This window comes from Nilaparvata lugens, chromosome 6 (genome assembly GCF_014356525.2).
Source record: "Nilaparvata lugens isolate BPH chromosome 6, ASM1435652v1, whole genome shotgun sequence".
Lineage (NCBI taxonomy): Eukaryota > Metazoa > Arthropoda > Insecta > Hemiptera > Delphacidae > Nilaparvata > Nilaparvata lugens.
Window position 1 is genome coordinate 26,429,263 of NC_052509.1, and position 63,761 is coordinate 26,493,023.

At 34.3% G+C, this 63,761-nt stretch overlaps 2 protein-coding genes across 2 annotated transcripts; one reads left to right on the forward strand and one right to left on the reverse strand.

Moving 5' to 3' along the window:
* Positions 1 to 830: 830 nt before the first annotated feature.
* LOC111055887 (neural Wiskott-Aldrich syndrome protein) lies at positions 831 to 43,471 on the reverse strand. The gene is made up of 6 exons (XM_039431408.1): positions 43,409 to 43,471; positions 33,951 to 34,218; positions 31,952 to 31,954; positions 30,571 to 30,815; positions 14,343 to 14,438; positions 831 to 4,073 (listed from the first exon to the last, which is right to left on the reverse strand). Exons 1-6 carry the CDS (start codon positions 43,469 to 43,471, stop codon positions 3,918 to 3,920), a joined length of 831 nt encoding a protein of 276 aa, XP_039287342.1. The 3' UTR covers positions 831 to 3,917.
* A 394-nt stretch (positions 43,472 to 43,865) lies between these two features.
* On the forward strand, positions 43,866 to 44,573 carry LOC120352009. Its single transcript, XM_039431409.1, has one exon. The coding sequence runs from the start codon at positions 43,866 to 43,868 to the stop codon at positions 44,571 to 44,573; it is 708 nt and encodes a 235-aa protein (XP_039287343.1).
* Positions 44,574 to 63,761: the final 19,188 nt, after the last annotated feature.

The following is a 63,761-nucleotide window of genomic DNA, read 5'->3' on the forward strand; positions in this document are numbered from 1 at the left end:
TTGTAGGAATTGACATTTCTTACTATTTATTGTTAATTGCCTTTGCTTCAAGAATTGGACAATTGACTGTACTCCAGTAAAAGCATTTATTTCTAGACTATCTAATAAATAATTGTTAAAGATAAGCGATGTGTCATCAGGAAACAACAGAGCTCTGTGTTCTTTTAACTCTTTTGGTAATTGGTTCACATACAACAGAAACAGTAAGGGACCCAGAATTGAGCCTTGAGGTACTCCAGCCTGGACCTCCAGTTTTTGAGATTTAATTTTTACTATTTCATTCCCATCCACCTTGGTAAGCTCAACACACTGGTTTCTACCTATGAGATATGATTCAAACCATTTTAGTTCTATACCATTCACACCTACAGTTTTTAGTATTTCCAATAATATTCTATGGTTCACACAATCAAAAGCTTTGGATAAATCAAGAAATATTGCGGCTGCCTTCTCACCTGAATCTATTATATCTATTAGTCTTTCAACATGTAATCTTAATTGTCCAGTTAATCTGTATAATGTACGTTTTCCGCGCTAAATATGCCGCCTTTTTTCCGCCATTTTGAATGTCTTAATGTCGGATCCTCATGGTATAAGGACCTTGAGTTTAAAATTTCAAGTCAATCGGTTAATTGGCACACACACACCCAAAAATAATCATGTTTTTGGACTCACAGGACCTTGTAACATATAGAAAACTTGAAATTGGGGTACCTTAATTTTTTTTGAAAAGCAATGATGTTTTTAATAAATCATACAATTGATTCCAAAAGGATTTAATGAGTGTAACAAACACTTTAGGCTATATAAAAAAATGAATCAACAGTCAATTTGCAGATATAAAAATCTATTATATTATAATTTTAATACATTTTGTTATTAGATAACAGCATTTACATAAATAAGATTGACAAGATTATTTACCTATCTATATTACAATAATAGTTTCTGCATCATCTCGAATTAATCAAGCACGGTACAATATTAGTGCTAGAGCTCTGGTAACAGCTCGAATCAAGATTGAAAAAATGTTATTCATATGATGGAAATTTGGGTTTAGAATCCTAAATGGCTTCTAACAAACATTACATTACATTGGCTTGGGACAGATTTAATTACAAACAACTTTGTAAGTTGAAGTGAAAAGGTAAATTAAAAATTATAAGAGTAGGGATAATAGTAGATAACGGTTTATAGGAGATTTATTAAATCTAATGGATCATTAAACCTATAGATTCAACATAGATTAAATTATCCATTAGATTTAATAAGCGCCCTAGAAACTGGGAAATTTTTCAGAGTATTTTATAAACTCTGATAATTTAATAGCAATTATTGGGATTTTCGTTCAATTATAATAACTTTCAATAACGTTCAATAATATTGAACTTTCTTTACTCATGTAAAGTTGAACATATTTTATTTGACAAAGTTTGTTCAAGTAGGAAAGTTTTCTGCATTAGTCCTATGCAATTTTTAGTTATTTTGATTTTTTATGTAGTTCACAATATTTATTTATGAACATGAATATTAATATGTAAGATGTGATTTCATGATTTACCTATTGAAAGCACTTCAAAAGCCCTGTTAAGGGAAAATATAATGTTGACGATTCCCCGATCCTTAAATCATGACGAAGACACCGAAAGTAAGTTAACGTTCGCTTTCATTTCTGCGACTGCGTCCTACAACCGAGAAAGATCACATTAGTTCTTAAGGTGCAATTCCTTAGCGACAACTCCAGCCGCATGGTCGCAGCCACGCGGCTACAGTCATCGCTAAGGAGTGCAATTCCCAGGAATCCCAAAATCGTTATGGGTGTGTTCGCGCAACATACATTGTCTCAATGAAAATCTTTGAACACTCTCATAGGATTTGATAGTATTATTTCTCAGTCATCGGCCGCAGTCGCATAAACGGAAACGAACCTCAAGTAAGAAGAACATCTTACTTAAAATGTATTAAATAACTATAATGGCCAAAATTATTATGTGTATGTATATATATACATAGTCTAACCGGTATGTATATATATACATACCCAGTCTAACCGACAACCATTTTTCGTGATTATTCTGTAATTTGCAGTCTATAATTCAGATAATTAAACTAATTCAACTATTGTTAACTTACAACTAATTCAAGGCCTTTGTTATTTTTCTAGGCTTTGACTATACAAACGACAACTGTCAAAATAAATCCAATAGTTCTAAATAGAAAAGGGCAAAATGGAAAACCTATCAATTGGTATGTTTAAGACTTTTACCTATCAATCAATCCTATTATATTAAGCAAGCAATTTCTGTATATCTGTATATACTTTTATATTTGGTTATTTATGTCCAACGGATCTCGAAAACGGCTCTAAAGATTTTCACGAAATTTGGAACATAGTTGGTTTATGATATAAAAATTCGATTGCACTAGGTCTAATCCCTGGGAAAACTCGCTGAACGACATTAAAAGGATAATTCATCCTTGCAAAAACAGCTAAGACTTTCGTCGTCTGTGGATAATAAAAAAGTGCGTCCGTGGAAAATCAAAACATCTCATCCCAGAAATTCATAAGCTGAGTATAGCCAGCTGTAAAATATAAACACGATCATTTTAAAGAATTGTGCTCTGTTTAACAATAAATAAAAATGACGAGCGAAGCTCGGTGCCCTGATATTGAAGGCTGAAATAGAACTGGAAGGAGAATTGCCGGTTAGAGCATTGGTAAAGTTAAACGGTAGCCCGTCTGATTCCCGTTACATCCTTCTAAATTAACTATTCTGTCCCTATTATTTTATTTTTTTCATTTTAAAATAGCAGGTAACCCGGGCTTTGTTCTGAAGAAAATTTTGTGTTGGAAAATGTAATCTCCTTATGTTTAAACGTAAAAATAGGATAACTATTCATTATTTTGTCAATATTACAACTCTTCATCACAGTCAAAAATTCTTAGCAAGGAATAATGAGTTTGATTGGTCTAGCCTGCAACCTTTCATTCGCAAGTCTCTCGTGCTACTATTATTATGCTACCAATTATATACCAATGCTACGGATTCACTTGGAGGAAGCTTTGTTTGGTTTAAATTTTTGTTGCGTAGACTTTGAATCACAAATTATTGAAAAAAAATGTTTCAATTATTAAATAATTGAAATAAATTGATTAACAGCGATTGAAACAAGCCTATATCTATCATAGGTGAATTCAGAACCTTTATGTAAAATTGCATGTTAATTTTAAGTTAGTTCATTAGTTAATAAGTGATAATGCGTTAATCATGCAATTCTTATCCCGTACATAATCAAGCCAATTCCTTCCTTTATAATATTATAGATTACAAAGTATTTTCAATATTAAAAGTGTATTACGAAGTATATTCAATACTGAAAGTGTCCGATAATGTAGTAGAATCGATCTTGAAAATTCATGAAAACTTAGCAGTACTGCAATACAGGAGATTCGTACAATGTAAGTGAAAATGTATTAAGAGCATGCTTAGTGCAAATATGAACGTCTAGTATAAGGCAGATTAATTTCTGATTTGCTGGGAATAATGATGTTGGCTATTAATCGATGTTCACTAAATTTCACTCTGCCAATGTAAGGACACTCCCATAAGAACCAGTTGAATTATTTTTTGCATCGGTTATGGTATTTTGACTTTATTTAGTCTGATGTGTTGACTTTCCCATAACCAATACCATGCCAATGGTATTGGTTTTGTGCTAAAGAGAGCGCTAATAATATGTACTTGATAGGTACCTACTTGATACACTAATAGGTATCTGCACATATGACAGTCGTTTGAATAGTCAGAGCGATACTTACAACTTGACAGTTGGATTAGTCTATTAGATTTGGTTATTAAAAGAGTCAAATCAACGCCGCACTATTATCGAGGGCGTGATTTGCCCTCTGCCCAATGCTAGTCCTCCCATTCGTCATCCTCCTCTTCCTCATCGTCCTCGTCACTCGAGTCCGAGTGAATGGCTCGCGATCGCTCGGCCAACGCTCGAGCCAGCGCCCCGGCTAAGCCGTCTTCAGGCGCGCTACTGCCGCTCGATCGGCTTTCTACCTGCACCTGTAACAAATTCGGCATTTCCAACTTTGTTGAGGAATTAATAATTTTCATAGATGGAGATTTCAATTTTTATTCTCAATATATTACACATAACATTATTTCACATAGAATCATTTATCAATTTCATAGATGGAAGATTTATTAGAAATTGCAGTTAACCACATATTATTATGACTGTGTAATAGTGTGATATTGAGAGGGTAGTATTGTAGTTGTTTTTGTGTATCTTATATTATTTTTCAGGTTTTTGAACTGGAATGAACTTTGATTTTTACTGTATGTTGAACCCTGCGTTTTAGTCTGAGAATTGACTCTGTCTTGTTTGAATTTGCTAACTTGTTGCTTGGTTGTCAAAATTAAAGCAATTTTCGTGCATTTTTCAAATACAGTTTCAATTTCATGTCGAAAAAGCCACTATATTTGAAAATTGTACGAGCATTGACCTTTTTGCAGCTTTGGCTTTTCCACTGGAAGTTATGCTCAACGCTCGTGGAGGGGGAATAATTTTCAGTGAAAAGGCCACAGTTGGCATTGAGACGTAACTGGGAAAACATGTAACGGTGTGCGAGCCTCGGTCCTCTGAATGGGCCCATTTCCCATTCAGAGGGACAAATTGTTGTTTTTAGTTATCAGTAATTTTCATCTTGTTGAATAGGAAACAAAATTTTATTGAGTTAGTAGGAGTAGAATCAGGAAATTTTTTGTGCATGTGAGTTCAAGTATAGTGAGTTTTATTAAAGCGTATGTGAGTGTTTCTGAAGAGTCCAAGTTTGAATATTGTTAAAATGGTGAGTGCCGAACCCTTGTTGTTTTTCTTATTTAGCTCAAAATTTAGTTTGATAGAATGACCGAGGCCCAAATTTAAATGCAGCAAGTTAGCAGGTTCCCAAAATGTATAGATTAAAAATTGAGTATGTCTTCATGACCTGAATCGATTGCTGAATAACTTTGTTCTGTTTGGAAATTTGACATGTTACCTGACTTTTATTAATTCGTTCTACCTATTTAGAGTTCAATAAACCAGAAGTTGAATTTTATTAGTATTTTTCATTGTAGTTCCTGGCTCGTAGTTGCTAGTTGCTAAAATAGGTGACAATTAGATAATGATGATAATCTGTGCATTTGAATGAACGAATCCACTAAAAGCTCCCAACCAATCAAGGATTCAAATAGAGATTTGATGGCATAATTTTGGTAAATATTATAGAAGAGAAGAAACAACCCCCCTCCGTTTACATTGGTGCGCAGCGGTGGTATAGTCTGCAAGAATGACTATCGAACCACATGTATTCTTATATATTTTATATTTTGGAAGATTAATCAATTAGAGAAAAATATATCGCCACCGGTTACAGAAATGGTGTCATGTGTGTGGGGTTTGTCTGCAAAAACGACAAACATTCAAATGCCAGATTAATCAGTAGTTTTGTGGATTGGTAAGAAGTATTGAGAAAACAACCTGTTTCAAAAGGAATAATTTCTTAGCAACACGAGCAGGAACATGAAGTATGAAATTTTATTGTGATAACATAACCTTGTAACTAGTATAATACGTGAAATATTTCGAGATGAAAAGTGTTAGTGTATGTTATGAGAGGAGTTTTGAAATCTGGAAATTTGAATTAAAAATTATTTTGCAGTTGAACATTTTATGAAGTTAGTAATCAGTAATCCGTTGTTGAGCTTGAGAATATTGCTGAGTGAAATTTGATTCAAGATCAAGAACAATGGAATGGAAACTTGTAATATGAGTTTTTCCGGTGACTGCAAAAGCTGGCAACATTGCACCAGACTGCTGGAAATATAGAAAATGTAGAACGCATTGTTTAATAGAGAGAAATGATTTTTTGTTGAATTGAAAACTTTGTAATGTTATATTTTGTCAGATTTTTATTATCATATTTAGTCAAGGAAAATGTTATGTGGGATTTTTTTAAAAATCATGTTTTGTGAGAGAGAGTCCAAGGAGGTATGAAGTTGATTTCATATCCAGTTGTATTTTGAGAAAAAAATGTTGTGTGCGGGAGATTGAGATGATTAGATTTGATATGGAAGAATGATGAAATAATATGGTATTATTTCCGCCCGTTTGAACTGAATACTCATTTTACGGCTGGATCGAGTAGGTTGTAATTTGAGGAATTCTGTTTATTCTGGGCAGAAATTATTGGTAAATAAGGTAACATGGATTAGATGTGATTTTTTTCTACTTAGTGGTACTTAGGTAAGGATAATACAGGCGGTATTATCGAGTGGTGACGACGATCTCAGCGGGACTGAGAGGTTTTGGAATCGGGAATTCCAAGGTGCGATTGAATTCGGGAAATTCAATGAAAGAGATAACACAGTTAGGTGAACTGGTGTTATGAACATGGATCGGGCATCCATAGCTTAGCTGTTAAGAAGTTCTTGATTGTAGGCATTTTCGACTATGCTGGCTCTTAAGAGGGCGATAGGGAAATTGGCCATCAATAAGAAGTATTTCATTTCATGGTTTAGTTCTATTATTCGACTAAGCCAAGGCTGGGAATAGTTAACTGACCTGATAAAGAGTGAGAGAGATAGTTGATTTGATGAGAGAGAGAATCTGTATATTGTGTATTAGAGATATAAAAGATCAACAAGTGTGAATAAGAATGAGAGAGAAAGTAACGGTTGGAAAGAGAAGAAAATACTTCTTGGACTGTGCGATGAGAACAATGGAAATTATTGTAAAACAGTAAATCGTATTTATTATAATAGTTTTTGTCAAGACTAGAATGAAACGAGAGAAGGAGAAGAAGAACATGAGAAGGAATATCGAATAAACAGTGGTAGAGGCAAACGGAAAATAGTTGAAAACATAATAGATAATAATTGAATCAATAATGAGTTGAACGTTAAGACTACAATATTGAAGGCTAATCTGAAAATGCAAGCTGGCAGGCTATTGTTCTGAAAGCGTAGTTGGAGAGATAGAATAATTGTAATTTATTTCGAAACTATTTGATACGAGATAATGAAATGACAGTTGATAATGACTTAGGAAATTATTTGAAGTTTTAAGAAATACATTATGCGTTCAAATTTATTGTTGTCTTACGTGAAAAGTGAATATTTTGAGTTGAATTAATTTTAAAGGGCCCGGTCATTTCTATTTTGAGCTACAGTGTTAGTTCTGGGTCTGGCACACCCAACTCTCATGTAAGTTGTGAGTTTTGATGAAATGTTGAGTGATAACACTTGAAAAGGTTAGTTCCTGTTGGAAGAAACAGTGATTTCTCTTGTGGGATATCACGGCCTGTCTACAAGAGGCTATTGTGTGCAAGAGTGATGGGGCCATTCCATCTATGCCTCACTCCCGATGACATCATTGCTACTGCTGATGTGATGTCCACTGTTCCGGGAGGATACTGACTTCCTGATGAGATCAGGGGCACGTCAGGTAAGGTAGGAGGGTGAGGTCAGGGTATCAGCGGAAGATCCGTTGAGCGCTTAGCTCCATGAATTCTTGTATTGAATACAGAGGGTTCTCAGTCAGATACTTTTTGAGAGCCTTTTTGAATTGGTCTTGACATTCAATTTGTTTGAGGTCATCCGGTAGACAGTTGAAAAATTTACACCCTGAGGAATCTGGCTGTTTTTGTGATTTTTGTAGTCTGTTGTAGGGAATTTCAAGATAATTTTTTCATCTTGTGTTGTGCTCGTAGATATTTCTTCTGTGTGGCTTGTCTGGTTTGAATTTTTTTATATGCATGATTTATTTAAGTATGTATAGAGATATTACAGTGGTGATCCTATCCTGTATGAAGAATGGTTTGCAGTGTGTATCGTGTGGTAAACCATTTATTATTCTTATTATTTTCTTTTGGAGAATTATAACTTGCACAATGTAGGTCTGCGGGGCTGCTCCCCATGCTATTATTCCATAGCCCATGTGTGATGCAAATAGCGAGAAGTAAGCCATCAGAGCAGTTTTTTTGTCAGCTATTGCCTTTATACGTTTGATGGCATAGAGGGCTGAGGATAGTTTACCTACCAACTTTTCAATGTGTTTGTCCCATGTTAGGTGTGCATCAAGTGTAATTCCCAAGAATCGAGCTGTATCTGTCACCTCTTCATCAGTATTTAGTTGGTTTTCGGTTGCTGATCTTGTATTGAAATTTATTACTGTACTTTTGGAGGTGTTTATATTAAGTTTTAGGTTTGTCACGGTTGTTTTTGTTGAAGCTATGTTAGTATTATAATTTAGTTGTAGTTCGTCCTGGTCTTTTCCATTTATGATTAAAGTTGTGTCGGCTGCGAATAGAATACATTTAGAAAACATTGGAAGTTGTTTGGGCAAACCGTTTATGTAAATAAGAAATAATAATGGTCCCAGCACAGATCCCTGCGGTACTACGTTCTTCATAGGTTGGGCTAGAGATCTGGCGGTCATGGTTTTGCCTTTGTCCTTGTATCTAAGCTCCACGCATTGGTATCTGTCTGTTAGATAGTCTTCCAACCACTTCCCTGCTTGGCCTCGTATTCCTATTTTGCGAATTTCTGTTTTTAGAATGTTCCAGTCTAGACTGTCGAAGGCCTTTTTTAGATCTAGAAAGATTGCAGATACCTTTTTCTTTTGTTCCCAGTTTTGTGTGACAAAATATAAGAGGTCTGCTAAGGCTGTATCTATTGTCTTATCGTTTCGGAATCCAAGTTGGTGAAGATGTAGTTTGTTGTTTTGTTTCAGATAATTCAGAATTTGCAGGTATATTGCTTTTTCCAGGTATTTTGATGAAGTAGGCAGTGTTGCTATTGGTCGGAAGTTTTCTATATTTGTTTTATCATTTTTTTATACTTCGGATAGACAAGTGATATTTTTATGTAGTCCGGTACTGTTGCTTCTGCAAACATCAGATCTCTTTTTGATATGCTCTCGAAACTTTCCAGTAGAGCCTCGTTTTCCTGGTTTGTGGCAAGATAAGAATTTGGTGGAGTTAGCACTTGAATATTGGTTTGGCCGACATTTACGAAGTAGTTATTTGAATATTCCACTAGGGTGTGAGGGTCTGTTTCTAGTTTGTTACCCATTACCAAACTCAGTACGTCATTTTCTGTGCTTTTCTTCATTTTTCGTTCCTCATTTATTACTTTCCATGTTTCTTTAGTTTGATTTGTTGACTGCTTTATTCTGTCTGTTATGTATCTCCTTTTCTCTGCTTTGACTTCCCTATCATATAGTTCCTTTGACTGTGAGTATTTGGTCTTGTGTTCGTGGGTTCCGGTCATCTGGTATAAGGTGTTGGCATCAAGTAGCTTCTGTCTCAGGTCTCTTATCCTTCCTGTAACTTCAAAATGTCTTGTCTTTTTTCTGTTTATTCTTCCTGCTTTGAAGGGGCAAATGCAGTTCATGTGGTATAGCATGGTCTCTACAAAAATGTTGTACTTCTGATTCACTGTTTTCGATCCCATAAGTTCCTTCCAGTCTTCCTTTTGGAGTGCCAGTCTCACCAGATCAATGTTCTCAGGATTCAGTCGCCTAAAGCTCACCATATCGTCCTGTCTGCGGCTTATAGATGCATCAAGAGTGCATTCTATTCCCCTGTGGTCTGATATTATCGATTACTTTTATTTTAGGATTGCACAGGTTTGTAATGCAGTGATCTATGCTTGTCTCAGAGTTAGATGTTTGTCTCGTTGGTGGAAGCTGTAGTTTTTCCAAGTTATGCTGGGCTAAAATGTTTTTTAGTTTTTTTAAATTGGGTGAATTTTGCAGTGAGTCAACATTCAAATCCCCCATTATCACTATGTCACCATTACCTGTCATGATATGTGTCAAGAACCTGTCCATATATTTGTAAAACTCTAGGGTATTTCCAGATGTTGGCCTATAAATACAAGCTATTGTCAATTTCCTAGTTTTTGTCCTAAAAGTCAAGGCAGCCATTTCACTAGTGAGCTCCTAGGAAAATTTGTCTGTGTCCAAAAATTTGTAGTTGTAATCTAGAGTGTCAGATGAGTTTATGGCTACGCCGCCCCACATGTGAAGTTTCCTTGTGAAGTCGGTTTGTAGTGTGTAGCCTGGTATATTAGTAGTCTCTAGTCTGTCCTTGCTCAATCCATGTTCAGCTATTAGTAAGAAATGGGGTCTTATTTTTTCCACCTCTATGATCAATTTATTGTTCTATCTTATTTTGTAGGCCTCGTTGTATATTCAGGAAGAAAATTACTGTATTTTTGTCTATTGTTTTTCTTGATAGGTTGCTTTTTTCCATGGTCCGGTAAGTACTCTCCATTAGGTTGTGTCATTGGGAGTGGTCTTCTTTGTGTGCTTTGTCGTTTTTTGTAGCTTCACTCGGTGTGTCTGTGTTCTGCATATTATTCTCTGCAGTTGTCATATTCTCCGTTGGATCAGAGGTGTCTGGGTTCTGCATATTATTCTCTGCGGCCGTCATATTCTTTGTGTTTGTCTTTACTTTGGTATCATCCAGGCCACAAGCTGAGTCATTTAGCGTCATGATTGTAGGATTACCCTGGAGTTCTGCATTTTTCATAATTATCCCGGCCAGGCAGTCGGCTCCTTTTTTGTTTGGGTGAACCCCGTCATGTCTGTAGCAGTTGCTTCCACAGGCTGGTGATGTATCAATGAAATAGGCTCCAGGTTGTAAACACATGAATTGAAATGCTTCGTTTGTCTCTGTAACATGTAGATCTCTTATGTCCCTTCTATACATTATACCATTTATGTACCATTTTGTGTTTTTATGCTTTTTCATGCCCGCCTCTATAGTATACCAGAGGGGTCGCATAATGTGGTTGGGTGTATTATAATTTATTAGGTAATTTGATCCTATGTTTATTACAATTTTTCTGGTAGAGAATCTTTATTTGCCAGGAATCTGCTAATGTCCTGTATTTGCCCACCCGGTAAGATTTTGGTTTCTACATTGCATTGGTGGTTGTCCTTTATCATTGCAGCAGCAGCTCGAAGAGTTGAGTCCCCCAGCAGCAGGGCACTGGGTTCAGGTGCTTGTGTGATGGACACTCTGTGGAGGGTATTATGTGTATTTTTTTTGTGATTCTATGCCCTTATCAGGCTCTGTAAGTCTCTTCGAGAGTTCAGTCGAAATTGTCTTGTTTCTGCCGAGGTCATTGTCTTGGTTGGTATTCGTCATTTTGTTTTCAATTATACAGTCATCAGATCCATTCACCAGTGTCGTGGTATCTTTACGTATTTTGGTTCCAGCTTGGCTTGTTGGTTCTGGGTACATACCTTGTGCAAAATCATAAATTATGTTTTCCAGTTTATAAATAATATCTGTTTTTCTTGTCACTATGTCGGACAGTCTGTTATTATCACTCTTTAGAATTTTTATTTCATTTTTTAGGTCTGTGATATCCTCCATTAAAATGTGTATAATTTCATCAAATTCTTTCTTTTGAATTGTCGTTTGTTTGTAAGCGCTAGTTGTAGCTTGGTCACTGTGTAGAGCATTTCTTGAGTCCTCCAGCTTCATACACATATCACATTTCCATGATTCCCTGTCCTCACCAATTTTGATAAGTTCATATCTTTCATCTGATATTCCTACACATTTTATGTCGTTCCATTTATTTTCATCACAGTCGCAGGCGACTGCTTTGTCATCTTTTAAAACTGGGGATTTACATATATTACAAAAGTCATTTGTCACTCTCTTATCTTTTACTTTTTGTTGGGATACTGGTGTTGCTATTTTACGTGATGTTGTTTGTTCTGTTTTTCTATCTCCAAACTGAGTTGCTTTTGGTGTCAACTTTGAGGTTAGTTTAGATTTATTCAGCGAAAATGGTTTCATTTTTTTATGTTTATCCTTCTAGCTTCAAACAAATTTGAAACACATTAACATTTAATGAGACACCTTGCTGATATATCGTGAGTTTCCTCCGATCAAAGTAGTGATCACCGTATTTTTGCAGAAAAACAAGTTGTGCCTAGCTTTGGGCTTATAGTTTGGAGATTCAGTATGTTATGTATTGAAAAATCCTGTTTTCAGGTCATTTATTACGAGTGAGAAAAGAGATAAAATAGATATATAAATATCTGAGTTTACTTCTAGATCAATTAAAATGCTTCAACAAAATGTATCTCATCATGCAGTCCTCTTACTTGTAGGCTATGCTCTCGCTTGTAGGCTAGGCTATGTATTGCGAGTAAAAAATACTGTAGGTTATAATTGTTTACTAAGAGTTTAGCAATAAATCATCTGAGTTTACTATTTAGATTAATTCAAAATGTGTAATAAGATGTATTTGGAATCAAAACGAGTATCTCTAATCTTGTAGTCTTCCTACATGTATGCTCCTGTTTGAAGGTTACGTTTGAGATTGAGAAATACTTTATAATTTATTATTTTCTCAGAGTTCAAGATTAATACTTCATATGAGTTCACTTTCAAATTAATTAAGACTTTATAATTATTAGTAATATATTATCCTAAGTTCCCCTTTTTATTTTTCGTATATGAATTGTGTTTTTTCGCTGAACACCGCCATTATTGTTTCTAACCAGGAATGAACGTGGTTGTGGTAATTTCTCAATTATTCTTCCTTTTTCCCATTCTTTCTTATGAATATTCTGCATATATATCTCCTCTCCAACTACAAAATCTTCGGTGTTTTTAGATACATTACGATCATAGGTTTTTGAATCGATTGATTCTTTGCCATCTTGTCGATTATCTCATTAGGTATAATTTTTGGATTCAATGCGTAATGTGGTATAGGAATCTTAGTTATTATATGTCTGCTATTAAGAAGCTGTGAAGGTATATATCCCAATCCAGCTACGGGAGCATTACGATAATTTAGTAAATACAATTCCAAATCTTGCTTGTTTGCAGCTGCCTTTTTAAACATTGTTTTGAATATTCCAACTGCCTTTTCTGCTAATCCATTTGATTTTGAATGGTATGGACTTGATGTGGTAATTTTGGATCCCCAATTTTCTGCAAATTGATGCATTTCTCTGCTATTAAATGGCATGTTATCTGCTATTAGTGTTTGAATTATTCCAAATCTGCTGAATGTTTTCTCAATTTTTTCAATTACGGTGAAGCTGCTTTTGCTATTGATTGGATATGCTTCAATCCATCTCGAATAATAATCAATCACAATTAAATAGTTCAATCTATCGACTTCTGCAATGTCCGCTGCAATTTTACAAAACGGTTTATCTGGAATGTCGTGATTGATCAGTGGTTCTTTAGTTTTTGATTTTTTAAACCTTTGACAAATGTTACATGATAATATCAAATTGCGAATATCTGAATACCTGGCCAATAGTAGATCAATAAGAGAATTAATCTTCGAACTGCAAAGGTGAGTTTCATGTAAGCGACTCATTATAAAATTCCGGAGTTTTAGAGGTACAATTAACCTTGTTCCAAAATACAATAAACCATTACTCACTTGCAAGTCATTTATTATTTATTTATTTATTTATAAGGTTAGCAACTAATACAAGAATCGGAAAAGAAAAAACAGGCTATGGCCTAAAACTTCTTCAATTTCCTAATTTAGTTTTAAATTGTCCAAATATTATAGGTTATGTCCATTCAAATTTATACACCAAATCACAATCTAAAATATAAATTAGAATAAAACAAACAATTTTAAATGTGGATGGATTAATAATAAAAGTTTCTTAAAAACATGAAACAAACTATAAATTCACAAAATAAAGAATAAAAACACTTAAATTTTGAGCTCGAAAATATCACATTCACCATAGCTATATAACATATTATTCTGTAAAAGTCACATCACCGGTAATGTCCAAGTGATAATAATATGTAATAGTATATAATATAATTTATAGAACAAGCAAAAGATAAAATTTATTACTTGCTAGAGGGAGAACATAATATTCAAGGAAAAAATATTTTCAAAGAATTTTAAAAAGAAAAAAATATATATATAATTAAGTGATTCATAGAGTGTTATCTTGCGGAAAAGAATCCTGAGACGATAAAGGGAAATATACCAACTATAATGAAATCAATGATTGAGTTCCATAACTTAGAAAAAACTGACTCCGTAGAAAAAAAATCATAGTATTCTGTTCATCCCATTACGTTCCATTTCCTTGGAAAAGGAAGAGTTGAGAAGCCTACTCACAAAAACGTCCAATAAAGTTTTAAAAATTACGATATTACGATTTTTTTTAAGCATAGATTTACGCTTATTGTAACAGTTGAATTCAATTCTTTTTTGGCTAAATGAGAATAATTTCGGTATAATCAACTAAGTATTTGAATAATTACTAACCGGTTTCAATTCAATTCCTTGGCGAATTTGATCTAGCAGTTCACCTCTCGAATCCATCGACTTCACGGACCTATTATCAGCTTCCACTTCCACATGCTGTAAACATCACGAGAAAATTTTGAAAATGCCATGTTCCTTTCAAGTTTAACTTATGTGTTAGTGATAATATATTAAATGAATTTCATGAATATGAAATAACGATGTATAATGATACTTTCCTGTATTGGTCTTTTGATATTATTCTTAATAGCGTCTGGTCTATGTTCAAGATAGCCCAGAATCAGTAGAGTACTCTACTTTTTTACAATAAAAGTATTTTTTTTTATTTATTTACCAATTCACTAGAAATTTACAAAATAACACTTATCAACTAATATACATTGGTGTGGCTGGAAAAAGAAGCCTTGAGCTCCAGCCACGAGTTCGAAAATATTCTTTAAATTATTGGTACATTTGCCGTGATAATATTCTAAAATACAAACTAAAAGATAGTAAACCAAAAACCAAAAATATGTATAAATAAATACACAAAATCAATTCTTGAATCAAAAATCAACAAGCCCAATAATAGAAATAGGTAATATAGAAATTATAATAATAAAAAAAAATTTTTTCTTTTAGGTAATCAAAAAAACCAAGTTTAAACTGAGCGTGTTAAAAACAAGTCATAATTATAATAATTTAGTTTTCGATTTTAAAAAAGTAATTCTCTTTCACCCAGGATCTTATTTTATTTAATTTATTACTTGTAATTTTATCCCTAATGAAATCGTCTGGTATCCTATTTATTAGCTTATCGCTCTGGAACTTGAACTGATGATTGCTGGTTGTCAATGCAGTGAAATTTATACTGTAAGCACTTACACTTGCTGGTCTTAAATTGTAAGTGACATTGCGTTGAGTAAATAGATGTGTATTTTTATTTATGAATATAATTAAGTTTGTTATGTACGTTTGGCGAAGCGTTGGTAAGTTTATCTCATCAAATATTAGTCTGCTAGGATAGCGTCTTGGTCTTCCTAGCGCAGCCCTGATGATATGCTTTTGAATAGTAAAAAGTTTATTGAAATGGGTGTCAAAGGCTGCTCCCCATACTTCTATATTGTAGTGGAAGATTGAGTGAGCATATGCATTGTAAATTGTTCTGAGAATGTTCAAGTCTTTCAATTGATTAATTTTGTAAAATATTGTAATCAAGTATTTTAATTTATAACAAAGATTTTGGATGTGAATGTCCCATTTAATATGCTGATCAATCGTAATTCCTAAATATTTCATTGACTTAACTCTTTCTATAGTTGAACAAGTACAGTTGGGAGTGTCGCAGTTATGATTATGTATTATTAATTTTAAATGTTCTGAAGGTTGACCGCTTCTATTAGGTGAAAAAGTTATATATTTAGTTTTTATTGTATTTAATGTTAGAATATGACTTTTTAACCACGACTTGACCACTGAAAGACCGCGATTTGCACAGTTGAATGTTTCATCCCAAGTTGAGCCAGAAAAGATTAAAGCAGTGTCATCGGCAAAAGATAGAGTAATACCATTCGGAATGCGTAGTTTCAATAAATCATTCACATAAATCAAAAACATAAGAGGCGATAGCACAGTGCCTTGTGGCAGACCATAATCTTTAATAATCTGGATATCAGTTTCCAAAATTTGGGTTCGATCCTTCAAATAGCTTGCGAATAGTTTTTTTGCTATCCCCCTTATTCCACTATTTTCCAACTTGTTTAATAAGATAGAATGTGGTATTGTATCGAACGCCTTCGCTAAGTCACAGAATACAGCAAGTGTTTTTTTATTACTATTGAAATTTTTGTCGATTATACTTGTCAAATGTAACACAGCATCCTTGGTAGATTTACCTTTTTGGAATCCATACTGGTTGCCCTCAATAAATTCATTTTTTTCAAGAAAATTCAACAGTCTGGCTTTTATAATTTTTTCCATGATTTTAGACAAGTTGCTGAGTAGACTAATAGGTCTATAATTTTGTGGATCATCAAGTTTATTGGATTTAGGAATCGGTTTTATTAAGGCTACTTTAAATTTTCTGGGAAAATATCCTAGTAGAAAGCATTTATTAACTATAAATTCAAGAGGACAAACAATATAGTTTGAAATTTTATTTAGACATATGCTACTTATGCCATCCGCACCTGGAGAAGAGTTTGGTTTTAGCTCATGAATGTATTTATTCATTTCTGTAACATTGGTTGGGCTTAGAAAAAAGCTATGTACGGTTCTAGGTGAGATTGTTTCGAGAATTCCAATTATATTATTTTGAATTAGGTTTTTAGCATATTTCTGGCCTACTGTTGCAAAATGTTTATTTAGTACGACAGCTTCAATTCTAGCTTCGAATTATTTAGTTTTGGTTTTGGTAATTTCTATTATGCAATCCCAAGTTTTCTTAATATTACCTTTATAATTGAGAAACTTTTGATTATAGTATTCAATTTTTGCTTTTTTGATCAAAATGTTCAGAGTGTTTCTATATCGCTTATATTCCTCCTTCAATCTAATATTAAATGGTTCTTTAGTCAGTTTCCTATGCATCTTGTATCGCTTTCTTATAGAATTAATAATGCCCTGACTTATCCATGGCTTCAGTGGTTTTCTTTTATGAGGTATCTTAAAAGATCGTGAGCTAAGTTTAATGTGGTCCGTGAGTGTATTTATAAAAGCATCCACTAACTCATCAATGTCTTCAGTATTGTCATTAAATATCTTATCCCATCTTTCTTCTTCTAAGCTACGACATAATTTTTCATAATCAATTTTGACTATATCATTAGTCGATGAAATACTCTTAGTTTTTATGTTATTCTGATTTAAATGGATGGTTGTGCAAAAATGATCAGTAATATTTGATTCGATTACAGTTGCTAATATGTTTTCAGGATTTATATTCTTATCTTTGAGAAATATATGATTAATACATGTCTTAGTATTATTTTGAATTCTTGTTGGTATATTTATGTAGGATTTAAATCCATTTAAATGAACAACACTCAAGTATTCGTTCGTTAAAATTGCAATTTTCTAATAGGTTCAAATTCATGTCTTCTAGCACCAAAAATGTATTTCCATTATTAGTATTTTGCAAAAGAGAGTCGAAACTGTTTATGAAATCAACAATATTAAGTGAAGGTGAGCGATAGACAGACAACAGCGTATACTTTCTTATCTTGAAATGTGAATGTAATTGCAATCGAGTTAGCTTTATCTATTTCTAAATTAATCAGTTCGAAGTCTATGATGCTATTGTCAATAAACAAGCAGATACCATCGCTTCTTGAATATTTGGATTTTTTATATATAGTTCGGTATCCATCCATAATAAAATTACATTGAGAGTCCTCAGTTATCCATGTTTCTGATAAAATTATCACATGAAATTTTGTTTCACACTGGTTCAGGTAACATATAAATTGATCAAAATTTTTATTAACACTCCTTATGTTCATATGCAATATGATAGTGGGGGTAATGATTGAGTAGTGAAGAGCAGCTCTGTTTGGCTCCTTAAAATATCGTTGTAATTGTTGGTTTTTTTAAGTTAAATTTGAGTTGTGTGGTACCAGTGTTTCCGTCTTATTCTTGTGGATCTCCTGGTGTGCTCTAATTCCCGATTGGACTTGGCAGTGAGTATGTGCAAACTGTTTTTCGTATGTCGAATACTCCAAAGAATCTTGGATCTAGGCTTCGTTCAGATTCAGTAAACAAAATTGAAAGCTCTTTATCTGTGAACTTTGTCCGGTCTGATAAAGCTATGGCTCCGAAAGTTGACTCGGCAGTTGTCGACGCGTGCATCACTAAAGTTTTATCGAACGATGATATAATCGATAGTTTGGTGACAAAAATATCCGATCGACTCAGGAAAGTTATCGATGAGTCAATATCGACTGCACTCAGGGCTACGCGGGAGGAATTGACAGCTTTGAAGGAGAATGTGACAGCTCTTACTGAACAGGTAAAGACTCTTGATGCTAAGTTACAGCATCGCACTGATGATCTTGAACAATATCAGCGGCGCACAAATCTGAGAGTGTTCGGCATTCCAGAGAAGCCTAATGAAGATACCGATCAACTTGTTCTCGAGGTTTTCAAGAGTAATCTTAAACTGGACACTATGACGGTTGAGTAGATCCAACGCTCGCATAGAGTCGGCAAGAAGCAGCCTCCGGATGCGGGTGGTGTGGCGCGCCCCAGGCCTATCATTGTGCGCTTTGCTGGTTACAGGGAGAGACGGCGAGTTTTCGAGAAGAAAAGGCTGTTGAAGGGCACCAATATTACAATTAAAGAGGACTTGACAAAGTTTCGACTTGAGTTGTACAAGGCAGCGGCGGCGAGATATGGCTTCGCAAATGTATGGTCCAGCGATGGAATTGTATAATGGATTGTTGGTGACGGTGAGCGAAGGGTTATTCGTTCTGCGGTTAGCCTCAGCGATCTCGACTAACTTATTGATTCATTGAATTGGCTTATATAGACTCATCATTTTGCAAATGTTCTCTCAATTATGGTTTTATTTTTTTTCTCTCTCTTCTCAGATGGATGAATGGATTTGATCTACTGTGTACTTTCCCATAAGATACCCAAGCCAGAACAGAAAATTATCACTTACAGAGACTTCAAAAACTTTGATGAAGCCGCCTTCCTGACTGATGTGGCTCAGACTCCATGGCATCAAATTGAAGCATTACCCTCAGTTGATGACATGGTCAAGACTTTCGAAAATTGGACTTTGACTTTGTATGACAAACATGCACCTTATGTGACAAGGAGGATTAATAGAAAACGACGAGTACCGTGGATGACTGAAGACATACTTAAGATGATGGGACGTAGAGACAAAGCACATAGAAAATTTAAAAAGACATTTGACTTGGACAGTTTGATAGAGTATAGGAGCCTTAGAAATAGGGTTAAACAGGAATTACGGAACTCAAAGATTAGGTACTTGAATTCGTTTATGACAAACAATAGACAAGACTCTAAATCACTTTGGCAGGGAATAAAAGAATTCGGGCTTGGCAAACAGAAATCGAATCCACAAATTGACTTACCATTGAATAATATAAATGACCATTTCGTTTCACACTCTAACCAACGCGACGAAGTTGTCATTGCTAATCATATAGATGATCTTGAAGAGCAGGTTACAAACTTAGATTTACCAATCACTGATCAATTTCATTTCCATCCAATCTCAGAAGAAGACACTTTCAGAGCAATTCAACGTATTCATAGTAATGCTACGGGTGTAGACAAAATTCCTATTAAATTTATCAAGAAGATGTTATTTGCTGTTTTACCAACCATTACATACATTTTCAACAAGTCACTTGAAGAAGGCATTTTCCCTGAAAACTGGAAGTTTGCTCTGGTTCGCCCTCTAAATAAAGTTCCATCACCCAATAAAGTTGAGGTTTTTAGACCAATCAGTATTTTACCTGCATTGTCCAAGTGCTAGAAAGACTCATTCATGCTCAAGTTGTAAAATTTCTAGACAACAATAGTAAGCTTCATAACTTTCAATCAGGCTTTAGAAAATTCCATTCAACTGAGACAGCTCTGCTTCGTGTCACTGATGATATAAGGTTAGCTATGGACCAAAGAAAATGCACCATCCTCACCCTATTTGATTTTTCTAAAGCATTCGATACTGTTGATCATACAGTCCTTCTGAATAAGTTGACTATTCTTGGTTTCAGTCGCAACTCGTTAGTTTGGTTTAAATCCTATCTATTAGGTAGGAAACAATGTGTATCTGTCGGTGACAAAAAGTCAACTTGGAAAAACGTTATGCATGGAGTACCACAAGGTTCAATTTTAGGCCCTCTCCTCTTCACTTTGTATGCTAATGACCTTTCTTCCATTATCAAATCTCCAGTTTCCATACTTATGCAGACGACCTTCAAATCTATTTAAGCTGTCCCATAACAAAAATTAATGAAACAGTTGGAATCAGGAATTCGATAGTGGAATGGACAAAGAAAAATGGCCTTAAGCTTAATCCCATCAAAACACAACCCATTATAATTGGATATTCTCGTCTTATAAACAATATTGACCTTGAATCGATTCACAAAATTAGTGTAGACGGTAATGACATTCCTTACTGTAGCTCAGTTAAAAATTTAGGCATTATTATGAATAATACTCTTGACTGGTCAGAACAAGTGAACAAAACTTGTAAAAAGGTATTCTCAGCCATGCATGCATTGAAGAAAATGCACGATATCCTCCCTAGAAACATTAAATTATTATTGGTTCAATCTCTCATCTTCCCACATTTAATGTATTGTAATTCTGTTCTTAACGATATGCAAGTCACTCTGAATGATAAACTACAGCGTTGCCAAAATTATTGTCTACGTTTCGTCTACTCTCTCCAACGCCATGATCATATCACCCCAGCCCACATTGCTAGTTCAACATTGAAGCTTCCCGATCAGAGGCTTTTTCGAATAGTCAAGCTTGTTAGAGATATCTTGAAATACGGTAATCCGAACTATTTTAAAGATGATTTCAAATTTGTCTCTGAAGGTAGGAGGATAGATGCTTCACATACTAGAACCGGAGAAAGTACTTTAAGGATACCCAATCATCGAACTACTATTTTCACAAAATCATTCTTAGTCAGTGCCTGTCGTGCATGGAATGCACTTCCTGTTTCTATCAGGTCCATCGAGAGCCGAGCGAGCTTCATCCTGACTTTAAAAAACATCTTTTGGAGGAAATGACTGAAACTGTCCGGCCCTAGAACGATCACATGACAACCATCCCCCACCCATCCCACAAATACAAACCTTTAAACCTGTTATAGAACGAATTGTATATATATATATTATATAAGCTCATGTTATTTCACTTATCCACTGCATACTGCTGTATATTAGGCTACTGAAAGTTGATTACCCTGATCTACTTTCAGCCTACTTCATTTTATTAATCAATTATTTGATCTTATCTACCTATATAATTATTTTACTTTATAATTTTCTGTTTTTTTTCTCTCTTCTCAAATGGAGATACGTGAGGATATTATGCATTTGATGATATGCTGGTCTTGCTTCAGATTTTCTAATGGACCAACTTCCTGAATTAATTATGATAAATAGCACTTATGACGATTAGACCTGACAACTTGCGGTTGATGTTGTATAGCCTATCTTAGTTTGACATCATTGAGATAATTTTTTTTCCACATTAGGTAACTATATTCTCTTCTGCACTTTGCTTCATTCAAATTGGGTTTTTTTACGATTTGTGCTGATAGACTCATTGTACAATTTATTAATACAATCAATCAGGATTTTTCATTCAATTCACGTATCATTTAATTCACGTTTTTGTTCTATTTCATAACATTCCAGCAAGACTATTTTGAATATCAGTAACCTACCATATTTTATTTAGTAAAGTTATCTCATCAATCTTTCTTCACGTATTTTTTTTTTCTTGCCGTTATCAGTTCTTCGATCTTATGTCATTGCAAAGTTGTTTTTTGTTACTGAATATTTATTAAATGCCCACCAACTACTTATCAATTTATTGTTGTCTGTAAGGATTTTATTATCAGTATTATTTTCTGAAATTCCTTTCAAAGTGGAATAAATATAGATTATAGTATTTCAATTTCTTTTTCAGGTATATATGGATTTATGGCTTACTAAAATGAATTATTTTGATAATATTAATCTATTTATCAATATCTATTTTTAATCGAGGACCCATTTATAGTTAGGCTATGTCTGAGTATTTCATAGTAATGTTGTCGGTCTTTCATATATTTTTATTCATCCATGTATGTACAGTACATATTTTTTAATTGATTATTTGTAAACTTATCATTAGGATATTGGAAATACTGTATAATATGGGCTTATCCTATTCTACTCTCATAGTTTTCTTGATACCCACTAGCTATCATGAATTATTCTCAGTCTACTTAGGAGTCAAATATGACTTACCCCCTGGAGTATTTACTTTTTTTTGTACTTCACGATGATTTTCAATAGTTATGTATGCTTGAGTGTGTGTTGTGTGTGTATGTTTAGCTCGCTATGCCTGTTGTGTTTGCCTTCTTCTCGCTGCTGGCGCGGTCCCGTCGCGACGTGTCGCAGTGGTCCCTGACAGTGCCTCCCCGGGCCGGCGCGCTCCATCATCTCAGGCGGCTTGTGATCTCTCTCAAGCTCTCTCACATTGCTCTGGCTTGCTGAAGGTAGCTCACGTAAATGCCCAGTCGCTTTTGTGTCACATTGATGAATTCAGATCAATTTTTGATTCCCAGTTGATTGATGTGATTCTTGTATCTGAAACTTGGCTGAAGCCTGTTTCTGTTTTACATGTGTCTGATAACTCAGTAGCGAATGTTTCTGAATTCATGTTTTTGGATGTCTCTGTGAGTGGTGTGCATGTGCTTGTATGTGTTTGTTATAAAGCTCCTGATATTAGATCACTTGCTGAATTTGAGGTATCGATGTTGAATTTGATGACTCACTATAGACATGTCATTGTCATGGGTGACTTCAATACAAATCTACTCGATTTAGCTTCTGTAAATAGTACAAATTTTATTTCAATGTTTAATAGCTGTAATATAACAATATTACCAATGCAGGCGACACACCATACAGCAACTGCAGAAACTTGGTTAGATGTGGTTGCTGTCACTGATGTGAATCTAGTTGCGAAACACGGTCAACTCACGGCTCCTGGGCTCTCCAAGCATGACCTTGTGTTCTGTGCCTACAGACTGCACCCGCCGAAACCAAAGCAGGAGTTCATCACATATAGAAACTATAGGTGCCTGGATATAAGTGCTTTTATGTTTGATGCTGCCTCTATTCCTTGGCATGAAGTCATTCTCACAGATAATGTCGAGGAGATGGTCGACAGGTTGAACAGTTTTCTACTTCTCTTGTATGACAGGCATGCTCCTATGGTTACGAAAAGAGTAAATAAAAAGCCTGCACCCTGGTTCAGCCAGGAAATTCGTAGATTACAGAAGATGAGAGACGCTGTTCTCCGTAGAGCCAAACGCTCAAAATCTGTGGTGGATTGGGCGGAGTATAAGCGGCTTCGAAACAAAAGCCAGCAGGAGATTAGAAATGCCAAGGTCAGGTTCTATTACCACTCTCTTTCTGGCAAGCAGCCTACTAGAACGGTATGGTCGAAATTGAAAAACTTGGGTATTGGAAAATCACATGTTCATCATAATATACCTTTCAATTTGGATGATATCAATGATAACTTTACTGATAATCCTGTTGACCTGTCTGGTGCTCATGACCACTTGAACAGGCTAAGAGCGGCGCCTCATGTAGCTCCTGCTCAGCAGCTCTCCTTTTCCCCTGTGACTGAAGCTGATGTAATGAGGATAATCATGGGAATGACAAGCAATGCAGTTGGAGTTGATTGCATACCTATCAAATTCATCAAAGATACTCTTCCCTTCACCTTGCCTATTCTTACGATAATTTTCAATAAATCTTTGGAATCGTCCTTTTTCCCCTCAATTTGGAAATCAGCCTTAGTCTCACCTCTGCCCAAATGCTCTTCAGTTAAATCATTATCAGATCTGAGGCCTATCAGTATTCTCCCAGCTCTGTCTAAATGTCTCGAGAAACTTGTTCATCAGCAGTTTTCTGTTTTTCTAGAACGTTTCCATATTCTGTCTACCTTTCAGTCTGGGTTCCGAACACGTCACAGTACGACCACTGCTCTGCTCAAAGTTACTGAGGATATCAGGTCAGCTATGGATAGTAGTCAGGGTACTATTCTGACACTATTCGATTTTTCAAAGGCGTTCGACTGTGTTCATCATCCACTCCTCCTTCTGAAATTAAGAAATCTTGGTTTTGGAGAGGGTTGTGTAAAATGGATCGAGTCTTACTTGTCGAATCGCCAACAGTGTGTCAGGGCCAATAATGAGGTCTCTTCATGGAGAAATGTAACCCGAGGAGTCCCCCAAGGCTCTGTTCTTGGGCCTCTTCTCTTCTCTCTCTAAATCGATGACATCACAAAATGCATAAAACACTGCAACTTCCATCTGTATGCTGATGATCTTCAGATCTATAAACATTTTTCTGCAGGTGAGTCTGATGCATGTGTCGAGCAGATGAATTCTGATATTGATGCTATTAGTGGCTGGGCATCATGCATTGAGATTGAATGAAGGTAAGACACAGAGTATCATTGTGACTCATAACCGATTCAGAGCTCAGAATGTTCCAAGGTTGAGGTTGAATGGCATTGAGTTGGAGTATTCTGAGAGTGTTAAAAACCTTGGTCTTGTTATCTCTAAAACACTCTCATGACTCATTCAGGTTGAGATTGTTTGTAAGAGGGTGTTTGCTTGCATCCATAGCTTGAAACGATTTGCCCTCTTTCTTCCACTCAACATCAAGATCATGCTGGTCAAGACTCTTGTGCTGCCTCACTTCAGCTACTGCGACACTGTCATGAACGACATGACTGTTGAGCTCTCTAACCGACTGCAGCGTACACAGAACTATTGTATTCGATTTATTTTCAATGCTAGACGATTTGATCATGTTACACCTTTTTATGTACAATTATCTCTCCTAAAATTGAATGATCTTCGTACTTTGCACATATTGACTCTGCTTCACTCAATAATCAAAACCAAATCTCCATCTTATCTGTCTGAGAGCTTCAGATTCCTGTCTGAGATCGGTGAACGTGCAACAAGGCATGGCAACTTGCTGCTAGCTTTTCCCATTCATAGAACGACGACTTTTGAGAGATCATTCACTGTCACTGGTTGTAGGCTGTGGAATAATCTTCCTGCTTCTGTCCGGGCCATTGATGGGCGTGCTCGCTTTGGGGTGGAGGTCAAGCGGATTTTGTTGGCGGGTCTGCGAGGGTAGCATGTGGTTGGCGCTTGGAACTGGTCTGGTGGGCTGTGTGGATGTTGTATGAATGATTATATTAATAATTCCTTTTTTTACTATTGTTTCTTGAATTATATCATTGATTTTTTTTAGTCTAAATGCAGATTGACTGTTTTGTTCCAACTATGTTTCTATTTTGTAGCTATATTATTTAATGTATTTTTATTTATATATTAAGTTACACTGTATTTTTTTTTATTCAATTGCATTTGTTATGTTGAGGTTGAGTGGTAGAGAGGACTTATAAGTCCTAACTCCGCCTAATAAAGAATTTTTTCATTTCATTTCATTTTCATTTCAATAAGTTGAGTAAACTCTCTGTATTACTATTTAAATAGTTATCCGGCTTGAAGTTAGCAATATCTTGAGCCTCCAGCGTATCATAGATACCAACATCAACTGTATCACCTACTTCAAAAGGCATTGGATTGGGTAGAAAAATAAAATAACAACTTCGTTACTCATGAAAAATTCGGCTAGCCACCTACTGCACACGATAAGATAAAGATTTATATTAATAGGATAATGGAGTCTTACCAATATTGAAATCCTAATTATTGACAATATTGTGACAATGATGTAGAATACAATTATTTTATTGATAAAAATATTCAAATCAACCTGTTCTTGTTCAATTTGTGGATCTTCGGCTTTAATAAAGCTGTTTGGAATCATTCTATATAAATTTACCATAAACATATTAATAAAAATGATTGAACGTTTTCAAAATTGCGTTCTATATACCTTTGGCCGTTCAAATAAAATAATACCAAGAAGCCATCTTTCAATAAATCAATCAGCAAAGACAAAAAACTAATCTCGCTTGAATTCAACTTTTTAACAGTTTTATAATTATTAGTGATATTGTATTCTTCAGATACATATTTAATTTGACGATTTCTCATAAACAATATGAAGTAAATTAAATCCTGGAAATAATAAATAATTCTACCTGAACTTCTGTTCATCTTTATACAAAATAGATCTATAAAAGTCATAAAATCATAGTTTCCATCTAGAAAAACACAAAAAAAATGCATGTTTCGAATGTTCTAAAGTAATCAGAATATAGTTCTTTCTCAGTTTATCATTAGACAATGTAAATAATAGGCCTATTGCGAAACATAACTTAGTGTTATAGAAAAATATCTTCATAGTTACAAAGTAAGACTTAAAACAAAATAATTCGGCCATCTATAGCTTCACAAAATCTTTCTCATTTCTCACATGTATTGGCTGCTTACCTTCCTCCTTCCTAGCCAGTATCCTACCATCCTTAACCCATACAAAACGATAGCCTTTTTGAATAGCGATCTTTCGCGTTTCTTTGAGAAGTGCACTTGTGGTGGGAGCAAGATGCTGATAAGCACACACTCGTCCATCAATCAATGACTGGCATACCGTTTTTGTTGAGATTCCAGGATCCTCTCCATCACGATTTGAAGCGCCTTTAAAATAAGTCAACCAATCTTCTTTATCTTTTCTTCTAATAAACTTGAAAACAATTGGCTTACTTTTATTATTGTTCCCTGACGGCAATCTGTGAGCAATAATGAGATTGTTAGAGTTCATTGGACTGTTTATTGCGGATTAAATTTTATTAAAGACCTCATACACTGATTCATTACGTGTCTCTGGAAATCCAGTGACAATAACATTGTCTCTACGGGTGTAACCTTGCAGGCCGGAAATTTCAACCTTTAGATTTGTATTTTCGTTTTTTAGCACATCAATTTCTTTTTTCAATTGTTTCACTTCCTCCTTATAGTTTAAGAGTTCCTTCTTAAAATCGTCAAAATCATTAGAGATAAACTCGATCGAATGTTTAATAGAATTAAAATCCTCCTTGAAAGTTGGAGAAAATTCTGAGCTGATAATCTCTCTCACCACTTGAGCAATAGCCTGAAGATCCAAGGTCGAGAGAGAGAGAGCGATTGTCCTTTATCTTCTTCCTCGTCTGTAGATACTGAACGACTGCCTCCTGTGTTTGTATTTGTAGACGCGTTTGGGCTAGTTTTGCATGCGATACATTTCCATTTGGACTTATTATCACTAGACATTTTTCTAAAGTTAGATTATTTTATCAGCTGACAAAGATAATGATATTTCGAACCACATGCGTTGCACGTTAAAAAGTCTTGTTCAGGAATACTCGTTTCACAACATTTACTACACAACATTTTACCGGTAGTCTTAATCAAAATCAACTTAAACTAAAGAAAGATAACAGAGCAACAGCACAATCGATGTTTACTCCTCCACGGCCAGAGGCGAACTCAATTAATTCGATTGTAAAGATTGGGATTGTAGTCAACAATTGAAACTCTGCAATTCAAATTCCATGTATTTTATTAAAGACTACAGTTCAAATTAATCAACATGGTCGATCTCTCATACACTTGGATTAGAGTACTTGATTGAGAGTATTTGTGAAAATGTTATGTTTTCCCAATTATATAATAATATTAAAATTGCTTCTAAATCCATCCAAACCATTTTCAACACAATACTAAGTTCAATGTAAAAAAAAGATTTTTCTCGTTTGATCTTTCTTCCTTATGAGAGTTTACTCACTCTTTCCTGAACAAGTTCATAATAACCTCATGTTATTGATTTAGTTTTCAAGATTACTGTTGATGTGTTCATACGGTTGAAGTAGAAAAGGTAATGTTCTAACAATATCTAGTTTTAAAACATCAAATCAAATTTATTTTTTTACACAATAAAAAACATGATGGTAAAAAATATATTTTCCTACAGTTACCTTGAAAAGTGGCCATTCCTGCACTGATTACAGAACGCAAAGAATCACTTTTCCGCTCTAGTGCAGGAAAAAATTTTTCTGCACTCCAGATTTGCAACATGGCAACACAAAATAGTTGGTGGGTTTTATGGAGGATTAGTGCACGAAAACAAAAATTAAGTTGGTAACAATGACTGTGGTTAGATTTAGATAAGAATCATTTCAATGGCTACCCTACATTTATGATAAAATCCAAATCTAGAAATCCAAAACAAGAATAATGTTCATCTAAATCATAATTAAATAATCATCATTTACGAATTCTGATCATTTAATAATAAATAATAGTTATTTTCTATTGATAATTATTTTTTCAACTGCAAGCAATGAGAAAAGTAGCAAATATGCATTATAAAATTCGAATTTTGAGGTTAAATGATTACTGTTCGATATCCATATAAATATAAAAGCTTAAGAATACTACAATAAAATATATTCTCTGTTGTCTATGTTATTTTTATAAATATTTTTTAGTTTACTTTAAGCATTTTTCTCGGTAATTTGAGCAAAAGTTTAAATTTCTGAATCCTGTTTCTGTAGTTTTTAGCTGGATGAAACAAACTTAGGTACGATTCTTCCCGCTAGGTCGCGCGCTTGTCGGTTTAGCCATCTTGCTCCCAATCAGCTGTTGGCGTGTATTTTGAATGTGAATTTTTTGTTCTATCTGTATTTTTTCTGATTCTTGAATGAATAAAAATGAGAACTTTGGCTGAGAATTTTCAACTTCAATTGGATAATTAATTTTTAAATGAATTAAGGTTGTTATTAATAACAGCATCACACACACAGACATTTGATGGATTTCAGCCATCATTTCACCCATAATTACCCACTTTTCATATTCAATAAAAATTAAATGTGAAATACGTGCGCAAAGTTCCTCTGCTTCACTCAAGAAGCCATTCCGCTTCTTTACGGTGAAACGTAAACGTTTCTTTCGGTGCAGCAAACTGTCACTTTGCGCACTAGTTGCACAAATAACTATTACTATATAATGGGAATGAAATCACCACCTTTAAAAGATGAACTTGCTTGCTGGTTGGAGTCTATCCTAAAATTTAATTCTACGCATAATAGTGCTTAAATACTAAGCAAAACCATATTATACAGTACATTTAAAGGATCTTATTAATTTTATTTTCAAGTAGAATAGAATAAAATAAAATCAATTTTTTGAATGACATCACTTACATAGCAAATTCCGTTACAAAGTTAATATTACAGATCATTGAATACAATTAGTCCAGGCAATGAATGCTCGAAAAAGGGTATAGAGCGAAAAGTTTGGAAGACCCCACCCCTACCCCTTGTGCTAATGGGGTTGGGGTGGTACAAAGGTACCATTTTTGGTTTTTCACATATATAACTCGAAAACTATGTATCTTACGGACATGAGTATTTTATAAAAAAAAAGCTTACATAATTTCCTACAATATTGATCCCACAACTTTTCTCAATGACAATGTTTGACCCCGCAGATCTGTTCAGGGTAGTAAGGAGGTAAACATATCAAAAGTCCCCACCCCTACCCCCTGTGCTGAGGGGATAGGGGTGGTTCAAACGTACAATTTATTGGTTTTTCGCATATAACTCGAAAATTATGCATCATACGGACATGACTATTCTATAAAAAATAATTTCCTACAATATGGATCCCATAACTTTTTCTATAACTCTTTCACTTTTCGAGATATCCGCTCTTAAAGATACATTGAATCTGCTATAACAATGAAAGGAAAACATGAAATAGTTAAATAATACATCAAATCTAAGGGAAATAAATACTCTACAAATCTACGATAAGCATTTATTTCTACAATGCATTGTTGGAGAGTTATACGCCCTGAAAGAGAAAAATAACTGGATGAAAAACTGTTATTTCAACAATTTCACACTTTCAAGAGCGTATATCTCGAAAACTGTAGGAAATATCACAAAAACTCCACTGAACAAATATTGTAGAGAATTCATCAAGCTTAATTTCTGAATAGTTAGTCATGTCGGTTGAACACATTTTTCTCAAGATATAAGCGTGTAAGCAAAACATTGAAAAATGCAACTTTTAAACCATCTTCATCCCTTTCAGGAGGTAGGAATGGGAAATTTTTATATGTTCACCCCCTAACTGGTCCCAAAAAAGCTGCAAAGTAAAAAACTGTGTTCAAAACATTCCCTCCAAATGCCTTTGTCAATTATTGGTCTATTGTTGCAAAACTGAAGATCTCACACAAAACACTAAAGCTGCTCCTACAGTCTTGGGGAAATGCGTAAGCTTGTGAAATTATACATCAAATTGAAGAGAATACGATGCTCTATAAGCTGATTATGGCATGGATTTTTGCCATTGGTATTTAAAAAGTTATGAGAGCAAAAATAGTAAAAAACTGAAGGATAATGTGTTTTTTTTTTTCAAAAATGTCACATCTTTAAGAGCGGATATCTCGAAAAGTGACAATTCATGAGAATTTTCAACTCGGTTGTGACGTACCTTAAGCTTTTTGCCAGACTTGATGGCGTCCATGAGTGCAGAACGGGGATCGACGGCGAGAGGGGGGGAGGCCGCTGATGAGGATGGAGTGGGGGTATATGAGGAGGGGGGCGTGTCATCGGAGGGGAGGCTCATCATTGGCGGAGGCGGCGGAGGGGGCGGGGGCACTATTATCGGCGACGTCATTGGCGGTGGAGGCGGAGGAGGTGTCCATGATGATGATGATGATGATGATGCTGCTGCTGCTAATATTACGAACAAGAAATGAATCCATTCAAATTTAATTATAATAATACTACAATATTATATATTAATAACTATAAAGTATGTATATATGTTATATAATAATAATACAGTAGTTCAATTCCAACGGTGATATAGTATTCTCCAAAGAGAAGGCAAGCCTATTTGTTATAATCTATCACTCCAGAGTGATAGATTATAATCAAATAGACTACATTACTTACTAGTGACAAGTCTATTAAAACCTTTGCGCTCTCGTATCCAGCATTGTTGGATATGATACTCTTCTTTACAGGCTGCAGCTCGGAACATAAATGACTGGTAGGCAGGCTAGCTACTCGTCAGCTCTCATATCCAGCATTGCTGGCTCACCCTTTTTCCTGATACAGCTCGTTGCAGTGCCAGTGCAGCTCGGACACTCGATCAAAACCTATCAACGCCTGTATCTAGTTAGTATCCAAATATTAGCATTTTATGTTTATTGTACAAAGCTCAATTTCACGTCATCGGATTGTTCATATCATCTATTCCATTGTTCATTTCATCTATTTCAGTGTGATTACTCGAATTTAAGCAGATACTTTACCACACTGCACTATAATAATATTGTCTCTAGTCAGTGATACTACGCAACTCGAAACAGCTGTTATGTTCGCTCAATGACTACATCTTTCAGCTTTTATTTTTATTCGCTTAATTAATAAAATAATGCGATTAATATTAAAAAAATCACGTTTATTTGTATCAATGTCAAGCAATGGTTAATCATGAGCTGACAAAAATCCTTTTTCAAACACATTCACTTTTGATATAAAAAAGGGATTGTTTTGGTTCAAGTAGTTGTTCTGAACAACAAGCGTAGTTGGAATCATCCACCAATCGTAACCTGATTTTACTAAAAATGAAAAAGAAGGTGAATAGCAATATCCAGCCATGCTGGATATGAGAGCGTTCATTTTTGACGGGAGCCAGCTGAAGCGAGAGAATTCCATTTCATCAACCCCAGCTGTAGAGGAAAATGATGATAGCCAGCAATGTTGAAGAGTGGATGACAAAGTCATGCAATTTTTTCGAGAGCGCAAAGGGTTAAAACATTTTTCACTAGGCTAACTAGGCTAGGCTAAAATACCTGCTTTACCTGCTGTATATTCAAATACAAATTTAGTTGCAACAAAAAACAATTTTCACAAATAATAGCCTAAAGCAAATTAAAATACCTTAAATGAAAAAAAAAATAATGATGATGATAATGAAAATGAAGTAAAGGAAAAAATCATACTAGAATTATATATAAATAAAAATAGGAATCTAAGAACCCTTTAAAAATTGTTTAGTCACAACATGTTTCGGCTATAATAATGCCATTACCAAAGGAAAAATATATATAAAATTATATATTTTTTAGAATAACTTGGCATCACATCAATTTTTGAGGTTAGGTTTTTGTATCTCAAATTTTTGTTGTCTATTTTTTCTTCGCTGCTCTATTTGGGGTTGTATTATTTACACCATCATTATAATTTGTAATTTTCCTGTAGTTTATTTTTTGTTATTGGTTGTTTATTTCATGTTAAAAGCCTCTCGATGATGACGTGTATGTGTATGTGTATACAGAGTGTTCTGAAGAAAGGTGCCCATAAGTCAGGGTGTGATTCCTCACATCAAAAGAAGAATAATTATAAGTACCAATTAACATAGGTCCGATAATGCTTGGTTACCAAGTTATACAGAGTGAAAGATTTCGTCTGAATTTCAGTTCCCCTGCTGAAACGGGTATTTGTTGGCTGTTAATTAAGATGTAAAATTTAGCGTACTTTATGTAAAATGAACTGAAAAATCGAATAAAACCGTTTCCAGACCTATAGCTACAGTAACTTTCAAGATATGTGACGAAATACGCGAAACTTGATCCCGAAAAACAAGTTCCTTTAAGGTTTGAATCAGATTTACTATGTTAAATGTACAATAAACACAAAATATTTTCCTACAAAACTTGTAGAAAATTCAATTTCAAAGAGAAAGATGTGGAATAAGTCTACAATAGACAAAAGCAACCTTTAAAAAAATAATCTTTAGGCCGGTTACAGAGCTCGACCGACCGTCAGTGCGTAAGTCAGTCGCGCTTGTCTTTTCCATATATATTCCATGTATCCGTACAGAGCAGGACTGACGGCACGCATGCGCACGGTCAGGACCATGCGTTTTATACAGCGCGTACGAAGATCATCGGTCGAGCTCGTGCGCATCCGTTCCATCGGTCGACTGACGCGCTATTGAAACAAATAGAAGCTTTCAGAGCTGTACTGATCAGTAGCCCGATCGCAACATAACCAATGTGCTGACACCTCTGCCCGACAATCAGCTGATATTGAATTGAATAGCATAATGAGTGGATTCAATTAATAGTGTCATATTTGAATTCAGAGTTTTTCTATACATTTCTTCAATCATTTCTAAATTTTTTATTGAAAGAATCATATTATCATTTATTAATAAATAATATATCATATTAATAATAAAAAATAAATTATTATTATTAATATTATCTACATTTATTTGATCCGTAGCTTAAAATGACTGCAAGTATTCCCAATGGTGATATAAGCTCGAAATAACTCATCAAAATTTCTGATGGACATTCTGAGGTAGTTGAAAAATGTATCTTCACCCCAAGCAATGATGTATATAATAATACTAAATTCACTTTGAAATGCTCTTTGTGCGACCATCGGGTGAACTTGATATCTACGTCTTTTAATCTTTCGTTTACGAAGATAATAAGCTGCAATAACAATCTGTAAAGACGTCCATTTTGAGAGTCGGAAAAACTGATGTATGGTCAGGATGGTGCATACGCACCGACGGTTGGTCGAGCTCTGAATGTGTAAAACTGATTCATCGTCAGCGAGAGGCTTCTAACATGAAATAAACAACCAATAACAAAATATAAACTACAGGAAAATTACAAATTATAATGATGGTGTAAATAATACAACCCCAAATAGAGCAGCATGTCATGTTTACATGCATGTTCTACCGTTAGTTTCCAACCTAAAATTTCTAGTTCAGTAATTGAATTCAAAACGGAAATAAAATTGTAGGGTTATAATGAATTGAATTTGATTTGTTGAACTGACACTGAGTGTGTGGTTCTTGCGGCCGCTGTGGCAGCGTGCGGAGCGGAGGTGGCGGCGGAGGCGGTGGAGTGTGCGCAGGCGGAGGGGCGGTGCGGGAAGGCGGCGGTGGCGGAGGAGGCGCTTGGCGGGAGGCGGCAGCAGACCGCGCGGGCACTGGGGGCGGACGAACGTCCTTCGTCACCGCATCTATGCCTCCGTTCTTCTGGATGAAGTCGTAGATGAACTCACGCGTCGCCTTGTCCTGTAGGTGGTTGTCTGATACGCCCGCCTACAATTTTTTTTTAAACATCTTTATTGCCCATAAAAACAAAATACAAAATAAAAAACTTACAAAAGAAATATTCTAGATTATATGCCATTCGATTCGTTACATGATGGACTACAATATTTGTCATATTCATTTTCTCAATAAAATTGACAGTTTTCTTGATAAAATAATATATATGTAAAAATTTAGGGGGTTTGCGATTTTATTTTTTTGTTTTCTTCGATTAACTTCAAAGCAAGCTGTTTTAAAGAAAAATGAGACAAATAATTAATGTAGCTACTCTCATTGCAAATCCATTGATGTATATTGTTATGTATTTGCGATTCGATTTGACGCCGTGGAAGGGATAACAGTCGACGCGGAACGGCGCGGCTGACTCTCTTAGCCATAGTGAACAGCAAACTGGAAATCAATTATCTCTGTAACCATTAATCGGAAAAAAATCTAACATATGTCATTCGATTCGTTAAATTAAGGACTACAATATTAGTCGGATTCATTTCCTCAAAATAATACTGCTGTCTACATTGCATCTCATTTACACTATGGCGCTCGAAACAATTAATTTTGTCTATTGTTTTTACATGCGCTGTATATAGATTTTCACTTTTCAATACTCTAAAAAAATATTAGAATTTTCTTGATTTAACATGCTCATGATAAAAATCAGGATTTCGTTGTTTGCTCACAGAGTTTATTATATTAATTTGAATCTATTATATTTATTATTATATATTTGAATTTACTATATAAATTTATTATATTAATTTGTGTGCCTTCTCCATACGAGTCAGAGGTAACACAATTTGATAACTCTAGTTTCAGATATTGTTGTTTTTCAACGAAGTTTCATGATATATTATGTGTCCGACTCCTTCATCTTATCCTTATTTTGTGAAAAATGGAGATTCAGAATTTCTTTTCATAGCTTTTCTTGTGTTTTATCTTGTTTCATCACTCTTCATAATTTCAACACTTGATAATGGAATGAATATCATCAGATCACGTGGACAAAAAAAATAAAAGGGTGGGCCTAACTGAGATACTATATGATAATACTGTACTCCTGATTAGTTGAAAATTTTCAAGCTGAAAGTAGATTAATTTGTTGCACATTCGGTTCAAATATTAAAAAATGCTACCAAATATTACCAATATTATCACATAATATGATGAGAACGAATTACTCTGAAGCTTTCTATTCTCACTGAACATGAAGAGGCAATACCAAGCCAGAATTGCAGTTCCGTTCAAATCATTATTATCAGAGCTTTCAAATTGATGCTATGAAACTAATAATTGATGTTATCCCCATCTCACAATTTCTCTATTTATCCTTATCCTGATTCAGAATAAAGTAGTTGATCTCTATAATCACAAAAATTAACGTACAGTACCTATAATAAATAGTAAAAATAAGATTTCTAGTAATAATGCAACTTTTTCTAAGTACGAATTCCAAGGCTCATAAAATGACTTTTTTTAATCACAGGCAGAAATTCCAATGATCATCATAATAGTAATTTGATGTAAATTGTTTGTATTGTACATTGTTCGACGTAAGATAAGCTACATCTTTAAGGTAATCAACGTATTTAGGATTATCATGTTTATGAATGAAAGCGAGACTGTGATAGAAGATTAGTCAAACTGAAATACAAACATTATATACAATGCATATTTCTGCTCAACTATAATTACAAAATGATAGTATCAAGCCGAAATGAATTGAGCAACTGAATTTCAAAGTTACTATCCACTGTTCAAATCGCACTGTAATTTCCTTTTACTTCCAAATGGATTGAATTGCCTCACTCTTCAACGTAACAAATATTGTAAAAAAACCAGTGGAATGTGAACGTCATCCAAATGTCATTTGAATTTCAATTTTCAGATCATGAAATTCATAAAAAAACTAATTCTTGACAGAATAGTGATGAATTGCAAACAGTGCAAGTAACATTGATATAAAGCGATACAATGAAAATCAACATCGATTAATTTAATACTGGACTTATCAAATTTATATTACCGTTAATTTATATTATTTATAAAGCTTATAAAATGTAAAACCAACATTTTAAATTTTCTCTACTGGAGCAAAACATCGATAGAAAATAAAGAAGAGCCCATTATAAGCAGAATACACTTGTGTACTAGAATTCAATAGAACTAACTCATCACTTCAACCCTTCAATGATCACAATGAACTAGAATGGTATGAAAACCATGAAATTGATAATCAGGTACATTTTTCAAATAGTTTCACCCAATTAAATCTGTGAATGCTAAGTCATAAGAAATCATGTTCAATTTGAATGCTTCAAATAGAAAATGATCTTTTGGTGCCCTAATCAAAATCAATTTCAATCAACATTAATCGACATAAAGAAAAGCTTCTGCCAACCTTGTGTAATGAATGACAAGATGCGAGTGGAGGTGAAAAATCGATATGTTAACAAAAATAATAGAAGATGATGAATCATCTTTCAATTAATCTTATACGGTAGGGTACTTCGTGGTTAAATGTGAAACACTTTCATGATTTTCCTACCTTTTATGCATGCTTACTCTTCCTTAATTTGTATGTTTGCATGGCTTTCATCTTTAGAATCTACTGAATTTCCATATTGGACTGTCTAAATAATGTAGATTCAACTAGTAAGAGCGGAAGATAAGCTACTTTACAGAGAGAATCATAGAAAGTTTCAACTCAACAAGCCCAATGTATAAATTTTTTTTATGCCTCAGCCGTCATATATATTTGGCTCAACTGAAGGTATATTATCAACCTGGCTTGGAGAATATTAACTGTAGAAAACAGCAAACACTGCACGCTATGATTTTTCAGGAAATTGCCACTGTTAACACTATTGTAATCTATGATTTATCTCAGTTTTTGACATTCATAACTTATGATAAATTTTAGCATAGAATTATGATCATACACACATATTTTGAATATGTATTATATTATGTAATAGTATGAATATTTTATCGGTTGCAAACAATATCTATGTCTGTCATAGAATGCATGACATATATAACAACAAAATGATTTTAGAGAATTTAGAGAATTGAAATGTGAAAAATTAGTTTCATCGCATGTCAAAACAATAGACAAAATTGATTGTTTCGAGCGCCATAGTGTGAATAAGATGCAACTTAGAAAGCAGTAGGCCTACTACTGTATTTTACTGTTTACTATGGTGAAGAGAGACGTCGTACCGCGTCGACTGTTCCCCTTCCACAGCGTCAACTTGAATCGCAAATACATAACAATATAAATCAAAGGATTTGCAATGGATGTGTCTACAATAATTATTCGTCACATTGATCATTAAAATTACTTGGTTAATCGGAGAAAACAAGAAAATCAAATCGAAGAACCCCTAAATTTTTAAATTATATTATTTTATCAAGGAAACTGTTTGATTTATTGAGGAAATGAATACGACTAATATTTTAGTCCATAATGTAACGAATCGAATGACATATGATAGATTTTTTTCCGATTAATGGTTACAGAGATAATTAATTTCCAGTTTGCTGTTTACTATGGCTAAGAGAGTCAGCCGCGCCGTTCCGCGTCTACTGTTTCCCCTTCCACAGCGTCAAATCGAATCGCAAATACATAACAATATACATCAATGGATTTGCAATGACAGTGGCTACATTCATTATTTGGCTCATTTTCCTTTAAAACCACTTGTTTCGAAGTTAATCTAAGAAAACAAAAAAATCAAATCATAAACCCCCAAAATTTTTACATATATATTATTTTATCAAGAAAACTGTCAATTTTATTGGAAAAATCAATATAACTAATATTGTAGTCCATAATGTATCGAATCGAATGGCATATAATAGAACTGTTTCCGATCAATGGTTACAGAGATAATTGATTTCCCGTGTTTACTTGCATTTTTCATGTTTTAGGGGGCTGGGGCGGAAAGCTCCAAGGGGATTTCTTGGGACTTTTGGGAGAATGACCCTCTGGGAGGGTTCTATCGATGGTGGGAAATTCAGCTTTTATTTAATTTTTGGATCGAAACTGCTTTTTTGGACCTTCATTGACTGGGCTATAATCAAAGCTAAAAAAAAACGAAGTTAACAATAAATTACTAGTAATTATAATATTTGACTGATGTCGAAGAAAAATTTTTGTATCACCCACTTATTTATCTGTTCCATCCTCTGTCTACCCCTATTAGAAAGATATTCTGACAATGCATTTGGCATGATATTTATTATTTTTGAGCTAAGATACCCCAAATTGTCTTCGCACTATTGTCAAATCTTAATAGTTAATATTATAAATGTTATGAGATGTAACAGGTTATACATAGAAACGTTATTATTCACTGTAAATTCATCCTTACTCATCCATGCATAATAGAGACGTTTCTTTATATAAATTTGACGTACTGTCATCACTTTGAATTCGGCAAATGTTTCACTACTAGAAAAAGCCCTTGGCTTATTAAGAATTGCTTTTATTATCATTTTTAGAAAAGTAAAAATTTTATTCATGAAAACATCATACGCTCCTCCCCATACCACTAACCCATATTGCAGCACCGATTGAACATAGGCAAAGTAAAGGACCCTAAGTAATTTAATGTCTAATATTTTACGGACTTTATAAAAGATAAAGGAAATAAATTTTAAGCGTTTACAAATATATTCTATATGAGGCTCCCACTTAAGGTTACAATCAACCATGATGCCCAGATACTTTATAGATTTTTCATTTTTTAGTTGAGGGCATGCACAATCCTTCTATTTCTCAAAATCACAATTTGTATGTATTTTTAAATTCATAGCATCATTTGGTTGACCAACTATTGTAGGAGAAAATGCAATATATTTAGTTTTTGATGTATTTATACTCAATGTATTAATATCAAGCCATTGTTTAACAATGGATATTACTCTTTCTGCTCTCGTGTACGTCTCTAACCATGAGCGGTCCTTAACTATTACAGCCGTATCGTCAGCAAAGGAAATTATTTTCGAACTATCAATATTTAGTTCAAAGATGTCGTTGATATAGAGTAAAAATAAAATCGGGGACAAGACGGTACCTTGTGGTAATCCAAAGTCGTTAAGTTTTGTAGTATTTGATTTGTAACTGTTGTTATCAGATATTAATTGTGTCCGATCACTTGAATAATTCTCAAATAATTCAAGGTGGAGTCCTCTAATCCCGTACCTCTCCAATTTTTTTAGTAATTTATTGTGGGGTATGGTATCATAGGCTTTTGCCAGGTCAATCATTATAGCTAGGCATTTGTTGTTATTGGAAGACATGGCTTCAGAAACTTCATTTGTAAAGGCGGCCAGAGCATCCTCAGTATTTTTGTTACTTTGGAAGCCATATTGATCCTTATGAATTATGTTGTGATTGTTTATGAAACCCATCAATCTAGTTTTGATTGCTTTCTCCATTATTTTTGCTAGATTACTGATTAAACTTATGGGTCTATAATTCTCCGGAAGATCAACGTTACCTGACTTGAAAAGCGGTTTAATTCTGGCTGTCTTGAAGCAAATCGGGAATTCACCAGCCTCAAAGCATTTATTAATGTTGAAACATAAAGGTTCTGCAATCCAAGTAGATATTTTCTTTATTGTAATATTATTGATATGGTCTAGTCCGGGGCTTGCTGAATTCTTCAAATTTTTTATAATACATTTAATCTCATCACTCGTAACAGGATTCAGGGTAAAATGTTCGTTTATTAATGGGAAGTGGTCGTTGTATATTTCATCACAATCTACATTAATAGCCGGATTTTACTAGCATATTCTCTACCTACATTTGCGAAAAAATTGTTTAATTTATTGGGGACAATTCAAACAACACTATTAGTAAAACTAACAGGTAACCCGTGCTTTGCACTGGATAAAAGTTTTTGTTGTGAAATGTTCAATTTTGGGTAACAGCCGTGGGAGATGCCTCAATTTCTTCGTTAATTCTACCATAATAAGGATCATGATTATGATAAGCCGAAATCACAGGCAAACAACTCGAAAACAAGATGGCCGCCAAAATTTTAGGGTTTTGCTACATCACTTGTACATCAATAACTGTACAAAATAATGCAAGTCTATCTGGTAGTGCCATTTTGTAAGTTAGAATATTTATTTTATCAATCTGTATTATGTTATGGCAAATAAACGAATGAATTTGAATGTCCATGAAAAATCGATTTTATAGTTCTAGCTTGTTACCTCATGCGTATGGAAAAACGCACCAGAAATCATGCAGGGTTTTCTTTGGAGGACGCTGGAGAACACATTATTGTTGACGTAGATGTATGAAGATGTATAACGTTTTAAAGCTGAAGAATCGATCTAAATTTCATAGAAAAAGAGATACATTTCATAGATTTGAAATTTCTCTTTATTCCTCTCAAAAAACAGTTACAATCAGAGAAATTTGTAATAAATTAGAAAAACATTTTTTGGGGGCCTTTGAAGGTTATAAATAATAAAATATGCGTTTTAGAGGAAAATTTGTAGAGGAAGATATGTGAAATATTTTCGATCAAAAACGGTTGAGAAATACAAACGGTTATTGAAATACAAGTGATGTAGCAAAACCTTAAACATTTTGGCAGCCATCTTGTTTCCGAGGTCTTTGCCTGTGATTTCGATTTATCATCACGATCCTTATTATGCTGAAACTAACGAAGAAATTGAGACATCTCCCACGGCTGTTACCCAAAAATGACCACGGAATGACATTTGCGACCGGACTATTACCTACAACATTCATGCTGATTATTGAAAAGAGTAATAATTTCACTATTTTACGCATTACTCTAGGATTGTTGCAGCAGTTTTAGTGTTGAGTGTGAAATCTTCAGTTTTGCAACATAGTTCAACAAAGATCAATTTGTTTGATCTCAATTTTCGACTTAGCAGCTTTGTTGGGACCAGTTAGGATGTGAACATATGATGAAGATATCAAAAGTCTCTATCGCTAATCCTTGTGCTAAAGGGATGAGGGTGGTTTTAAGAGTTTATTTTTTCATCTCTACGCTTACACGCTTATATGTGCTTGTCTGGGAGCAATGCGTTTGACTATTCAGAAATGAATAATCAACTTCATTTTTGAATTGTTAATAATAATAATAATAATAATAATAATAATAATAATAATAAGCGTCTTTATTTAAGAAACAAAACCAAACGAATCATCAAGCATACAACATATTGAACAAAAAATTTATTTTAGTGAATAAATAATAAACTTTTCCCTTCATCAAAACAAAACAGAAAAAAACAATACTTGAATGATTTTAATTGAATGTCATACTTTCGCCACTATATAGCCAAATTACTAATTACTACTATTAGGACCTACTCAATTCAATAATTGAATTCTTCGATTAGTGACTCTCTTATTTTGCTTGCTTGTTGCACGTACCGTGCCAGCTTCCACCAATCACTTCCATTGAGCCAATCAATGACCTCTGAGTCACTCAATTCAACTTTCCTCAAAAAGGCTCTTCGATCTCCACTTAGGATTGGACATACTCCAATGAAATGTTTAATATTTTCCCTCTGCCCCATATTGCACATTGAACAAATCCACTGCTCTTCCTCTCTTCCATGTCCACAGTTCAAATTTAATAATGCACCTCTAGCTTTTAGAATAGAACTCATCATTTTCCTGTTCAATCCAGATTTCAAATAGCTCTTGTCTAAAATATGATAAACGCTGTGAAATCGTGAATTAGTTGCGCTTTGCAAACAACTCAGTCTATTTTTCTCTTTCATTCTCTCATGCATACTCTCAAATTCACTCTTCCATTCACTTCCATTCACCAAACATTCTGCTAAGTTACTTTCATACTCTATATCCAAACGCATCCACTCCTTAAACCAAGATATCTTATATCTAATTATTTTCTCAGCCAATTTTCTTGTTAATCTGTGCCTGCCGAGACTCATGGTTTTAGCAATATACTCGATGTGCATTTTTAAAACATATAAATACATTGATTCTAAATCCAGTTCCATCTGTAATATATAATTGGGTGTGACTCTAGGTAATGCCAACAACTTTTTTACAAAAAATCTAGGTAAAGACTCTAATACGGCACAGTACTTGAACCCCCAGACTTGTGCTGCATACACTGCCACAGACTTCATAACATCATGATATACTTTCCACTTTGCTTCAATTCCTACATCATTCTTCGCAATAAAATTTCTCCACATTCCATTTATCGCAAATTTAGCTACCGATACACGTTCCTTTACATGCTGTGTGAATGGAAGCTGAGGGGTAAGCACTACTCCTAAATATTTGTACTTGTTTACCACCTCAATAGAGTTACCACCTAGGGTCCATTTTTCATGTGCAGCCAATCGTCCTCCTTTCCTGAATACCATAATCTTAGATTTATCTGTATTAATCTCCAATCCCCATCTGTCACAGTATTCATTTACATTATTAATCATTCTCTGTAAGGCCTTTGGAGTAGAGGCAAACAAAACCAAGTCGTCGGCATAGAGTAATAACTTAACATTCAGCTCATCAATCCATACACCCTCCACCATGTTATCATGCAAATCATTAATAAACAAGGAGAACAAAATTGGAGATAACAAGCAGCCCTGTTTTAAACCGCTGACTGTTTGAAAAAAATCTGTCATCTCTTTGTTGCACCATATACTAGCTCTTGTATCTCTATATAGCTCACTGATAACTCTAACGAATTTATTTGATAGACCTATATCATATAATTTAAGAACAAGTGCAGCCCTATCAACTCGATCAAACGCGGATTTCAGGTCCACAAAGAAACAATATAATTTCTTCCCTCTTCCTCTTAATTTCAAACTTATAATATTATGTAAATTGAAAACATTGTCAATCGTGGAATAGCCCTTTCTAAACCCCGCTTGGTGTTCACAGAGTGTATTGTTTATATGTACCCACTTTTCAAGCCGAGCCAGCAAAACACCTGCAAACCACTTTGCTAGCGCATTCACAAATTATATGCCTCTATAATTTTTCGCATTGGCCGTATCTTTTTTTTTTGTGAATAGGGAATATGACCGCATCCCTAAAACTGGTTGGTACATCTGCATTTTCTAATACATGATTGAAGAGTCCCAAAATCGTTTCAAAAAGCTCTTCTGACGCGTTTTTGAAAAACTCTATAGGTACCCCATCCGTGCCCGGTGCTTTTCCCTCCTTAGCCTTTTTCAATGCAGCTTTCAACTCTGACATCTCTATCACACTGTCTAGTATGTCATCTCTTTTGAAAGGAATTACATAGTCTGCTGATGCTGCTACTCTACTTGAGGTGAAAATCTCCTTAAAATGTTGAGTCCACTCATCTGACCGTATAGAATTGTTTATTATTTTCTTTTAATAATTAACTAACATGTCTACTACCTGTGGCGTATGTAGTATCGTTCTTGGTTCAGTTAAGCCCTCGGAAATTATAAATTGCTCCGGTAACTGTAAGAGATCATTTCATATATCCTGCATTAAGGACGAAAACGAGGAGACAAAGGTACGCTCTGTGAAACAATGGAGATGTAAAGACTGTCGAGATGCTGCGAATGTGTTTTCTGGGCCTAATACCGGTGCACCGATTACCAAAGACATTCTGTCTAAAATGTTTGAATGCTTTAAAACCGATATTTTTACTGAATTAAAAACTGTTAAGGACGAGGTGACAGAGTTGACCAAGTCAGTTGTATTCCTCTCAGCTAGTGTGGACGCCTCAAATACACTAATGGCAGAGCTCAAGAACAGCATCGAAACGCTTAAAGCTGAGAACACCATTCTTCGCGAAACAAGTAATACTCTATCAAATCAAGTAACCGATCTACAGGAACGTGTTCGTTCACTTGAACAATACACACGGCGAAGCAACATAGAGATAAGTGGCGTCCCGGCAACTCCAAAAGAGGAAGTCATCAAATTAGTGATGGATGTCGGCGCGGCGATTGGCGTCGCGGTGGAAGAGTCGCACATCAACGCGGCGCACCGAGTTGCTGGCTTTCGCAACGACCGAGCTCCTTCCCTCATCGTACAGTTCACGCATCGAGCTATCAGGGACCAATGGATCAAGAAGTATAGGGAGAATAAGGAATCCATAACAGCGTATAACATAAATCCCGCCTTCAAGAGATCAAAAGTGTATATTAATGAGCATCTCGCTCCAGTGAATAAAGTGTTTCTTGCCAAATTGAAAGTAAAGTGCCGAGCTGTCGGAATAAAATATGTCTGGTGTCGTGAGGGAAAGTTTTTTATTAGAAGATCTGATGGGGAAAAATGCCAGAAGGTTATGAGTGAATCGGATATTGATAACTTGAAATAAGGTATTTCTGCAATGATATTTTATTCTAAAGAATGTGAAAATACTTTTCACTTTAATATGTACTTGATGCTTTCAACTTTTAATATTACGCAGAGAAATCTTCTTATTTTTATTTGAAGCATGCTTGTTCAAGTTTTATAGTTTTGTGTTACATATAGTTTATTAATTTGTTTCTATCCCTTTATTATCAATAACCTCTGAATGAACGAAAACGATTACTTATATTCTTTAAAAGATAATTTCTTCGAAATTGATAATTTAAAAGAGAATAACATTTTTACACTTATTTATTGTAATATTAGAAGCATGAGACAAAATTTCAATAACTTTTTGGCTGAATTTTCTCAAATTCGAAACTCTGTCACGTTTATAATTCTGAGTGAAGTATGGATCAATTCTGATGAAGTTAAATTGTATAATATCCCAAATTACAATATTTTTGCTCACTGCAACGACTCGTATAGAGCGGGCGGTGTGATATGCTACACATTAAACTCTGTATGTGCTACACAAGGAGATGTCCATAGCATGGAAACAGCTGACACTCTTGTACTGGATGTAAAAATTAGAAATCACAATTTTAAACTATTTTGTGTTTACAGACTTCAAGAATTCACTGAAATCAGATTTATAACCGAATTAGAATCAAAAATTAATCAATTTACATCTAATACAATTGTAGTAGGTGATGTAAATATCGATCTATTAGATGGAAAAAACGCTTCTTGTAACTATTTAAGTTTAATGGAGAACAATGGTTTTTCATCCATAGTTGATAAAGCAACTAGAATCACTAAAATGTCTCGAACACTGATTGATCATATTTTTATCAAACATAAGCAAATAAACTGTTTCACGCATGCAATATTTGATTTGAATGTGACAGATCATTGTTTGTTAGGATTGAAATTTAATCTAGTTCGCAACTGTCGAGGAAAAAATGATGAAACCCTAGCTAAAAAATATGTGGATATTGATAACGTATGTGATATTCTAAAGGCGATAAATTGGAATGTAGTTTATTCTATTGATGACGTTAACTTAAGTTATGAAAGGTTCCATTCTATTCTATCTGATATTGTGAATGAATGTTCAAAAACTGTAACAATCTCTAATAGAAAGCTCGCTAGAGCTAAGAACCTAAGCCCTTGGATGACGATTAGCCTATTAAGGAAAATAGAGAAAAGGAAGAAACTGTATGCACTAGTAAAGAAAAGACCATATGATCTAACTTTTAGGTCTTATTATACAAATTTTTATGATAGACTTAAAGTTGAAATTGATTACATTAAAAAACGTTATTATTCTAATAGTATTCGTTGTGCTGATGGCGACCCAGGAAAGCAATGGAGAATTATAAACAGCTTAACTGGTGAATGCCGAAATAATAAATTTGATAAGGTTGAGTTAGAAAACGGAGAATTAGACTGTGAACCGCAAAGCGTAGCTGATAAAGTTAATAATTATCTCATGAATGTTGCACAGCCTGATAATATCGCACCTTCTTCTCTCGGCCTGGGTCTTCATCACCACTGTCAATCTTTCTTTATAGAGCCAACAACTATCGACGAAATATTGATAACGATACGCAGTTTAAAAAATAAAAAGTCATCTGGTTTTGATAGCTTTAACGTGCTTTTGATTAAAAAGATCGCCCCTTATATTGCACCCGTCCTCACCTATATTTTTAACCTGAGTTTTAACGATGGAATTTTCCCTGACTTATTAAAGCAAAGTATTGTCACGCCAATCTATAAGAAAATCAACTCTTTGAAATTGAATAATATTAGACCTATTACTCTACTATCTGTTTTTTCAAAAATTCTAGAAAAATTAATGATCAAGCGTTTAGCTAATTATCTCAATAAATTAAATTTTTTCTCCCAAAGCCAATATGGTTTTCAACGAGGAAAATCGACAGAAGATGCTCTTTTCAATTTTTCCAACTTAATTTATTCTAGTTTTAATAATGGCAATAAAACAACCGGGCTATTTGTAGATTTCACAAAAGCTTTTGATCTTGTTAATCATGAAATTTTATTGATGAAGCTCGAAGCGGCTGGGATAAGGGGATTAGCGTTGCGGTGGTTCCGCAGCTTCCTGACTGATAGGGAGCAGCGGGTGAGAGTGGGCAACTGCCTCAGCGAGCCTCTTCCAGTCACTGTCGGGGTACCTCAGGGATCCGTATCCTCTGCTATTTTATTCATTTTATTTATCAACGATTTGCTTACAAAAAACTTTCATGGTCATATTCAGGCTTTTGCTGACGATATTGCCTTTTTTATTCCAATAAAAATAAAGAGACTGTACAAAATAATATTATCTATGACTTGAAAATCCTTCAAGAGTGGTGCACAATAAATAGAATGAGAGTAAACGTTGCAAAGACAAAATATATCAATTTCGATTTTAAGGCATTCATTTTTGCAGGCCCAATTATATATCATACACAAAATTGTGACAATCGTGATAATTGTGACTGTGAAGAAATTGAAAAGGTAAAGTCATTCAAGTACTTGGGTTTAACTTATGATGAGAAAATGTCATGGAAAACTCATATTCAAAATTTGCATGTAAATGTTAGAAGAGCAATAAGAAAGTTCTATTTCCTGAGAAGCATCTGCGATGAGCAGCTAATGAAAACATTGTATTATGCTCTCATACACTCTCAATTACAGTATGGTTTGGTATGTTGGGGTGGAACTTTTAAAACTATTATTAATAGGTTAAGAATAACCCAGAATCATTATATAAGATTGATAATGTTTAAAAATGTAAGAGAGAGTTCTTTTCCTTTGTATGTGAATTTGAAAATAATGCCTATCCAAAATTTATTCGTTTTTAAAGTTTTAAAATTGTTTTATTTGAAAAGCGGAAACTGTGGTACGGGAAATCTTTATTACAATATGAGAAGCGTTAACCAGCTACTGTGTAGGACACCAAAGGTGAGCAGGGAAATTTTTAGGCACTCGTTTATGTACTTAGGACCTTATATTTACAATAAATTGCCAATTGAATTGAGAAGGTGTGATTCCTATATTATCTTTTGTGAGAGAGCAAAGAGCTGGTTATTCACAGTGAACGACGTATGGATGGTTAGAAATGTTGTTAGATAATGGTGCAGGTTGAGCTAGCATTGTTCAACGGCACCATTCTCATGAAAATATTATTATTCAATTGAATCACTATTCCACTAAGGCATGTTCGGTATTATATTAATTATTACATTTAAATGCATTTCATTTATTCCAGTTTTTGGTTTTCTGGGCTGTTTCAATTAATTTTTTTTTATCTCATGCGCTACAGGCAGTAGTTTCAGTATTGTTTTAGCAATCTTAATCACCTAGACTAGACTCACAGCTTTTATTTTTATTTTTTTTCATACAAGTTTATTCTTATTTTTATTATTTATTATTTAAGTTGATAATGTTTTTACCTTGTTAATTATACTTTGATTATCTGATCACACAACTGGATACGTGATCAGTATAATTTCCAAGATACTATTTAATTTCTACTTTTGTAATTTGTAATTTGAGGAGGAAATAAACCAATATTAGCTCACTGGAGTATCACTGCATAAGTTGTTAATAATTATACTTCCATAAATGTTAGTTATTATATCTATTAAATTGTAGAAGTATATTAATTCATATTGAATTTTATATTCATCCAATACAGTAATGCAGATAGATACACACTTGTCCAGTTTAATTCAATTTATTTATTCAAATCAAATTAATACACAACATAATTATAATTCTAAATAATAGAGCCCACATAGTCTGGGTGCAGGGCAGGAGCAGTTCTTCACTTATTGTGTATAACAAGGCCCATTATTGGGCTCTCGATACCATAATTTCAGACTAGCAGGTGACCCGTGCCTTGCACCACGGAAAATTTGGTGTTGTAAAATCTCCTTATAGCCAGGAAAAAAATAAATATAAAATATATAAAAATAAATTATTGATTTACTGTCAAAATTACGAGGATAATCTTCATTAGAGTTGAAAATTCTCAGCAAAAAAGAGATTTGATCGGTCTCGAACCCGCTACCTTTGAATCATGAACCGCGCGCGCTATCAACTAAGCTACAGAGTTACTTGGAGTATGCCCTGTTTGATTCGGCATAATAGTTGCGTGAGCTTTGAATCCCAAAATGAATAAATTTTAAAATTCACAAATTGAATAAATTAAAATAAACACTGAAATTTGGGTGAACTTGCTTCTCCAGTGTCAGCGGAAAAATGAAAGTTTCATATCAGTTGTCTTGACTTTTTACTATTAAATATAGTAATAAAAACTGAAAATATGGAAGATAATGGATTAGACAGAATCCAAATTTCATATCAAGCTAATAAAAAAATAAAAATAATAATAGTATCATAGTTATAACATTAGCAGACAGTAGAGATAACTCATAATTTATCCACTCTGAACAGCCAGATGCATTAACTTCAATGAATGAATATTTTATACTAAGAGAATAAGGATAAGTATTTCTTACTATTATAAAAGATAAGATGATTTTATGAGGGCCTCAGCGCTCCGCCATCCGACACGCATAACACACTCAACAATTGTGCACAACAGAGACTCGCCCCAGCCTCGACTATTTCTGGAGCAAAATTTCTATACAGCCACTGGGAAATATAATATGAATTTTGCCGTTGCAGGCTGATACTGATTGTATTTGAAGGATATTTATATATTTTTGTTTTGTAAAATTGTATTGACAATAAAGAAGTTTCAAATCAAATCAAATTGTGACACTGATTGAAATATTGTTAAATTATTGTGTTGAATTTCTCTGGAACACCTGTTTATATCATTGAATACAAAAATTATTAATGTTTAATGAAAATCTGTCTTAAAGTCATAACTAGGAATAAATAGTATAATAATATGTTGGTTAGGAACTGATCCACACGTTCAATAATTCCGCGGCCGCACGCAACCAATCGCGGAACAGGTGTTCGTCCTCAGTACACAGCGATCCGGATCAATGCCTCTTCCATGAAAAAAGGAAGATGTTTGGTCTTACCCAAGGTACCTAGAATGCTAGGTACATTGGTCTTACCTGTAAGAGAGTTGTGGTCGAACCCATTTTTGATTTTAGCTGAATCATGTGAAGTCTGATTGCATGTCTCCTCCCATGTGCAAATTTATTAAATAACATCATATTACATTTTTTGAAAAGTATTATAAAATAGCAAATTGAAAACACAAATTAAAACAACTAGTTTCGATGTTTCACATCATCTTCAGTTTTTTAAAATAAATTTCAAATAAACGTTTTACTAATAGTTTTGTTATTTTAAATACAAAATAACAAAATCTGGTGTGGCGCACTCACACAACTTTCCTTGCCGTTATGAAAATTTATCACCTGACGCTAGTGTTCACGCGCACTCAAGTCTACTATTGAAAGATCTGAGCCAGCTGATGACAGGACAATAACGCTAGACACACGAGGTCTGCTATCTCTTCATAGTGAATAATTTAATAGAATCAACAGTTGCCAACAATTTGCAATTGAAATAATAACATTTTCTCGAATTTCGAGCTTATTTTAAATTTTAGGTGAAAATGTTACTGAACACTAATTGTAGAGATTTTCATTCTAAATCTTTTCCACTCGTTTGCCAATCATTTTTCGTTTAAATAATATCTGAGACCTGATAATTGGAAATCTAAAATCAAACTTTGCATAGATGGGGCGGAGATCCTGGATTTTTTACAGATATGGGACTCGTGGCAGTTGATAGAGCTTATCAATGACTATTTTATGTACAAATTTGATCAAAATCGTTGGAGCCGTTTTCAAGAAAATCGCGAAAAACCCTGTTTTGACAACATTTTCGCCATTTTATCCGCCATCTTGAATAGCATAAGATCGAAATTGTTCGTGTCGGATCCTTATATTGTAAGGACCTTAAGTTCTAAATTTCAAGTCATTCCGTTAATTGGGAGATGAGATATCGTGTACACAGACGCACATACACTCATCCACACACATACAGAACAATACCCAAAAACCACCTTTTTGGACTCAGGGGACCTTGCAACGTATAGAAATTGAGAAATTGGGGTACCTTAATTTTTTTTGGAAAGCAATACTTTTCTTTTCTTTAATAGGGCAAGGAAAGTAAAAATATATTTTTTGAAATTATGTGTGTATAAAATAACATAACTATTAGTAAACTTTTATTTGAAATTTAATTTTGAACCCGGAAGATGATGTGAAACATCAAACGAGTTGTTTTAATTTGTGTTTTTAATCTGTTATTTTATATTAAAAAAAAGGTACTAGGCTATGTTGTTATTTTATAAATAAAAATCATTAGCCCTGAATACATACATTTAAGAAGATATGCTAAAAAATATATATAGTAAGTTTTCTGTTTTTGGGAAGCGATAATGATATTCAAGGAAAACTTTTATCCAAAAAAAAATCCTTCAACAGAGGGCACCATGTCATGAGAAATTTTGCAATGAGCGTAAATACCTTTTGGAAGAGACTTTGAATGTGGAAACGGTGATGGAGTTCCATTAACCATGGAGCTTCCCCGTTCTTGTTTATGATTTAGCTGTTCCCTTTGATACATATTCCTGCACTTACGTTCTGAAACCAACATATGTTACAATAGAATAATTTAAAAAATGATGCATGCATCTATTCAATGCATTGTCGGAGATACAAACCAACAATTATAGAGAAGATTAAAACTATCAAACTATTCTGAGAATATAATCATGTTTATGAGAAGATGAAAAGATCACCAATAGAGGGGGTTTAAAAAAATCTGTATACAATCTTTGACAGTGAATGTAAACTGGAAAAAATAGCGTATAGCTATGAATTTTACTTGGTATTGTAGTTCGATGATTTGTTGAAAGTTAGTGTATTATGAGGAGCCCGCATGGGAACTGACGGACTGCCGTATCTGTCAGACCGGCGTAGGGATGTTTGAGCGTCATCTTCATGTGATGTAACTTACTAATACGCAAACTATTGAACAGTTCATAATCAAATACATTTTTTCATTCTTTTTGTATTTGATCACAGTTTGAGGTGTAGTCGAGTGTCATTGTTAAGCTCAGAGCACATGCGCTGTCCGAAATAAGGAGCGACTGCTATATATTGGAATCCGCAGCATTGGCGATGCAGCCACATATGTTGCACCTTCGACGCGAGGCGGTGTGAAATGGACAGGTTGTTTGAAATTGGAAGATGCATCTTTCAAAAAGCGGTTTGAAACGGCCTGCCAGTGCATTACCGATATTCACAGTCAAAGATTGTATAATTTATTCCGAGCTCGGGATTTAGCTAAGTTCTAGACTTTAACTGGCTTTAAACTCTGGAGTCAGAAAATTAGCTTTCCGGGTCAGAGCGTTAACGTAGTCGAGGACTCAAATAGACCCTGGAGTTTAGAGATTAAGTTAGACCCTGGAGTTTACAATTTCGCTTTCTGAATGAACGGCTTATAAGTTCAGGACTTGAATTAGATTCTCGCCTCTTTCCGAGTCAAGGATTTATAAAAAATCTTCAAGTCCAGAAACAGTGTTATTTTAAACCCTCGACTGAGGTACATTTTAAAATCAAGTTCTGGACTTAAACTGAGCAAACACATTCCAGTTATTGTTGTGGAACAGATGAATAGCCAAATAAATGTCTTGGATTACGTAAATTATTTGGATTAGTACATCTAAATTCATAATTTATAGTTTGCAAGTCTATTTTTTAAAAAAGTTCTATCAGAATTATGCGTAAAAACTAACTTTATTCTACGACTGTGACATAACCTACAAATTTTCAAGAGAAATAATACAAGTTCTTCAGAGCCTTGAAATTTTATTCTTCCAATGTGAGTGTTATCAATCAATGTCATATTCAATATTTTTTTTAACAATAATAAATTATGCAGTTATTCATTATTTATCATTCCAGTTTTTTTTTCAAAACAAATACGTTTTCAAACTCTATATATCGTGCTAAAATTTTCATTGAACAACATGAATTAAATTGAAATTTTTAACTTGAGTTGGTATTATTATATTCTGTTTGCATCCAAATATACGTAGTAAAAAACAAACATTCCAAGAGTAAGTTATAAAATGTATTGCTTAGTTTTGCCTTTGAATACAGTTCTTATTGCCAGTGTAATAAACATACATCAGTGAATTGTGGTGCCAAAATGATCGAGAATGAATGCAACTGGTGTGGCCGGCGGCGCTGAAAATTGATGCACACGAAGTTCCATTAGAATGGCCTTCGATAGCATTAGTTGGAATACAAATCAATGCAAAATAAATAAACTGTATAATTATTAGGAATTGATTCCATGAACTAATTAATGCTAATTACCCCATTTTTGTCGTCTATCTTCCAATTTCTTGGACACTACATCATAGACCCACGTAGCTTCTTCTGGACTGGCGAAATTGAACCCAACTATACAATCCTGCAACAAACCAATCATTTTATCAGTTACAATAGGATTACAACTATTATAACAACTAACAAGGACAATTATTACAATGTGAATACCATAAGCCAATCGGCAAACTTTATCATTAAAATTATTACGATAATTGGGTTCTTAATTGAAAAATTTGATAGCATTCAATGCTATTCTATTCCCTTTATACTTCAGCTGAGTGTTTACTCTCATAGGAAAAACTTTTTATAGGCCCATTGCAAGCATGCACGTGTGGACTTAGCTGAGAGGAAACTAGGATCATCAATTGGCACAGTACCAAAGATTAATAAGTAAAATACAGAGTGATTATAGAAAGACTTTACAACTTTGAAAGCACAGACTTATTTATTGAAATTACCAACAGAATTGAGAATGATGTCATTTTGTTACAAAACACTCCAAGTTTAAGGTGTGGATGTTATTTTGGTTCGATGTGACTGCCGTTGGTAAAGCGACATACATCACACCGATAATCGATTTCTTGCCACACTCGTAACAGCATATCGCATATCAGGCGTGACTTGTGCAACCGCAGCGATGATCCGATTTCGGAGGTCATTAAGATTGTCTGGTAGAGGCGGAACATGAGCCTTATCCTTTATGAAACCCCACAGGGAGAAATCCATCGGAGTTGAATCCGATGAGCGAGTTAGTTGGCCATGCAATTGGCCCTGCACGGCCAATCCAGCAAAGTTGAAAGCGATTGTCTGGAAAATCCCAAACTTCTCCGTGGGAATGAAGTGTTGCCGTTATGCTGAACAAAATGTACAAGTGCCCTTTTATCTTCAGCATGACGGCAACACCTCATTCCCACGGAGAAGTTTGGGATTTTCCAGACAATCGCTTTCAACTTAGCTTGATTGGCCGTGTAGGTCCAATTGCATGGCCAACTAACTCGCTCATCGGATTCAACTCCGATGGATTTCTCCCTGTGGGGTTTCATAAAGGATAAGGCTCATGTTCCGCCTCTACCAGACAATCTTAATGACCTCCGAAATCGGATCATCGCTGCGGTTGCACAAGTCACGCCTGATATGCGATATGCTGTTACGAGTGTGGCAAGAAATCGATTATCGGTGTGATGTATGTCGCTTTACCAACGGCAGTCACATCGAACCAAAATAACATCCACACCTTAAACTTGGAGTGTTTTGTAACAAAATGACATCATTCTCAATTCTGTCGGTGATTTCAATAAATATTTATTTGCTTTCAAAGTTGTAAAGTCCTTTTATTATCACCGTGTATAACACACAATCTCTTTCAAAATTGTATTATTATATTTTTACAGAAATATAGTACAAATGAAAGCTCTCCCAAATTGTTTTGGAATTTTCTACTGATGGGAAAAATGAGATATTCAATAGTGGATGAAGATTTGTCTGAAAAATGGAGACTATGAGAGACTTTTAATAATAATTTTAGATATTGAGATCCACAATCTTTCTATCTATCACTTGTTACTAAAATATTAGGGTCCGTATCACAGAGACAAGTAGTGTTTTTGAACGATATTAGTGTCACAGAGACAAGTTTCATAGGAACAAGTATTTCTATAAATGGAAGTCTCACAGGAACAAGTTCCCACAGAGACAAGGTGAGTCTCACTGGAACAAGTAGAGGGATAGAGTCCCATTCGAACAAGTGGAGTGTCACAGAGACAAGGTCAGTCTCACAGGAACAAGGTTGGTGTGGTGTGTTGCCTACACATAAAGATGAAGACATTCCATTTGTTCTAATAAATTGGATGTCATCTGTTTTTTAATATATATATATATATATATATATATATATATATATATATATACATATACAGGGTGATTCATAATTATGGTAAAATAATTTAATACGTGATAGTAGAGGTAAAAATAAGAAAAAAAGTTCTAATAAACATATATCCATAAACGCTTCATTAGCGAGCTATACAGAGTGAAAGATTTCGCCCGGAATTCAGTTCCTCTGGTGAAATACACCGATGCTGAATTGTTTGGGGACTAGTTATTGAAAACCTTATGCTGGATTCATATGTAAAAATATCTGAAAAATTGAATAAAACTAGTCTGGAAGCTGTAGTGTGAGTAGTTTTTGAGAAAAAAGTTGAAATATGCAAAAAATCTAACTAGAAAAACACAGACTTATACGTTTGATGCCCAATAACTTTCTTCAATGTAGAGTAAACAATTAATTTTTCGCAATAAAAATTGTAGAGAATTTAATTCTGAAAAGAATTATGTAAGCTGTGTAGACTAAATTCAAATAAAAGTTGAATAAAATGTATTCTTATGTAGTACATTACATCACAAACATTTGCTGTTTTATGAGGAGAGAACTAATAAGTCATAGGTTGTAGCTGATTGCGAATAAAACATGGATTTCAATAACAGCTGATTCATTTTGTTTTGAATAAGAAAATATTTAAAAGAAATTATTACCTGAAAATTATTTTCAGAAATATTTTAGCTCACTGTTGAACAAAACAACAAACTGTGAGTTAGGCCTACTGTAACCGCGCTGTGTTTTTTGTTTAATCTATTAACCAGTCATTTGTAACCATTCCACTTTGCATTTGTGTTATGTGTTAACTTTTTAAAAAATGGCAGGTAATTTTAGATATTATACATACTCCGAATTAGCTGACATGCATTCAATGTATGGAATGGGACACTATACTGTAATAGAAGCAAGACGTTTGTATCAAGAGAACTTTCCTAACCGAGTATGTTCAAGTTCAAGGTTTTTTGACACTATTCATCTACATCTGTCTGAAACAGGTTCTTTGATATCCAAAGAGCACATTTATGCAGGCAGACCCAGATCTACTATGACTGTTGAGTTAGAAGAACAAGTTCTTAATGAAATTTATGAACATCCAGAGAAGAGCACAAGAGAATTGTCAGTGCAGTTTAATGTCAATCAATCTATTATTTGGAGGATACTAAAAGAGCAACAATAACATCCATACCACCTCCAGAAAGTTCATACTCTATTGCCACGCGACTGTATTCCCCGTGCTGGTATTTGTCAATGGTTTTTAGTAAAATTTGTTAACGCAAACTTTTCAACAACCGTTTTATTTACTGACGAGGCACACTTTACAAGAACAGCTATTGTTAACGTCCACAACCAACATATTTTGGCAGATGAGAATCCTCATGCCATCAGTCCTAATTGTCCACAACATCAGTTTTCAGTAAACATTTGGGCAGGAATCATAGATCATATACTTCTGTTCGAGCATCCTCCCAGGCTTGATGGCATAATCTACTTAAACTTTTTGAGAGAGGAGCTATTTATCTCACTTGAACATGTACCTCTTCAGTAGCACCAAAATATTATTTGGTTTATGCACGATGGAGCTCCAGCACATTTCAGTGTTGCTGTTCGTGAACACCTGAATCACAGCTTTCCAAATCAATGGATAGGCCGAGGTGGGCCAGTTCCTTGGCCAGCTAGGTCACCAGACTTAAATCCTTTGGATTTTTATCTTTGGGGACACTTGAAAACCTTAGTATACAATACTCCGATTGATACCATTGAAGATCTCCGATTAAGGATTTTGAATGGAATAGAAATTATAAAGCAGACTCCTGGAATATTTGAACGGGTCCGACAATCGATGAGAAGACGTCAGAACATATGCATTTAGAACAACGGAGGTCACTTTGAACATCATCTTTAGTCTTTTGGTATAAGTTTAATGTCATTTAGATATGTTACTTTCATATAAAAATAAAACTTTTCATAAAAACCGAATATTCTACAGCTACTAATCAGCTACAACTTATGAGTTATTAGTTCTCTCCTCATAAAACAGCAAATTTTTGTGGTGTAATGTACTACATAAGAATACATTTTATTCAATTTTTATTTGAATTTAGTCTACACAGCTTACATAATTCTTTTCAGAATTAAATTCTCTACAATTTTTATTGCGAAAAATTAATTGTTTACTCTACATTAAAGAAAGTTATTGGGCTTCAAACATATAAGTCTGTGTTTTTCTAGTTAGATTTTTTGCATATTACAACTTTTTTCTCAAAAACTACTCACACTACAGCTTCCATGTTTATTAGAACTATTTTTCTTATTTTTACCTCTACTATCACGTATTAAATTATTTTACCATAATTAAGAATCACCCTGTATATTATGGTGACAAGAATAGAATAGAATGACTGCCTTTATTTTTCATAGAGAGCGAAGTTAGGGCGCAGTCGACCATCTCTTGCACTCAACTCTCTATCAAGTATTATAACAATACAAAAAATAATACAAATAATATGATTAAAAACAAACAATAGTTAAGTTATCTACTTATTTAAAATAATAAATTTTAAATTATTGAAAAGAAAGAGAAAAAATGACATTGAAAATAATACATAACAATGCTGAATAACAGTATTTTCTGATACTTCATCACTTTAGTAAAAAATAAGACACTACAGAATACAATACAGTAGACCTACATAGCAACTGAAGTGTTTGCTATACATTTCAATTCCTACTTATTATCACTATGTAAATCTCGAAGTGGATAGGTAAATTACATTATGATTTTTTCAAATAGTAAAATAGAATCTTCCTTCAATCAACAAACAACGTGACAAACAACGCTTCTTCAATGCACGTGACATACATATATAAATATATAATTTACATATGTAAATAATGTGGTGACATCATTTGATGCCAGCTTTAAACGTTTCTCCTGTGGAGAAAAAATGATGAATTTAGTGGACTGTTTAGTGGATCCTAGACATTTAGATTCAAATCTACATAACAATTGATTTCCCTTTTCATCCAGGATATTTGTGGTTTCGATTTATTGACCGAGCGAAGTGAGTTCTAAGATTCAAGTCTACGGTTTTGCATTTCTCTTTATGTTTATATATTCCGCAATTACGGCGAAACGTAGCAATAGATTACCATGAAATTTGACAGATATATTTCTTTTTGAATTGTGCCTCGACGTATATACAATAATTTTGAAAATTTGGCATTTTAAGGTTAATACAATAGGAAAAGTCTCCTTCGAACGCCAATATTACAGTAAAAATCAGAATAGAATCATTCATTATAAATCAGCTGTCGAGTGGATTTTTAATTGCATGCAATAACGCATGCAATTAATTTTCTAGTCCTGACCCTATTTTTTTCCGACGTTAGTCGTGACCCTGGGTCCCAGGGACCCGCTTCTTAGTATACAATATTGGAAAGATGTTATCCAACAGTATTTGAATACACCCCTGACTGTTACTGTATGAGAGTACCACCAGTAATTTATAAGTTTTCAATTCGTCAAAAGAGTGGTCATAGATACAATAGTGTAATCAACGGTTATAATCTTCTCCTATCTTTATCTTTTTCTTCTAATTATTTTTCACCTTCTTCCTCTTCTTCTTCTTCTTCTTCCGCTAGCTTTGTCCGGCAACTGATTTCTTTTTGTATTATGGGGTCCCTTTTGTAAAAGGTACCAAGAACAAGAACGGCAAGGCCGTTGTATTCTAATACCCGAGACGTCAGTCTGCAGATTGTTGTTATGGAATGCAGAAAACTTCTTTCACCACCCTTAGACAATAAATGCTGTTTCAAAAGATTGAGAAGATGTCGAAATCTCTCACTCCCACTCAGCCACATCACTCTCTCACACATACCCTTTCCTTCGGGCTCTCTCTCTCACATATGATAATGAACTGAAACGCAGATTTCGGTCTTTGACACTAATATCATGCTTTAGTTAGATCAATAATGTTTCAATAGCCATCTGGAAATTACTGAGATATTGCAATTATTCAAATGCTAATGAATTTATCCTACAATATTAAGCGAGCAATTTCTGTATATACATATATTTATATGGTTATGTGGTTATCTGGTTATATTGTTATCTGGTTATAATATGGTTATATGGGTATAAATATTTATGTTCAACGGATCTTGAAAACGGCTCTAAAGATATTCACGAAATTTGGAACAAAGTAGGTTTATGATATGAAGATTCGATTGCACTAGGTCTCAAACATTGGATAACTCGCTGAAGGACATTGAAAGGATAAATACGTCCTTGAAAAAACAGCTGCAAATTTTGTTGTCTGTCGATACCGTAAAGGAAGAGAGTGAACGAGTGCATGTGTGTGGGATCATCCAGCTGATCTCACAAGAAGAAAAATTCAGCAAGAGAAACTTATTTTCGTTTATTTCTCTTTTTTTAGAAACATGTTTACTTCAGAAAGTCAAAAATAGTAACTACATGCTGTTAGTGATACATAGAATATTAACAAATATTGTAGCAAACATATCATTATAAATCGAATTCATAGTATCAGGCAAATCAAATATAAACGGGATTTTTGTTCCTGAGCGTCTACCGTTGGTGAGACTGGGACCGCGCTGCTAGTACGCTTGGGTGGGGTCACTAGGAGTGGTGAGAGCCAGTCGTCCCACACTTCCAGCCAGTTTTTCAGTTACAATCACGATGTCGGAGCAACAAGTGCACCCTTCCACTGCGCAACGTATTATAATAAAATTTCTTGCTTGTGAAGGAGTTCCAGCGACGGAAATTTTTCAAAGATCTGTCAGAGACATGCAGCAAGGTTCACGGAAGAAGGGGAGACATTTCTGAGTCGGATCGTCACCTGTGACGAGACGTGGGTCCACCACTACACTCCGGAGTCAAAACAAGCCAGTATGGAGTGGCGGAGGAAAGGGGAGGCAGCCCCTGTGAAAGCCAAGACTCGACTGTCAGCTGGCAAGGTCCTTTCAACCATCTTCTTCGACCGGCGAGGCATTTTGCTCATTGATTTTTTGCATGAGCGACGCACAATTAATGCTGCTTACTACTGCGAGCTGCTGACCAAGGTGAGGGATGCATATCGTCGCAAAAGACGAGACCAATCGATTCGAAAGGTTATCCTCCTTCACGACAACGCAAGGCCCCATACTGCAGCTCTAACCGTCTCAAAACTGGAAGAAATGCACTGGACTCAACTGGAACATCCTCCCTACAGTCCAGACCTATCGCCCTGCGATTTTCATTTGTTTGGGCCGCTTAAAGAAGCTCTAGGGGGGCAACGATTTGAAGATGACGAGGGCGTGAAGGAGTTCGTGCGCAATTGGCTCGTGACGCAATCAGCTTCCTTCTACGATGCTGGGATAGAAAACCTTCCCGCTCGCTGGGAAAAATGTATTTTTAAAGCAGGAGACTATGTAGAAAAGTAATTTATATTTGTCATTCATTTATCAATAAATAATTTTCATTTCAAAATAAAATCCCGTTTATATTTGATTTGCCCTCGTATATCTATTTGTTATTGATGATGTGTTTGTTTTTTGAAGTGTGAATAAATTGTTATTTTGGTGATAGTAGCTTAACCTAGATTTTGATTTGGACTGTAGTATAGATTTGAAAAGTGACAGTTTTGGGCATAAGCCTGTTGTGCCTCCTCATATCACTGTAGAAATAATTGTACGACTGAGAAAATGAATAAATAAATATAAACTATAAATTCAATCTTTCGTTAAAAATTTTCTATGCTTTCACACTCCAGAGCAAAGCTCGGTCCCCCGATATTTATTATTAAACGAAAATCCAAATAAATGCTGTAATAATTCACCCCGAATACTTCTGCTACTGCAAATATTGACAAAGGGTAAACAACAGGGATTTAATTTAATTTATTATTTATTATTAATATTTAATTTGGATTTTCGATTAATAATTATAATAATAATAATAATTTATTCATTAGCATTTGAATAATTTCAATATCTCAATAATTTCCATCTGTAGACTGGCTGGCCGCTATGGCTTTGTATAAAATGAGCGCTGCTATCCAGAGATTGTCAGTTTGGTGTAAAGGTAATAAAACTAATTCCTGACCGGCAATTAGGAGGTACTGAGTTCGATTCCTGGGCTGACAAATAATTTTTGAATAGTAGCGCTCATCGAATTTCCATCAAACTGTTTACCCTGTTGTCAATATTTGCAGTAGCAGAAGTCTTCGGGGTGGATTACAGCATTTAATTTGGATATTCGTTTAATAAAAATGATTAATTCATTAGCATTTGAACTAGTAGTTCTGTGAAAAGTAGACCTCGCGCAGTTTTAAACCGCAGCCTCCTCTTATACTGTCCATCAGAGTAAACCCTGTCTGTATGTCGTGTCGGCGAGATATCGGTGTGAAAACGGCTAATGGCTGTTGGGGTTGGTGTATCAAAAATGCTAATATCAAAAGCTAATCTTCTTCAAGACATACTGGGAACAGGACAGACCGAGTTCAAAGCAGAGAAAGTTCGAGAGACAATACTATGTTATTTTAGTTATTAATTGCATGCGTTATTGCATACGCAATCAATAGTTCATTTAATAGTGCATGAAAATTGCATTCAATGAGGCATGCAATTAATAGTCTACACAGCTGCTGATTTTTTACCAAGTTACATTGAGATATTGAATTGCATGCGTCATGGCATGCGATTTATAATCCACTCGACAGCTGATTTATGATGAATAATTCTATAGTCTGATTTTTACTCTAATATTGGTGTATGAAGGAGGCTCCTTTTTCCTTTTATATAATCCTTGAAATTCAAAATTTCCAAAAACCTTGCACATAAGTCGACGCACAATTTAAAAAGGAACATACCTGTCAAATTTCATGAAAATCTATTACCGCGTTTCGCCGTAAATGCGCAACATATAAACATTTAATCATAAAGAGAAATGCCAAACTGTCGACTTGAATCTTAGACCTCACTTCGCTCGGTCAATAATTGCAACATTCAAATAATTGCCTTCTGTACAATAATTGTAGGTTGGAAACGTAATTGAATATTTATTATAATAAAATATAAATCCCAGTTTCCCGGTGGTCTAAACTCGTTATTTGATAATAAGCCTACCGTTTATAATAATAATAATAATATAATAATAATAATAATAATAATAATAAATAATAATAATAATATAATAATAATATAATAATAATAATAATAGTAATAATATTAATAATATTTTATTCTCAACAAAAGTATAACAAAAACAATGTAATACAGTTGAAAAACGTCACAGATAAATAACATAATAACATAAAATATCAATCTTAAAATAAAACTCTAATAACATTTAAGTTAACAATTCATTAAATTTGCAAAATTTAGATAATAATTTTTTTCACTCTAACAAGAATTCGTCAACCTCATAGAAAGCCTTCTCACTGAGAAAAGAATATAGTTTTGTTTTGAATTGTTTTTCTTCAACAATACTTCTCAAATCAGCCGGAAGTTTCGCAAAAAACTTTTGTCCCCTATAAGTAGGTGTTTTCTCAAATACACTCAGCCTATGTCTCTCAACTGAAATGTTATTCCTTCCTCTAGTGTTATAGCCATGAATATCTGAGTTAACTTGGAATGAATTCAACCTATCCTTCACATGTAATATTGATTTGAAAATGTACAATGATGGAACAGTTAAAATACTTAGGCTACTGAAAGACTCCCGACATGTCTGTGGAAATTTGAGCCCCTCCAGGTATCTTATTGCGGACGTTTGCAAAACAAAAATTCTTTGAATGTTTTGCTTCGAGGTATTCCCCCATAATTTAATGCCATAAGCAATGTGGGATTCAATCAGTGCATAGTAGACACTTTTTGGTGTTGTTTTAGGCACCCGTTTAACAATATTTCTAAATGAAAAAAGTGACCTACTCAATTTCAATGGTATTTTGTTCACATGATCCCCCCATTAAGCTTGGAATCCATCGACAAACCTAACATGTTCACAACAGTACAACTTTCAATGTTCGTTTCACCAAGTGTTATGGTGGGGTGAAAAGGACGATACTTATAATCAAAGCTGATGACATGACTTTTGTTTGAATTTATAGGGAGAAATGAATCATTAAAAAACTGCACAACCTCATTTGCCATGTTATTTGCTTCAATCTCCAAGTCTATGAGATCTGATCTCTTAAATAGCAAGGTACAATCATCGGCATAGAGAGTAATTTTATCAGTGACAGGAACATTGAATTGAATATAATTATATATAATGAAGAGTAATGGGCCTAAAATGGAGCCTTGTGGTACGCCTCGTGTCAATGGTAACTTGGCTGAGTTTACAAACCCATTAGGAGTAGATATACATGTGTACTGGAACCTGTTGCTCATGTATGATGCTATCAATCTATTCGCCACGCCTCTAATTCCGAGCTTTGATAACTTGCATAAAAGAATATCGATATTGACACTATTAAAGGCTCTTGACAGGTCCAATAGGAGCTCAGTTACATAATCACCAGCATCAATCCCTTTCACAATTGACTCAAAAAAATTTACCGCTGCAGTGATTGTTGACTTTCCCTTCATAAAACTATATTGACAATTGAAAAGCAAATCGAATTTTAACAGATAACTCATAATAATTATGAGAGGCTCATTCATGATAGAATTATTCTATCATGAATGAGCCTCTCAAAAACCTTTGACAACGTATTTAGATAGGTCGATAATTATTAATATCCATAACATTACCTTTTTTTAGGATAGGAATCACTTTGGCTATTTTCAATAAGTCTGGAAATATACCCGTCTTAAACATTGAGTTGATAATGAATACCAATGGTTCTGCTATTTCATGACAACATGCCTTAATTACTGACACCGGGATTTCATCTGGGCCCACAGCCTTTTTAGCTTTTAGGTTTTT

Bases quoted from the DNA above. Each gene is read 5' to 3' on its own strand.
- LOC120352009 (XM_039431409.1), top strand. From the start codon at position 43,866: ATGTTTGAATGCTTTAAAACCGATATTTTTACTGAATTAAAAACTGTT.
- LOC111055887 (XM_039431408.1), bottom strand. From the start codon at position 43,471: ATGTCAGAGTTGAAAGCTGCATTGAAAAAGGCTAAGGAGGGAAAAGCA. The intron at 14,439-30,570 runs GTACGTCACAAC...TGATGTTTACAG, and splicing joins AGTCTGGCAAAAAGCTTAAG to CATGTGGAAGTGGAAGCTGA. The intron at 4,074-14,342 runs GTTAGTAATTAT...AATTTGTTACAG, and splicing joins AAGGAATTGAATTGAAACCG to GTGCAGGTAGAAAGCCGATC.